Raw genomic sequence first — 72089 nt, 5'->3', positions numbered from 1 at the left:
ATGAAGAAGATACAGTAGTAGGACTTGCTGTTTGATCTGCATTCTCCCCGCCATGCCTTGGTGCAGAGGGGAAATGTGCAGGGGGTGTAGTATTGGGTTGAGATGGGTGCAGTGCCTGCACGTGGTCCTCACAGCCGCACTCTATGCACTTAATAGCAGTTTTACAGTCCTTAGCAAAATGTTCAGTAGAAGCACAACATCTGAAACATACCCCAAAATTCTTTAGAAGTTCCTTGCGTTCTTGGAGGGGTTTCTTTCTGAAACCAATGCATTTCTTGAGGGGATGTGGCTTTTTATGAATGGGACACATGCAGTTGGGGTTTTCGATCCTATCACCTTGGTTGCTCTTGACAGGAGCTGATGCTGGTGTGGGAAGGATTTGTCTTTTTCACTGATACTGGACCTCTGTGGTTCTTGTAGTTCGAGCATGGGCTGTCAAACTTGGGGGTAGGTGAACCAGGATGACTTGACTCACTGTAGGAGAAGCTTGGGTCATTCTTGGATTCTGCAATGTTCTTGACAAACACAGAAGTAAGAAAAGGGGGGAAAGGAGACTCGATTTTCTCTTTTATATCTTGACCCAAGTGTAGTCCACCTTTCTTGAATACCTTATGGCAGCTTGGAAACTATTGGGTTTACCCCATGAGCTTTGTCCAGGTAACTGAGGCCAGGTAAGTGAGTGTCCATTTTGGCCAGCTGGAGTTCAAAGAGTAGGTCACTGAGCTCTTGTAATTTCTCATTGTCGTCACCGAATATTTTTGGAAAATCCCGTAGCCGTTTGAACAGAGCATTCTCTACGGCTTCAGGACTTCCAAAGCTTCGTTCTTACCTTTCCCAAGCAGCAATTAGGCCTGCTGCAGGATTATCAATGTGGACAGATCTGAGTCTCTTGACACGTTCTGTAGACTGTGGGCCCAGCCACGTGATCAACAGATCTAGTTCTTCAGCAGCAGTAATACCAAGGCTATTAGTTGTGGATCTGAAGGCACATTTCCAACCTCTGTAGTTCTCAGGATGGTCATCAAACCTAGTGAGGCTGGTCTTAATAAGTTCACGACAAACCATGAATCTTGCAAAGTCTGACATGTCTGTGTTGGGCCTTGGTGCACTGTGGTGTGTGAAAATGGGTCAGGATGACGAAGTGATTGTGCATTGTACTGATCTTGGATGTGGCGTGTTGCATAGGGATCGGAGTCTTTTTGTTCTGGAAGGATGTCCCCTGGAAGGATGTCTGCACTGTCAGGAGTGTTTGCAGCAATCAGGGGTTCACTGTTTTGACTTAGGACGTAGTCTCTTGTGCGCTTAAGAGGATCCTCCACATCCACTTCACTTGAACTGATGCTGTCCCTTTCACTTCCACTGCCAGCTTGTTCCAAAACCTTTAACCGTACCATTGCTGTGGCATACTCACATTGTTTCTCTAGAGCTTCTATTTCTGCTCTTTCACGTGCTGCTCTAGATTCTGCCTTCCGTTGTGCAAAATTGGCTTGTATTTTAGCAGTTTCTGCTTCTGCACGTGCATTTATAAGTTGTTCGCTGAGCATGGAATATTTTGAGCTTCGTGACTTAGATGATCGTTTTGAATGCCTGGTGGACACAGCAATGCGTGATGGTGTTTCCAATAATTGTGCAATTCTGGCTGCTGTCTTAGACTTAACTTCACGCAATAGACTGTCTCGATCCAAATTAAGACGATTAAAGTTTTGCAGTTCTTCTAAAGAATCCTGGCTATTGAGTTTTTCCAAAATGCTTATATATTCCTTACTTGACACTTTATAAAGTTCATATACTGAACAAAGCTGTCCTAGTGTGCCCTCTAGCGGTGACACATCACAAACAGGCTGAGCGATGGTGGACATATGACTTCGCAATTTTTGCCATAAGTTTAGGACAGCGGAAGAAAGCTCATGTTTCCTACCTTCAAGATTCTCTTTTACCTTCCATGTAGGCTTAGCAGGGCGTTTAGACTGCAGGTTGAGATCCATAACTTCTCCTTGTTCTGATTGTAGACATTGCTCATCCTGAATAGATTTCCCTTCAGCCATGATAGTACACAGGAAAATGGATCTGAATAATGCTAGAGTAAGTTTATAGCTGGTTATGCTATAATGAGCTGTGCTATAGCTGCAAACACTGATTTCCTGTTACACTACAGGCAAGCTTGTTATGTATTTGTATCTGCAGAAGCTGCAACTGGCTTACTGGTGGTCTTTATCAACCATCTTTTCACTATTCTGACTCAATAACTAGGCTGTAAGTGTAAGGTTCCTCAAACAGTTATTCTGGGTATATGTCTACATTAACCAGTACTCACACCAAGAGACCTTGGGGTAAATTTACTAAGATGGGAGTTCTATTTAAAATGGGATGTTGCCCATAGCAACCAATCAGCTTCTACTTCTCATTTATCTAGCACCTTCTAGAAGATAATACCTGGAAACTGATTGGTTGCTATGGGCAACATCCCATCTTAAATAGAACTCCAATCTTAGTAAATTTTCCCCCTTGTCAGATAGTGTCAACTCAACTCAGAGGCATGTGTGAAGAATCCAGATGAGGGTTTATTTCAAGCTGATATTCTTGTAGTTATGCACAAAACAGCAGTAGGTTAAAAGGTGATGATTTACCAGAGCTGGTCAGAATCTAAAATGGCAGACACACACAGAGCTGAGGACAGGATGAGGGCAGGACTAATGACATCAGAACCTGGCTACAGGAAATCAGGAGGGACAAATTTTAACAAGATGCAAAGCTCTGCAATAAATACATGACAACACATGAAACAAATATATCGTGGGACATGACACTCCCCGTCTGAAATCTTTGGATTTCACGATAAATCAAACAATATAGTAATGCTTTAGATGAAGTCCAGAACTAATCTTATGACCTGTAAGACAAAAGAGGAAACCTGTAACAATAAACAAACAATAACAAGAAATAAGTTCAGTCGAAGTCTTGTGGCTGAAGGTCTTGTAAGCCATAACAGTAGGAAAATGTTAGATCAAGTTCCAAGTAATAAACCCATCTTCGGATTGGGGAAGCCGCAACTTGCAAACACTTCCACCAACCCACAGTATGATCATAGCTGGAAGTTTGAGGTAGAATACTTCCAATCATGAGGTGAATCTAGTAGCCATGTTCTTCTTTATGTGATATCTTCCTTTGGAAGAAGAAGTACTAGTTCAGTGATTGGACGGAAGAAAACTTTGGCAGAGCCTCCTTTGGTCACTTTAACCTCTACCTTACGAGTCTTTCCATCGTCGCTGGGAACAACCTTGGTGATAAGTCCCATTGGACATTCATTATGATGGGCCTCTTTATCCTTCAAAAGAACAAGGTCACCGATGAGGAGGTTGGGTTTTGACATCTGCCGTTTGTGACAACTTTGAAGCATATGTAAATACTCTGTCTTCCAGCGATGCCAAAACACATTGGACAGGTGTTGAACCTGTTTCCACTGACGTCTGTAAATGTTCTTGTGGTCTAAGATTTCAGGAGGAATTAAAGCAGCTCCAATCTTCTGGGTAAGAAGAGTGACTGGAGTAAGAATGGTTGGAGACTCCGGGTCTGAGGATACTGGGACAAGTGGTCTTGCATTGATTATGGCAGATAAAACTCCTCGTTTGGTGAAAGGTTTGTCATAGCCTGATACTTGGAATGTAAATATGTCTTGCTTAATGTCCCAGAGCAAGCCTAGGCTGCGTTGTATGGGAGGAACATCAGAACCAAGATTAAGCTCTTTCAAGTTGGTGGCATGATCATCAGAAGGAAATGCTTCCATTACTTTCTGGCTGTTGGAGATAATCTTGTGGAGCCTGAGGTTTGCTACAGAAAGCATTTCTTGTGTTCTGGTGAGGAGACCGATTGTCTCTTCACTTGTGGGTAGGGATTTAAGTCCGTCATCAACATAGAAGTTCTTTTCAACAAAACGACGAGCGTCAGATCCATAGTCTTTTCTGGCTGTCCCTTGGGGTATACTTTGACTAGACATATCTTTGCACAAGACTTGTCCCGGAGATCTTCCCCACAGACTTTAGTGCATGAAGGAGATACAGTAGTAGGACTTGCTGTTTGATCTGCATTCTCCCCGCCATGCCTTCGTGCAGAGGGGAAATGTGCAGGGGGTGTAGTATTGGGTTGAGATGGGTGCAGTGCCTGCACGTGGTCCTCACAGCCGCACTCTATGCACTTAATAGCAGTTTTACAGTCCTTAGCAAAATGTTCAGTAGAAGCACAACATCTGAAACATACCCCAAAATTCTTTAGAAGTTCCTTGCGTTCTTGGAGGGGTTTCTTTCTGAAACCAATGCATTTCTTGAGGGGATGTGGCTTTTTATGAATGGGACACATGCAGTTGGGGTTTTCGATCCTATCGCCTTGGTTGCTCTTGACAGGAGCTGATGCTGGTGTGGGAAGGATTTGTCTTTTTCACTGATACTGGACCTCTGTGGTTCTTGTAGTTCGAGCATGGGCTGTCAAACTTGGGGGTAGGTGAACCAGGATGACTTGACTCACTGTAGGAGAAGCTTGGGTTATTCTTGGATTCTGCAATGTTCTTGACAAACACAGAAGTAAGAAAAGGGGGGAAAGGAGACTCGATTTTCTCTTTTATATCTTGACCCAAGTGTAGTCCACCTTTCTTGAATACCTTATGGCAGCTTGGAAACTATTGGGTTTACCCCATGAGCTTTGTCCAGGTAACTGAGGCCAGGTAAGTGAGTGTCCATTTTGGCCAGCTGGAGTTCAAAGAGTAGGTCACTGAGCTCTTGTAATTTCTCATTGTCGTCACCGAATATTTTTGGAAAATCCCGCAGCCGTTTGAACAGAGCATTCTCTATGGCTTCAGGACTTCCAAAGCTTCGTTCTTACCTTTCCCAAGCAGCAATTAGGCCTGCTGCAGGATTATCAATGTGGACAGATCTGAGTCTCTTGACACGTTCTGTAGACTGTGGGCCCAGCCACGTGATCAACAGATCTAGTTCTTCAGCAGCAGTAATACCAAGGTTATTAGTTGTGGATCTGAAGGCACATTTCCAACCTCTGTAGTTCTCAGGATGGTCATCAAACCTAGTGAGGCTGGTCTTAATAAGTTCACGACGAACCATGAATCTTGCAAAGTCTGACATGTCTGTGTTGGGCCTTGGTGCACTGTGGTGTGTGAAAATGGGTCAGGATGACCAAGTGATTGTGCATTGTACTGATCTTGGATGTGGCGTGTTGCATAGGGATCGGAGTCTTTTTGTTCTGGAAGGATGTCCCCTGGAAGGATGTCTGCACTGTCAGGAGTGTTTGCAGCAATCAGGGGTTCACTGTTTTGACTTAGGACGTAGTCTCTTGTGCGCTTAAGAGGATCCTCCACATCCACTTCACTTGAACTGATGCTGTCCCTTTCACTTCCACTGCCAGCTTGTTCCAAAACCTTTAACCGTACCATTGCTGTGGCATACTCACATTGTTTCTCTAGAGCTTCTATTTCTGCTCTTTCACGTGCTGCTCTAGATTCTGCCTTCCGTTGTGCAAAATTGGCTTGTATTTTAGCAGTTTCTGCTTCTGCACGTGCATTTATAAGTTGTTCGCTGAGCATGGAATATTTTGAGCTTCGTGACTTAGATGATCGTTTTGAATGCCTGGTGGACACAGAAATGCGTGATGGTGTTTCCAATAATTGTGCAATTCTGGCTGCTGTCTTAGACTTAACTTCACGCAATAGACTGTCTCGATCCAAATTAAGACGATTAAAGTTTTGCAGTTCTTCTAAAGAATCCTGGCTATTGAGTTTTTCCAAAATGCTTATATATTCCTTACTTGACACTTTATAAAGTTCATATACTGAACAAAGCTGTCCTAGTGTGCCCTCTAGCGGTGACACATCACAAACAGGCTGAGCGATGGTGGACATATGACTTTGCAATTTTTGCCATAAGTTTAGGACAGCGGAAGAAAGCTCATGTTTCCTACCTTCAAGATTCTCTTTTACCTTCCATGTAGGCTTAGCAGGGCGTTTAGACTGCACGTTGAGATCCATAACTTCTCCTTGTTCTGATTGTAGACATTGCTCATCCTGAATATATTTCCCTTCAGCCATGATAGTACACAGGAAAATGGATCTGAATAATGCTAGAGTAAGTTTATAGCTGGTTATGCTATAATGAGCTGTGCTATAGCTGCAAACACTGATTTCCTGTTACACTACAGGCAAGCTTGTTATGTATTTGTATCTGCAGAAGCTGCAACTGGCTTACTGGTGGTCTTTATCAACCATCTTTTCACTATTCTGACTCAATAACTAGGCTGTAAGTGTAAGGTTCCTCAAACAGTTATTCTGGGTATATGTCTACATTAACCAGTACTCACACCAAGAGACCTTGGGGTAAATTTACTAAGATGGGAGTTCTATTTAAAATGGGATGTTGCCCATAGCAACCAATCAGCTTCTACTTCTCATTTATCTAGCACCTTCTAGAAGATAATACCTGGAAACTGATTGGTTGCTATGGGCAACATCCCATCTTAAATAGAACTCCCGTCTTAGTAAATTTCCCCCCTTGTCAGATAGTGTCAACTCAACTCAGAGGCATGTGTGAAGAATCCAGATGAGGGTTTATTTCAAGCTGATATTCTTGTAGTTATGCACAAAACAGCAGTAGGTTAAAAGGTGATGATTTACCAGAGCTGGTCAGAATCTAAAATGGCAGACACACACAGAGCTGAGGACAGGATGAGGGCAGGACTAATGACATCAGAACCTGGCTACAGGAAATCAGGAGGGACAAATTTTAACAAGATGCAAAGCTCTGCAATAAATACATGACAACACATGAAACACATATATCGTGGGACATGACACTCCCCGTCTGAAATCTTTAGATTTCACGATAAATCAAACAATATAGTAATGCTTTAGATGAAGTCCAGAACTAATCTTATGACCTGTAAGACAAAAGAGGAAACCTGTAACAATAAACAAACAATAACAAGAAATAAGTTCAGTCGAAGTCTTGTGGCTGAAGGTCTTGTAAGCCATAACAGTAGGAAAATGTTAGATCAAGTTCCAAGTAATAAACCCATCTTCGGATTGGGGAAGCCGCAACTTGCAAACACTTCCACCAACCCACAGTATGATCATAGCTGGAAGTTTGAGGTAGAATACTTCCTATCATGAGGTGAATCTAGTAGCCATGTTCTTCTTTATGTGATATCTTCCTTTGGAAGAAGACGTACTAGTTCAGTGATTGGACGGAAGAAAACTTTGGCAGAGCCTCCTTTGGTCACTTTAACCTCTACCTTACGAGTCTTTCCATCGTCGCTGGGAACAACCTTGGTGATAAGTCCCATTGGACATATATTATGATGGGCCTCTTTATCCTTCAAAAGAACAAGGTCACCGATGAGGAGGTTGGGTTTTGACATCTGCCGTTTGTGACAACTTTGAAGCATATGTAAATACTCTGTCTTCCAGCGATGCCAAAACACATTGGACAGGTGTTGAACCTGTTTCCACTGACGTCTGTAAATGTTCTTGTGGTCTAAGATTTCAGGAGGAATTAAAGCAGCTCCAATCTTCTGGGTAAGAAGAGTGACTGGAGTAAGAATGGTTGGAGACTCCGGGTCTGAGGATACTGGGACAAGTGGTCTTGCATTGATTATGGCAGATAAAACTCCTCGTTTGGTGAAAGGTTTGTCATAGCCTGATACTTGGAATGTAAATATGTCTTGTTTAATGTCCCAGAGCAAGCCTAGGCTGCGTTGTATGGGAGGAACATCAGAACCAAGATTAAGCTCTTTCAAGTTGGTGGCATGATCATCAGAAGGAAATGCTTCCATTACTTTCTGGCTGTTGGAGATAATCTTGTGGAGCCTGAGGTTTGCTACAGAAAGCATTTCTTGTGTTCTGGTGAGGAGACCGATTGTCTCTTCACTTGTGGGTAGGGATTTAAGTCCGTCATCAACATAGAAGTTCTTTTCAACAAAACGACGAGCGTCAGATCCATAGTCTTTTCTGGCTGTCCCTTGGGGTATACTTTGACTAGACATATCTTTGCACAAGACTTGTCCCGGAGATCTTCCCCACAGACTTTAGTGCATGAAGAAGATACAGTAGTAGGACTTGCTGTTTGATCTGCATTCTCCCCGCCATGCCTTGGTGCAGAGGGGAAATGTGCAGGGGGTGTAGTATTGGGTTGAGATGGGTGCAGTGCCTGCACGTGGTCCTCACAGCCTCACTCTATGCACTTAATAGCAGTTTTACAGTCCTTAGCAAAATGTTCAGTAGAAGCACAACATCTGAAACATACCCCAAAATTCTTTAGAAGTTCCTTGCGTTCTTGGAGGGGTTTCTTTCTGAAACCAATGCATTTCTTGAGGGTATGTGGCTTTTTATGAATGGGACACATGCAGTTGGGGTTTTCGATCCTATCACCTTGGTTGCTCTTGACAGGAGCTGATGCTGGTGTGGGAAAGATTTGTCTTTTTCACTGATACTGGACCTCTGTGGTTCTTGTAGTTCGAGCATGGGCTGTCAAACTTGGGGGTAGGTGAACCAGGATGACTTGACTCACTGTAGGAGAAGCTTGGGTCATTCTTGGATTCTGCAATGTTCTTGACAAACACAGAAGTAAGAAAAGGGGGGAAAGGAGACTCGATTTTCTCTTTTATATCTTGACCCAAGTGTAGTCCACCTTTCTTGAATACCTTATGGCAGCTTGGAAACTATTGGGTTTACCCCATGAGCTTTGTCCAGGTAACTGAGGCCAGGTAAGGGAGTGTCCATTTTGGCCAGCTGGAGTTCAAAGAGTAGGTCACTGAGCTCTTGTAATTTCTCATTGTCGTCACCGAATATTTTTGGAAAATCCCGCAGCCGTTTGAACAGAGCATTCTCTATGGCTTCAGGACTTCCAAAGCTTCGTTCTTACCTTTCCCAAGCAGCAATTAGGCCTGCCGCAGAATTATCAATGTGGGCAGATCTGAGTCTCTTGACACGTTCTGTAGACTGTGGGCCCAGCCACGTGATCAACAGATCTAGTTCTTCAGCAGCAGTAATACCAAGATTATTAGTTGTGGATCTGAAGGCACATTTCCAACCTCTGTAGTTCTCAGGATGGTCATCAAACCTAGTGAGGCTGGTCTTAATAAGTTCACGACGAACCATGAATCTTGCAAAGTCTGACATGTCTGTGTTGGGCCTTGGTGCACTGTGGTGTGTGAAAATGGGTCAGGATGACCAAGTGATTGTGCATTGTACTGATCTTGGATGTGGCGTGTTGCATAGGGATCGGAGTCTTTTTGTTCTGGAAGGATGTCCCCTGGAAGGATGTCTGCACTGTCAGGAGTGTTTGCAGCAATCAGGGGTTCACTGTTTTGACTTAGGACGTAGTCTCTTGTGCGCTTAAGAGGATCCTCCACATCCACTTCACTTGAACTGATGCTGTCCCTTTCACTTCCACTGCCAGCTTGTTCCAAAACCTTTAACCGTACCATTGCTGTGGCATACTCACATTGTTTCTCTAGAGCTTCTATTTCTGCTCTTTCACGTGCTGCTCTAGATTCTGCCTTCCGTTGTGCAAAATTGGCTTGTATTTTAGCAGTTTCTGCTTCTGCACGTGCATTTATAAGTTGTTCGCCGAGCATGGAATATTTTGAGCTTCGTGACTTAGATGATCGTTTTGAATGCCTGGTGGACACAGAAATGCGTGATGGTGTTTCCAATAATTGTGCAATTCTGGCTGCTGTCTTAGACTTAACTTCACGCAATAGACTGTCTCGATCCAAATTAAGACGATTAAAGTTTTGCAGTTCTTCTAAAGAATCCTGGCTATTGAGTTTTTTCAAAATGCTTATATATTCCTTACTTGACACTTTATATAGTTCATATACTGAACAAAGCTGTCCTAGTGTGCCCTCTAGCGGTGACACATCACAAACAGGCTGAGCGATGGTGGACATATGACTTCACAATTTTTGCCATAAGTTTAGGACAGCGGAAGAAAGCTCATGTTTCCTACCTTCAAGATTCTCTTTTACCTTCCATGTAGGCTTAGCAGGGCGTTTAGACTGCAGGTTGAGATCCATAACTTCTCCTTGTTCTGATTGTAGACATTGCTCATCCTGAATAGATTTCCCTTCAGCCATGATAGTACACAGGAAAATGGATCTGAATAATGCTAGAGTAAGTTTATAGCTGGTTATGCTATAATGAGCTGTGCTATAGCTGCAAACACTGATTTCCTGTTACACTACAGGCAAGCTTGTTATGTATTTGTATCTGCAGAAGCTGCAACTGGCTTACTGGTGGTCTTTATCAACCATCTTTTCACTATTCTGACTCAATAACTAGGCTGTAAGTGTAAGGTTCCTCAAACAGTTATTCTGGGTATATGTCTACATTAACCAGTACTCACACCAAGAGACCTTGGGGTAAATTTACTAAGATGGGAGTTCTATTTAAAATGGGATGTTGCCCATAGCAACCAATCAGCTTCTACTTCTTATTTATCTAGCACCTTCTAGAAGATAATACCTGGAAACTGATTGGTTGCTATGGGCAACATCCCATCTTAAATAGAACTCCCATCTTAGTAAATTTCCCCCCTTGTCAGATAGTGTCAACTCAACTCAGAGGCATGTGTGAAGAATCCAGATGAGGGTTTATTTCAAGATGATATTCTTGTAGTTATGCACAAAACAGCAGTAGGTTAAAAGGTGATGATTTACCAGAGCTGGTCAGAATCTAAAATGGCAGACACACACAGAGCTGAGGACAGGATGAGGGCAGGACTAATGACATCAGAACCTGGCTACAGGAAATCAGGAGGGACAAATTTTAACAAGATGCAAAGCTCTGCAATAAATACATGACAACACATGAAACACATATATCGTGGGACATGACACTCCCCGTCTGAAATCTTTAGATTTCACGATAAATCAAACAATATAGTAATGCTTTAGATGAAGTCCAGAACTAATCTTATGACCTGTAAGACAAAAGAGGAAACCTGTAACAATAAACAAACAATAACAAGAAATAAGTTCAGTCGAAGTCTTGTGGCTGAAGGTCTTGTAAGCTATAACAGTAGGAAAATGTTAGATCAAGTTCCAAGTAATAAACCCATCTTCGGATTGGGGAAGCCGCAACTTGCAAACACTTCCACCAACCCACAGTATGATCATAGCTGGAAGTTTGAGGTAGAATACTTCCTATCATGAGGTGAATCTAGTAGCCATGTTCTTCTTTATGTGATATCTTCCTTTGGAAGAAGAAGTACTAGTTCAGTGATTGGACGGAAGAAAACTTTGGCAGAGCCTCCTTTGGTCACTTTAACCTCTACCTTACGAGTCTTTCCATCGTCGCTGGGAACAACCTTGGTGATAAGTCCCATTGGACATTCATTATGATAGGCCTCTTTATCCTTCAAAAGAACAAGGTCACCGATCCGGAGGTTGGGTTTTGACATCTGCCGTTTGTGACAACTTTGAAGCATATGTAAATACTCTGTCTTCCAGTGATGCCAAAACACATTGGACAAGTGTTGAACCTGTTTCCACTGACGTCTGTAAGTGTTCTTGTGGTCTAAGATTTCAGGAGGAATTAAAGCAGCTCAAATCTTCTGGGTAAGAAGAGTGACTGGAGTAAGAATGGTTGGAGACTCCGGGTCTGAGGATACTGGGACAAGTGGTCTTGCATTGATTATGGCAGATAAAACTCCTCGTTTGGTGAAAGGTTTGTCATAGCCTGATACTTGGAATGTAAATATGTCTTGTTTAATGTCCCAGAGCAAGCCTAGGCTGCGTTGTATGGGAGGAACATCAGAACCAAGATTAAGCTCTTTCAAGTTGGTGGCATGATCATCAGAAGGAAATGCTTCCATTACTTTCTGGCTGTTGGAGATAATCTTGTGGAGCCTGAGGTTTGCTACAGAAAGCATTTCTTGTGTTCTGGTGAGGAGACCGATTGTCTCTTCTCTTGTGGGTAGGGATTTAAGTCCGTCATCAACATAGAAGTTCTTTTCAACAAAACGACGAGCGTCAGATCCATAGTCTTTTCTGGCTGTCCCTTGGGGTATACTTTGACTAGACATATCTTTGCACAAGACTTGTCCCGGAGATCTTCCCCACAGACTTTAGTGCATGAAGAAGATACAGTAGTAGGACTTGCTGTTTGATCTGCATTCTCCCCGCCATGCCTTGGTGCAGAGGGGAAATGTGCAGGGGGTGTAGTATTGGGTTGAGATGGGTGCAGTGCCTGCACGTGGTCCTCACAGCCGCACTCTATGCACTTAATAGCAGTTTTACAGTCCTTAGCAAAATGTTCAGTAGAAGCACAACATCTGAAACATACCCCAAAATTCTTTAGAAGTTCCTTGCATTCTTGGAGGGGTTTCTTTCTGAAACCAATGCATTTCTTGAGGGGATGTGGCTTTTTATGAATGGGACACATGCAGTTGGGGTTTTCGTTCCTATCACCTTGGTTGCTCTTGACAGGAGCTGATGCTGGTGTGGGAAGGATTTGTCTTTTTCACTGATACTGGACCTCTGTGGTTCTTGTAGTTCGAGCATGGGCTGTCAAACTTGGGGGTAGGTGAACCAGGATGACTTGACTCACTGTAGGAGAAGCTTGGGTCATTCTTGGATTCTGCAATGTTCTTGACAAACACAGAAGTAAGAAAAGGGGGGAAAGGAGACTCGATTTTCTCTTTTATATCTTGACCCAAGTGTAGTCCACCTTTCTTGAATACCTTATGGCAGCTTGGAAACTATTGGTTTTACCCCATGAGCTTTGTCCAGGTAACTGAGGCCAGGTAAGTGAGTGTCCATTTTGGCCAGCTGGAGTTCAAAGAGAAGGTCACTGAGCTCTTGTAATTTCTCATTGTCGTCACCGAATATTTTTGGAAAATCCCGCAGCCGTTTGAACAGAGCATTCTCTATGGCTTCAGGACTTCCAAAGCTTCGTTCTTACCTTTCCCAAGCAGCAATTAGGCCTGGATTATCAATGTGGACAGATCTGAGTCTCTTGACACGTTCTGTAGACTGTGGGCCCAGCCACGTGATCAGCAGATCTAGTTCTTCAGCAGCAGTAATACCAAGGTTATTAGTTGTGGATCTGAAGGCACATTTCCAACCTCTGTAGTTCTCAGGATGGTCATCAAACCTAGTGAGGCTGGTCTTAATAAGTTCACGACGAACCATGAATCTTGCAAAGTCTGACATGTCTGTGTTGGGCCTTGGTGCACTGTGGTGTGTGAAAATGGGTCAGGATGGCCAAGTGATTGTGCATTGTACTGATCTTGGATGTGGCGTGTTGCATAGGGATCGGAGTCTTTTTGTTCTGGAAGGATGTCCCCTGGAAGGATGTCTGCACTGTCAGGAACGTTTGCAGCAATCAGGGGTTCACTGTTTTGACTTAGGACGTAGTCTCTTATGCGCTTAAGAGGATCCTCCACATCCACTTCACTTGAACTGATGCTGTCCCTTTCACTTCCACTGCCAGCTTGTTCCAAAACCTTTAACCGTACCATTGCTGTGGCATACTCACATTGTTTCTCTAGAGCTTCTATTTCTGCTCTTTCACGTGCTGCTCTAGATTCTGCCTTCCGTTGTGCAAAATTGGCTTGTATTTTAGCAGTTTCTGCTTCTGCACGTGCATTTATAAGTTGTGCGCTGAGCATGGAATATTTTGAGCTTCGTGACTTAGATGATCGTTTTGAATGCCTGGTGGACACAGAAACGCGTGATGGTGTTTCCAATAATTGTGCAATTCTGGCTGCTGTCTTAGACTTAACTTCACGCAATAGACTGTCTCGATCCAAATTAAGACGATTAAAGTTTTGCAGTTCTTTTAAAGAATTCTGGCTATTGAGTTTTTTCAAAATGCTTATATATTCCTTACTTGACACTTTATAAAGTTCATATACTGAACAAAGCTGTCCTAGTGTGCCCTCTAGCGGTGACACATCACAAACAGGCTGAGAGATGGTGGACATATGACTTCGTAATTTTTGCCATAAGTTTAGGACAGCGGAAGAAAGCTCATGTTTCCTACCTTCAAGATTCTCTTTTACCTTCCATGTAGGCTTAGCAGGGCGTTTAGACTGCAGGTTGAGATCCATAACTTCTCCTTGTTCTGATTGTAGACATTGCTCATCCTGAATAGACTTCCCTTCAGCCATGATAGTACACAGGAAAATGGATCTGAATAATGCTAGAGTAAGTTTATAGCTGGTTATGCTATAATGAGCTGTGCTATAGCTGCAAACACTGATTTCCTGTTACACTACAGGGAAGCTTGTTATGTATTTGTATCTGCAGAAGCTGCAACTGGCTTACTGGAAGTTTTTATCAACCATCTTTTCACTATTCTGACTCAATAACTAGGCTGTAAGTGTAAGGTTCCTCAAACAGTTACTCTGGGTATATGTCTACATTAACCAGTACTCACACCAAGAGATCTTGGGGTAAATTTACTAAGATGGGAGTTCTATTTAAGATGGGATGTTGCCCATAGCAACCAATCAACTTCTACTTCTCATTTATCTAGCACCTTCTAGAAGATAATACCTGAAAACTGATTGGTTGCTATGGGCAACATCCCATCTTAAATGGAACTCCCATCTTAGTAAATTTCCCCCCTTGTCAGATAGTGTCAACTCAACTCAGAGGCATGTGTGAAGAATCCAGATGAGGGTTTATTTCAAGCTGATATTCTTGTAGTTATGCACAAAACAGCAGTAGGTGAAAAGGTGATGATTTACCAGAGCTGGTCAGAATCTAAAATGGCAGACACACACAGAGCTGAGGACAGGATGAGGGCAGGACTAATGACATCAGAACCTGGCTACAGGAAATCAGGAGGGACAAATTTTAACAAGATGCAAAGCTCTGCAATAAATACATGACAACACATGAAACACATATATCGTGGGACATGACACTCCCCGTCTGAAATCTTTAGATTTCACGATAAATCAAACAATATAGTAATGCTTTAGATGAAGTCCAGAACTAATCTTATGACCTGTAAGACAAAAGAGGAAACCTGTAACAATAAACAAACAATAACAAGAAATAAGTTCAGTCGAAGTCTTGTGGCTGAAGGTCTTGTAATCCATAACAGTAGGAAATGTTAGATCAAGTTCCAAGTAATAAACCCATCTTCGGATTGGGGAAGCCGCAACTTGCAAACACTTCCACCAACCCACAGTATGATCATAGCTGGAAGTTTGAGGTAGAATACTTCCTATCATGAGGTGAATCTAGTAGCCATGTCCTTCTTTATGTGATATCTTCCTTTGGAAGAAGAAGTACTAGTTCAGTGATTGGACGGAAGAAAACTTTGGCAGAGCCTCCTTTGGTCACTTTAACCTCTACCTTACGAGTCTTTCCATCGTCGCTGGGAACAACCTTGGTGATAAGTCCCATTGGACATTCATTATGATGGGCCTCTTTATCCTTCAAAAGAACAAGGTCACCGATCTGGAGGTTGGGTTTTGACATCTGCTGTTTGTGACAACTTTGAAGCATATGTAAATACTCTGTCTTCCAGCGATGCCAAAACACATTGGACAGGTGTTGAACCTGTTTCCACTGACGTCTGTAAATGTTCTTGTGGTCTAAGATTTCAGGAGGAATTAAAGCAGCTCCAATCTTCTGGGTAAGAAGAGTGACTGGAGTAAGAATGGTTGGAGACTCCGGGTCTGAGGATACTGGGACAAGTGGTCTTGCATTGATTATGGCAGATAAAACTCCTCGTTTGGTGAAAGGTTTGTCATAGCCTGATACTTGGAATGTAAATATGTCTTGTTTAATGTCCCAGAGCAAGCCTAGGCTGCGTTGTATGGGAGGAACATCAGAACCAAGATTAAGCTCTTTCAAGTTGGTGGCATGATCATCAGAAGGAAATGCTCCCATTACTTTCTGGCTGTTGGAGATAATCTTGTGGAGCCTGAGGTTTGCTACAGAACGCATTTCTTGTGTTCTGGCGAGGAGACCGATTGTCTCTTCACTTGTGGGTAGGGATTTAAGTCCGTCATCAACACAGAAGTTCTTTTCAACAAAATGACGAGCGTCAGATCCATAGTCATTCTCACCTTCCTGGGCTGTTCTCCTGAGTCCATAGATTGCTACAGCAGGAGAAGGGTTGTTGCCAAATACATGTACCTTCATCCGGTAATCTATGACTTCATTATTGACGTTGTTGTCTTTGTGCCACAGGAACCTCAGGTAGTTCCGATTGTCTTCCCTGACTATGAAGCAATGGAACATTTGCTGGATGTCAGCTACTACTGCCACAGGCTCTTCTCTAAAGCGAATTAGCACTCCTATGAGGCTGTTGTTTAGGTTTGGCCCAGTAAGGAGCAGATTGTTGAGGGAGACGTCATCATACTGAGCGCTGGAATCAAAAACCACTCTAATTTGATTGGGTTTCCATGGGTGATACACGCCAAAGTATGGAAGGTACCAGTATTCTTCTCCTTCCTTTACTGGTGGTGCAGGTTCTGCGTGATCTCTGTCAAATATGTTTTGCATGAAATCCACAAAATGTTTTTCCATCTCTGGTTTCCTCTTTAGAGTTTGTTTTAAAGAGGAAAATCTAGCAACTGCTTGCTGTAGATTGTTTGGTAGTTTAACGCTTGGAAAGCAGAAGGGTAAAGGTGCTACCCAGCTGTTGGAATCGTCTTGAGTGAAATCTTTATCCATTATCTTCTTTAAATTCTTTATCTTCTCTCGCAGATGCTAACTTGTTGTCCTCACTTGTTGAATTGAACACTGTCCATCCGAGACTGTCGTCCCAAGACAGGACCATGTTCATGTTATCTTGATGGCTATGCTGCGAATTACTGCTGCCCAGCTTCTCTTTCACCCAGTAATGATGTGGGCATGGCTGAAAACAGGTGCTGCGACCATTAAGCAAGATGTTTGTCTTGAATGAGGAAATCTTGGTAGGCGTGTCTTCCTCTTGTCTACACAGACATTGCCTATGATAACCCAGCCTAGATCAAGACGTTGGGCAAATGGAGCATCATTTGGTCCATGGATGTGTTGACGTGCTTTATGTACCCTGAGAATGTCTCTACCAAGCAGAAGTAAGATCTTTGCATTTTTGTCAAGGGTTGGTATTTCATTGGATATTGGCCTTAGGTGAGTGATGAAGAGTGGCCTCTGGCATAGGAATCTCCTCTTTGTTGGATGGTATCTCATTACATTCAACAAGTGTGGGTAAAGGTATCTCAAGATTGTCCTTGAGAGAAGCTACAACCAGTTCACTGGCTCTTCTTCCAGATTCCTCTGTAATTCCACTACAGGTACCCAAGGTGTAAGGGTAAGCATCTCCCTTTAAGTTTAACAGATCAAAGAGTTCTGATCTTGCGAGTGATGGGTTGCTTTGGCCATCCAAGATGGTGTTCACCTTTAGAGTCTTTTCTGGCTGTCCCTTGGAGTATACTTTGACTAGACATATCTTTGCACAAGACTTGTCCCGGAGATCTTCCCCACAGACTTTAGTGCATGAAGGAGATACAGTAGTAGGACTTGCTGTTTGATCTGCATTGTTCCCACCATGCCTTGGTGCAGAGGGGAAATGTGCAGGGGGTGTAGTATTGGGTTGAGATGGGTGCAATGCCTGCACGTGGTCCTCACAGCCACACTCTATGCACTTAATAGCAGTTTTACAGTCCTTAGCAAAATGTTCAGTAGAAGCACAACATCTGAAACATACCCCAAAATTCTTTAGAAGTTCCTTGCGTTCTTGGAGGGGTTTCTTTCTGAAACCAATGCATTTCTTGAGGGGATGTGGCTTTTTATGAATGGGACACATGCGGTTGGGGTTTTTGATCCTATCACCTTGGTTGCTCTTGACAGGAGCTGATGCTGGTGTGGGAAGGATTTCAGTCTTTTTCACTGATACTGGACCTCTGTGGTTCTTGTAGTTAGAGCATGGGCTGTCAAACTTGGGGGTAGGTGAACCAGGATGACTTGACTCACTGTAGGAGAAGCTTGGGTCATTCTTGGATTCCGCAATGTTCTTGACAAACTCACAGAAGTAAGAAAAGGGGGGAAAGGAGACTCGATTTTCTCTTTTATATCTTGACCCAAGTGTAGTCCACCTTTCTTGAATACCGTATGGCAGCTTGGAAACTATTGGGTTTACCCCATGAGCTGTGTCCAGGTAACTGAGGCCAGGTAAGTGAGTGTCCATTTTGGCCAGCTGGAGTTCAAAGAGTAGGTCACTGAGCTCTTGGAATTTTTCATTGTCCTTGCCGGATATTTTTGGAAAATCCCGCAGCCGTTTGAACAGAGCATTATTTATGGCTTAAGGACTTCCAAAGCTTCGTTCTAACCTTTCCCAAGCAGCAATGAGGCCTGCCGCAGGATTATCAATGTGGACAGATCTGAGTCTCTTGACATGTTCTGTAGACTGTGGGCCCAGCCACGTGATCAGCAGATCTAGTACTTCAGCAGCAGTAATACCAAGGTTATTAGTTGTGGATCTGAAGGCACATTTCCAACCTCTGTAGTTCTCAGGATGGTCATCAAACCTAGTGAGGCTGGACTTAATAAGTTCACAACAAACCATGAATCTTGCAAAGTCTGACATGTCTGTTTTCTCTGACTTTGGGCAAAGAATTGCTGGCTGTGTAGTGCTGTTCATATTATTTGTGGTGTTCTGGGTAAGAGACATGGGGGTGATTCCGAGTTGTTCGCTCGCAAGCTGCTTTTAGCAGCATTGCACACGCTAAGCCGCCGCCTACTGGGAGTGAATCTTAGCTTATCAAAATTGCGAACGAAAGATTCGCAATATTGCGAAAAGACTTCTCTGTGCAGTTTCTGAGTAGCTCGAGACTTACTCTTCCAGTGCGATCAGTTCAGTGCTTGTCGTTCCTGGTTTGATGTCACAAACACACCCAGCATTCGCCCAGACACTCCTCCGTTTCTCCAGCCACTCCCCCGTTTTTCCCCGAAACTGTAGTGTTTTTTTACACACTCCCATAAAACGGCCAGTTTCCGCCCAGAAACACCCACTTCCTGTCAATCACATTACGATCACCAGAATGAAGAAAAAACCTTGTAATGCCGTGAGTAAAATACCAATCTTCATAGCAAATTTACTTGGCGCAGTCGCACTGCGAACATTGCGCATGCACAATTAGCAGAAAATCGCTGCGATGCGAAGAAAATTACCGAGCGAACAACTCGGAATGACCACCATAGGGAGAAAGGGTGGTGCATAGGCATTCAGCCTAAGAGCTGGTTTAAATAAGAATTTACTTACCGATAATTCTATTTCTCGTAGTCCGTAGTGGATGCTGGGGACTCCATCAGGACCATGGGGAATAGCGGGCTCCGCAGGAGACAGGAGACAGGGCACATCTAAAAAGCTTTTTAGGTCACATGGTGTGTACTGGCTCCTCCCCCCATGACCCTCCTCCAAGCCTCAGTTAGGTACTGTGCCCGGACGAGCGTACACAATAAGGAAGGATCTTGAATCCCGGGTAAGACTCATACCAGCCACACCAATCACACCGTACAACTTGTGATCTGAACCCAGTTAACAGTATGATAACAAAACGAAGTAGCCTCCGAAAAGATGGCTCACAACAATAGTAATAACCCGATTTTTGTAACAATAACTATGTACAAGCATTGCAGACAATCCGCACTTGGGATGGGCGCCCAGCATCCACTACGGACTACGAGAAATAGAATTATCGGTAAGTAAATTCTTATTTTCTCTAACGTCCTAGTGGATGCTGGGGACTCCGTCAGGACCATGGGGATTATACCAAAGCTCCCAAACGGGCGGGAGAGTGCGGATGACTCTGCAGCACCGAATGAGAGAACTCCAGGTCCTCCTTAGCCAGAGTATCAAAATTTGTAAAATTTTACAAACGTGTTCTCCCCTGACCACGTAGCTGCTCGGCAAAGTTGTAATGCCGAGACTCCTCGGGCAGCCGCCCAGGATGAGCCCACCTTCCTTGTGGAATGGGCATCTACATATTTCGTCTGTGGCAGGCCTGCCACAGAATGTGCAAGCTGAATTGTACTACAAATCCAGCGTGCAATAGACTGCTTAGAAGCATGAGCACCCAGCTTGTTGGGTGTATACAGTATAAACAGCAAGTCAGACTTTCTGACTCCAGCCGTCCTAACTATATATATATATATATATATATTTTTAGGGCCCTGACCACGTCTAGTAACTTGGAGTCCTCCAAGTCCCTAGTAGCCGCAGGCACCACAAGAGGTTGTTTCAGGTGAAAACGCTGACACCCCTTTATGAAGAAACTGGAGACGAGTCCCAGTTCTGCCCTGTTCAAATGGAAAATTTTAATATGGGCTTTTGTAAGACAAAGCCGCCCATTCTGACAATCGCCTGGCCGAGGCCAGGGCTAACAACATGGTCACTTCCCATGTGAGATATTTGTCAACAGCATGGTCACTTTCCATGTGAGATATTTCAAATCCACCGATTTGAGCGGTTCAAACCAATATGATTGTAAGAAATCCCAACACTATGTTGAGATCTCACGGTGCCCCTAGGGGCACAAAAAAGCTGTATATGCAATACATCCTTTACAATCTGGACTTCAGGAACTGAAGTCAATTCTTTCTGGAAGAAAATCTACAGGGCCGAAATTTAAATGTTAATGAACCCCAATTTGAGGTCCAAAACACTCCTGTTTTCAGGAAGTGTAGAAATCGACCTAGTTGAATTTCCGTCGTGGAGCCTTCCTGGCCTCACCCACGCAACATATTTTCACCACATGTGGTGATGACGTTGTGCGGTCACCTCCTTCCTGGCTTTGACCAGGGTAGGTATGACCTCTTATGGAATGCCTTTTCCCCTCAGGATCCGGCATTCAACCGCCATGCCGTCAAACGCAGCCGCGGTAAGTCTTGGAATAGACATGGTACTTGCTGAATCAAGTCCCTTCTTAGCTCCCCAGGCCCTTAGTCCTCTGTGAGCATTTCTTGAAGTTCCGGGTACCAAGTCCCTCTTGGCCAATCCGGAGCCACTAGTATAGTTCATACTCCTCTATGTCTTATAATTCTCAATACCCTGGTTATGAGAAACAGAGGAGGGAACACATACACAGACTGGTACACCCACGGTGTTACCAGAACATCCACAGCTATCGCCTGAAGGTCTCATGACCTGGCGGAATACCTGTCCCGTTTTTTGTTCGGGCGGGACGCCATCATGTCCACCTTTGGTCTTTGCCAACGGTCCACAATCATGTTGAAAAACTTCCCTATGAAGTTTCCACTCTCCCGGGTGGAGGTCATGCCTGCTGAGGAAGTCTGCTTCCCAGTCGTCCACTCCCGGAAAGAACACTGCTGACAGTGCTATCACATGATTTTCCGCCTAGCGAAAAATCCTTGCAGTTTTCACTGCCCTCCTGCTTCTTGTGCCGCCCTTCTGTTTACGTGGGCGACTGCCGTGATGTTATCCCACTGGATCAATACCGGCTGACCTTGAAGCAGAGGTCTAGCTAAGTTTAGAGCATTATAAATTTGCTCTAAGCTTATTTATGCGGAGAGAATTCTCCAGACTTAATCACACTTCCCTGGAAAATTTTTTCCCTGTGTGACTGTTCCCCAGCCTCTCAGGCTGGCCTCCGTGGTCACCGGCATCCAATCCTGAATGCCGAATCTGCGGCCCTCTAGAAGATGAGCACTCTGTAATCACCACAGGAGAGACACCCTTTTCCTTGGATATAGGGTTATCCGCTGATGCATCTGAGGATGCGATCCGGACCATTTGTCCAGCAGATCCCACTGAAGAGTTCTTGCGGGAAATCTGTCGAATGGAATTGCTTCGTAATAAGCCACCATTTTTACCAGGACTCTTGTGCAATGATGCACTGACACTTTTCCTGGTTTTAGGAGGATCCCGATTAGCTCGGATAACTCCCTGGTTTTCTTCACTGGGAGAAACACGTTTTTCTGGACTGTGTCCAGAATCTTCCCTAGGAACAGTAGACGTGTCGTCGGAAAAAGCTGCGATTTTGGAATATTTAGAATCCACTCGTGCTGTCGTAGAACTACTTAAGATAGTGCTACTCCGACCTCCAACTGTTCTCTGGACCTTGCCCTTATCAGGAAAGCGTCCATGTTTCTTTTAAGAAAAATCATCATTCCGGCCATTACCTTGGTAAAGACCCGGGGCGCCGTGGACAATCCAAACGGCAGCGTCTGAACTGATAGTGACAGTTCTGTACCAGGAACCTGAAGTACCCTTGGTGAGAAGGGCAAATTTGGACCTGTAGGTAAACGTCCCTGATATCCAGTGACATCATATCGTCCCCTTCTTCCTGGTTCGCTATCACTGCTCCGAGTGACTCCATCTTGATTTGAACGCTTGTATGTAAGTGTTCAAATATTTCAGATCTCACCGAGCCGGTTGGCTTCAGTACCACAATATAGTGTGGAATACTACCCCCTTCCTTGTTGTAAGAAGGGTACTTTGATTATCACCTGCTGGGAATACAGCCTGTGAATTGTGTGAGGGGGAGACGTCTCGAATTTCCAATGTACACCTGGGATATTACATGTAGGATCCCGGAGTTCCCTTGCGAGTGTTGCTGAAACTCTTGAGATGACCCCCTACCGCACCTGAGTCCGCTTGTACGGCCCCAGCGTTATGCTGCGGACTTGGCAGAAGCCGTGAGGAGCTTCTGTTCCTGGGAATGAGCTGCTTGCTGCAGTCTTCTTCCCTTTCCTCTCCCCCTGGGCAGATATGACTGGCCTTCGCCCGCCTGCCCGTATGGGGACGAAAGGACTGAGACTGAAAAGACTGTGTCCTTTTCTGCCAATATGTGACTCGGGGTAACAAAAGGTGGATTTTTCAGCTGTTGCCATGGCCACCAGGTCCAATGGACCGCCCCTTTATACGGCAATACTTCCATATGCCGTCTGGAATCTGCCTCACCTGACCACTGTCGTGTCTTCGTCTGGCAGATATGTACATCACATTTACTCTTGATGCCAGAATGCAAATATGCCTCTGCGCATCACACATATATAGAAATGCATCCTTAAAATGCTCTATAGACAATAAAATCCTGTCCCTGTCAAGGGTATCAAAATTTTCAGTCAGGAAATCCGACCAAGCCCCCTCAGCGCTGCACATCCAGGCTGAGGCGATTGCTGGTCGTAGTATAACACCAGTATGTGTGTTTATACTGTTATGATATTTTCCAGCTTCCTATCAGCTGGCTCCTTGAGGGCGGCCGTATCTGGAAACGGTAACGCCATGTTTTTTTTTTTTTTTTATAAGCGTGTGAGCGCCTTGTCCACCCTAAGGTGTGTTTTCCAACTCGCCCTTACTACTGGCGGGAAAAAGGGTATACCGCCCATAACTTTCTGTCGGAGGAACCCCACGTATCATCACACACTTCATTTAATTTATCTGATTCAGGCAAAACTACAAGTAGTTTATTCCCACCCTACAAAATACCCTTATTTGTGGTACTTGTGGTATCAGAAATACGTAACACCTCCTTCATTGCCCTTAACATGTAACTTGTGGCCCTAAAGGAAAAATACGTTTGTTTCTTCACCGTCGACACTGGGGTCAGTGTCCGTGTCAGTGTCTGTCGACCGACTGAGGTAAATGGGCGTTTTTACAAGCCCCTGACGGTGTCTGAGACGCCTGGACCGATACTAATTTGTCCGCCGGCTGTCTCATGTCGTCAACCGGCTTGTAGCGTGTTGACATTATCACGTAATTCCATAAGTAAGCCATCCATTCTGGTGTCGACTCCCTAGAGAGTGACATCACCATTACAGGCAATTTTCTCCGTCTCCTCACCAACATTTTCCTCATACATGTCGACACACACGTACCGACCTACAGCACACACATACAGGGAATGCTCTGATAGAGGACAGGACCCACTAGCCCTTTGGGGAGACAGAGGGAGAGTTTGCCAGCACACACCAAAAGCGCCATAATGTATATAACAACCCTAGAAGGTGTTGTTTCTATATATGGGCTCTTAATATATAATTATATCGCCAATTTATGCCCCCCTTCTCTTTAACCCTGTTTCTGTAGTGCAGGGGAGAGTGGGAGCCTTCCTCACCAGCGGAGCTGGTCAGGAAAATGGCGCTGAGTGCTGAGGAGAATAAGCTCCGCCCCTTTCACGGCGGGCTTTTCTCCCGGTTATTAGGAAAACTGGCCTGGGTTAAATACATACATATAGCCTTAATGGCTATATGTGATGTATTTATTTGCCAAATAGGTATTTATATTGCTGCCCAGGGCGCCCCCAGCAGCGCCCTGCACCCTCCGTGACCGTGTCAGTGAGCCGTGTAGCAACAATGGCGCACAGCTGCAGTGCTGTGCGCTACCTCTCTGAAGACTGTGAAGTCTTCTGCCGCCTGTTTCCGGACCTCCGTTCCGCCGTCTTTCTTCAGCGTCTGTAAGGGGGATCGGCGGCGCGGCTCCGGGACGAACCCCAGGCTGACCTGTGTTCCGACTCCCTCTGGAGCTCAGTGTCCAGTAGCCTAAAACTTCAATCCTCCTGCACGCAGGTGAGTTGCAAGTCTCTCCCCTAAGTCCCTCGTTGCAGTGATCCTGTCGCCAGCAGGAATCACTGATTAGAAACCTAAAAAAAACTTTACTAAACAGCTCCTTAAGAGAGCCATCCAGTTTGCACCCTTCTCGGACGGGCACAAAAACCTAACTGAGGCTTGGAGGAGGGTCATGGGGGGAGGAGCCAGTACACACCATGTGACCTAAAAAGCTTTTTAGATGTGCCCTGTCTCCTGTCTCCTGCGGAGCCCGCTATTCCCCATGGTCCTGACGGAGTCTCCAGCATCCACTAGGACGTTAGAGAAAAGTCTGTAGGTCTCGCTGCATGTGGAACTATGTGGTTGCCAGGGATTTGGTGACTTACTGGCATATTGGTTTGTGACCAGGCATTTGTATATTGAGTTTGTTGAGGTGTTGGGCCTTGGTGCACTGTGGTGTGTGAAAATGGGTCAGGATGAACAAGTGATTGTGCATTGTACTGATCTTGGATGTGGCGTGTTGCATAGGGACCGGAGTCTTTTTGTTCTGGAAGGATGTCCCCTGGAAGGATGTCTGCACTGTCAGGAATGTTTGCAGCAATCAGGGGTTCACTGTTTTGACTTAGGACGTAGTCTCTTGTGCGCTTAAGAGGATCCTCCACATCCACTTCACTTGAACTGATGCTGTCCCTTTCACTTCCACTGCCAGCTTGTTCCAAAACCTTTAACCGTACCATTGCTGTGGCATACTCACATTGTTTCTCTAGAGCTTCTATTTCTGCTCTTTCACGTGCTGCTCTAGATTCTGCCTTCCGTTGTGCAAAATTGGCTTGTATTTTAGCAGTTTCTGCTTCTGCACGTGCATTTATAATTTGTTCGCTGAGCATGGAATATTTTGAGCTTCGTGACTTAGATGATAGTTTTGAACGCCTGGTGGACACAGAAATGCGTGATGATGTTTCCAATAATTGTGCAATTCTGGCTGCTGTCTTAGACTTAACTTCACGCAATAGACTGTCTCGATCCAAATTAAGACGATTAAAGTTTTGCAGCTCTTCTAAAGAATCCTGGCTATTGAGTTTCTTTAAAATGCCTATATATTCCTTACTTGACACTTTATAAAGTTCATATACTGAACAAAGCTGTCCTAGTGTGCCCTCTAGCGGTGACACATCACAAACAGGCTGAGCGATGGTGGACATATGACTTTGCAATTTTTGCCATAAGTTTAGTACAGCGGAAGAAAGCTCATGTTTCCTACCTTCAAGATTCTCTTTTACCTTCCATGTAGGCTTAGCAGGGCGTTTAGACTGCAGGTTGAGATCCATAACTTCTCCTTGTTCTGATTGTAGACATTGCTCATCCTGAATAGACTTCCCTTCAGCCATGATAGTACACAGGAAAATGGATCTGAATAATGCTAGAGTAAGTTTATAGCTGGTTATGCTATAATGAGCTGTGCTATAGCTGCAAACACTGATTTCCTGTTACACTACAGGCAAGCTTGTTATGTATTTGTATCTGCAGAAGCTGCAACTGGCTTACTGGAAGTTTTTATCAACCATCTTTTCACTATTCTGACTCAATAACTAGGCTGTAAGTGTAAGGTTCCTCAAACAGTTACTCTGGGTATATGTCTACATTAACCAGTACTCACACCAAGAGACCTTGTCAGATAGTGTCAACTCAAATTGAGAGGCAAGTGTGAAGAATCCAGATGAGGGTTTATTTCAAGCTGATATTCTTGTAGTTATGCACAAAACAGCAGTAGGTGAAAAGGTGATGATTTACCAGAGCTGGTGAGAATCTAAAATGGCAGACACACACAGAGCTGAGGACAGGATGAGGGCAGGACTAATTACATCAGAACCTGGCTATAGGAAATCAGTAGGGACAAATTTTAACAAGATGCAAAGCTCTGCAATAAAAACATGACAACACATGAAACATATATCGTGGGACATGACAAGCTGACTAGGAACCGTGACTGTTCCTTTGGAGTAGCACACTAGCAGAAGGGATAGTTTCCCGTTAAGTTAATGTCGGCAGAAGCAGAAAGTCCTCCTAGCAGTGCACAGTAGCAAGCTAAGCAGTAAGCATAGTAGCAGGCAGTGCCGGCGCTATCCGCTCAGCAAGGTCTGCAATGCAGAGAGGCACTGTGCAGGATAGGCGCTCTCCATGCATTACAGACCTTGCTGATGTGCGATATTGCTGCCCTTTGCCGCTGCGCCTGTCACTCTGTGTGACAGGCAGCGGCACCGTCAGAGGCGGAACTTCCACCAGTGCAGCTGGTGCATTGCACTGGGGCCCACGACAATGAAGGGACCCTCAGCCGGCATTGACTGCCGTGACTCATTACAGTACGCTTTGCCTGCAGCTGCCGAAGGAGGTGGTCCGGCCACAGGAGAGGCGTGTTCCCTTGCCCTCTGCCTCCCTCCCCTCTTGGCTCCTCTCCTCCACACTGCTGTTGCCATAACAGTCATCACCATCTAGCTCCAGCGCAAAAACTAACAGCCTGGCCATCTGCTCTACTGTAAGCTCTCTTCCCTTCCGGTTCGGCTTGCTACGGGTCCGGAGCATCAGCGCCCAGGCTCTCCGTGAGGTCAGCATGGAGTACCAGGCAGCTTCTATCTGGGAGCAGGTTAAAGGGAGGCCTGACACGTTGTTACTGGGGGCAGGACTACTGCAGTTTTTCCGATTTTCCTCCCCTGCTCAGTGCCTCCTGTTGTATATGTTATGTTCAGTTCTTATTGCTGTGCAATGTACTCACAGCAAACAACCACTGCAGTCATTCTAAAATATTGTCCTGCTGCAGTGGAACTACAAGCCCCAGCATGCCATGCCAAGCTCAGGCTGATCATCTTTGAATGAAATACTGCAATATAGAGTTTGTGTGTATACAATTTTCAAACTATTAGCACAAGCTAAAGTGGGCCGGAACTATCTGTCCACCCACCTCGCTTGGCCACAGCAGCATCACAGGCACTGCCCAAACCTCCTCATCCATCTATAATGCTGCCGTGCGGGCAGTAATGTCCAAACCCCCTGTAGTCTGTAATGCTGAACAACCCCACTTCTCCAGTATGCAGCCGCTGGCAGTACTGCCCGAACACCCCCATCCCTGTAGCTGCAGGAGGGATCCACCAAGTACCCAGCTGCGTGTATCTCCACCCTGGCAGTCCCCATGGGGTTTTGAGAACTACAGTAGCTGGCCGGCCAGGTGATATGGTGTTTCCTCCTGACTCCTGTAAATGAGCGTGGGGGATGAGAGGGCAGCATGCAGGGAGTGGTGGGCATTATGTGTGTAAGGGGCGCTACTACTGTGGTGGGCATTGTGTAAGCAGCGCTACTACTGCGGTGGGTATTGTGTGTGTTAGGGGCACTTTCTGTGGAATAAGGGGTACTATTGTGTGGTGTAATGTGAATAACAGACACTATTGTGCGTTGTAATGTGAATTGGTACTATTCTGTGGTCACGCCCCTTCCCTATGAAGCCACACCCCTATATTTTTGCTGCACGCCTCCGGCACGCATCTGTCCTTTTGAAAACTATGTGGGGGAGGGCGCAAATTAATTGTTTGCAGGAGGGCGCCGAACACCCTAGCACCGGCCCTGGTAGCAGGAATAGATCTCATGTAGTCAGTCCCTTTTACGGGACAGCCTGGCTGACTGAATCACTGGGCTGTGATTGACTGCACCCTAGGGAATTGTCTGGTGAAACACTGGCTAGCAGGCTCAAGCTTCTCTTGCTGTAAATTGCCTGCTCTAACACTGGCTAGTAGGTATGTCTTTCTCACAGCATACCCCCCAACTGTCCCGATTTTCGCAGGACAGTACCCTTTTTTTGGGACTGACCCGCTGTCCCACCCGCTGGCAGCAGAGTCCCACGGGGTGGGGGGGGGGGGAGTTGTGAGGCTCTTGTAGTCACTGCTCTGCCTAGCAGAGCAGCAGTGAATAGATGCAGGAGTCCGAGGGGGAGGGGGATGCCAGCATCTTAAAGAGAGCTGGCCATACCCCCTCAAAGATGAAACACGGGGGCGTGGCTCATGAGTGTAGCACTCCTGTGAAGCCACGCCCCTCCCTATAGACCACTCCCCCTTTTTGGGCAGGCATGGCTTTGCTGCGCCAACAATTCGCTCCTTTAAATCTGGCAATGTTGGGATGTATGCTCACAGACAGCTGTCTACCTCCTAAAGCCTGGGTTTGCTAAGGGTTCAGTAACTGTTAACGACTCCTACTGTCTGGCTCCTGAGGCAACTGAAAAGCCTAGATGTCTTATGGTTATCAAAGTCCACTTGGCTTTCTCTTAATAAATATTGTGCTGCAGTTTCCATATAAAGCACAGTCCTTTAAGTCGTAGGACTCGTTAAGGTATTTGGGTGTATTCAATACCTCAGGTCCTTTCCAATGGAATGGACCAGACAGGTCAGTATTCAACTGTCAGTGGGAGGCTGGGGAGCCACTCAAACCCCTTGCTGTCTGGTCCAGCGGCCGGGTCTGCTGAGTGCCAGTGTCCGTGCTGCTGCCAATACTCACCCGTCCCCGCTCCCCCGTCTCATCTCCCCGGCTCCTCCGGCGACCTCACACGCTGCACCTCCGGCCACCTCACACGTTGCACCTCTGGCCGCCTCACATGCTGCACCTCCGGCCGCCTCACACGCTGCACCTCTGGCCGCCTCACCCTTCTCATTTCCCCGGTTCCGACAATGTCAATCCGACTTTAAAAAAAGGCGGATTAACATTGTCTGGACTGGGGGCCAAAACCTGTCTGATTTGCCCGCGGAACACGTGGATCCACAGCTTATCCGACAATCCACGTGTTTTCCGACACTTTGTGCCTGATTTAGAGGTGGATGTAGTCACAATATCGGACGTTTGAATCACACTACGTTTGCGTCCCAAAGGTTCCTACACAAAGATGCAGATCGTACTTCCATGGTGGAGGACTGTTAAACACTCTCAGATGTCAGCAGTTTCAGAGTAGCTGCAGACCTACTCCTAGCTTGCGATCACTTCAGACTATTTAGTTCCTGTTTTGACGTCACGAGCACGCCCTGCGTTCGGCCAGCCACGCCTGAGTTTTCCCTGGCACGCCTGCGTTTGTATCTGACACGCCTGCGTTTTTCAGCACACTCCCTGAAAACGGTCAGTTACCTCCCAGAAACACCCACTTCCTGTCAATCACTCTGCAGCCAGCAGTGCGACTGAAAAGCGTCGCTAGACCTTGTGTGAAACTGCATCGGCTTTTGTGAAAGTACGTCGCGCGTGCGCATTGCGCCGCATACACATGCCCTTTTTTACCTAATCGCTGTGCTGCGAACGAAACAAGCTAGCGATCAACTCGGAATGACCCCCAATAATAATAGTGATACATTGTATTAGCTTAATAGTGATAGTGCTATATTGTATTAGCTTAATAGTGATAGAGCTGCATTGTATTAGCTTAATAGTGATAGTGCTATATTGTATTAATACTTGGCTAAAGTATTAGCTTACTTTTGTCAATTATAATACATTTTATTTTTCAAAATGATTAAAGTTTGGAGACTATTATTTGTGTAGAATAGTTTATTGCCAAGTAGGTTGTTTTATATCGACAGTGTTTAAAATGTAATCTGTAATGTAATAGTGGCAGAGCCATTGGGGGTCATTCAGACCCGATCGCAAGCTACAGTTGTTCGCAGCGCAGTGATCGGGTCGGAACTGCGCATGCAGGCGCATGCCAAACGGCCGAAGGCCGTTATTACCTAGCAATCAGGCAGAGGCATTCAATGGGCGGGAGGGGGCGGCACGGTGGCGTTTAGCCGCCGTTTTCAGGGCGCAGTCCAGCCAACGTAGGCGTGGCCGGACCGTGCGGAAGGCGGGCCACAGTGGCTGCGTGACTTCACATGCAGCCGCTGCGACCCGGGGCAGCGACGAGTAACTCCCGGCCAGCCACAGGAGCTGCGCTTTTGTACTTGTGCGGACTGACGTGTGGGGTGGACTAGCCCCGTGCTGGGTGACCCCCGCATGTCTAGGAAGATGATCGCAGCTGTGCTAAATTTAGCACAGCTACGATAAACTTGGAATGACCCCCACTGAGTATTTTATTAGAGCAGTACTCTAGAGCAGTGTTGCCTGTTTTGTTGTATTCATTTTATTGATGAGGTTCAATCTTCTTTAGATTCAATTTGAAACCTCATCAACGAGAGCCTGAGTCCCTTCCCTGACCGATCCATTCAGTGTCGGACTGGAGCATGAACGGCCCACCGGGGGTATGCAGTGGTAGGGGCCCATGATTAGAGGTGTGGCTAGCCTTCAATGGGGGTGTGGCCATCCACCACAGAGGTTTGGCTAACCATTATAGGGGTATATGCAATTGCGGTCGAATTCCCGAAAATGTCAAAAAACTGGACTTTTTCGCCCAAAAAAAAAATTCGACAATGCAATACAGTACTTTTCGTCAAAAAAACGGGCTTTTAATATTCGACTTTTTGAAATTCGACATTTGACGAATTCAACATTTCTGCAATGGTACAAATGCGGCTTTTCGACAAAAGTATATTCAATTGAAGAATGTAAATTCGACAACAGTGCTTTTCGTCAGTAAATTCGTCATTTTCAATCCGCCTCACTTTGCTGGCGGAATGTAATAAAAAAATGTAAAAAGGTTTTTTTTTGTGTTTTTTTTATTGCTAATAGCATATCTAATTATATTAGAAGGGATTAGGTACTTGGTTTGCCTCTTTAGGAGGCAAAAGTATTATTTATATATTTTTAAAAATAATTTTTTTTCTATGGAATGGGTTAAAAAAAAAAATGCCTTGGGTCACCCCTCCTAAGCATAACCAGCCTTGGGCTCCTGAAAATAAAATTCTATACTCACCTGATCCAGTGTCCGGTTCTTTTATTGTAATCCTCGTACTTGGCAAAAAAACAAAACGCATAGCCGATCCAGACGGACTGAAAGGGGTCCCATGCTGAGACCCCCTGTGACTCCTGTCACAGAGAGTCCTTTCAGCCAATCAGGGAGCGCCACGTCGTGGCACTCTCCTGATTGGCTGTATGCGCGTCTGAGCTGTCAGACAGCGCATCGCACAGTCCCCTCCATTATCTTCAATGGTGGGAACTTTGCGGTCAGCGGTGAGGTCACCCGCGGTCAGCGGCTGACCGCGGGTAACCCCACCGCTGACCGCAAAGTTCCCCCATTGAAACTAATGGGGGTGCTGTGCGATGCGCTGTCTGGCAGCTCAGACGCGCATAGGGAATCAGGAGAGTGAACTGTGAACGTCTCATTGCCATACAAAAAAAATTTTCTTTTTTTTTCATCTGTTCTTATTTATCATTTTACAATCCTTCTACTTTTTTTTTTCTTTTGATTTGCACACATACAGCCAAACTCACACCCATCTCCAGTTCATACACAGGCATAACCTACAGAAGTACACATACTCGCATGTACACAGACACACATGTACTCATGCATACAGACACACATAAACACATTTATATATACAGTATGTAAAAACAGACACACTACACATGCTGCCCATAGCCTGGTCACCTTACCTATGTAACCAGGACATTTTGTAGGGCACTCAGTCTCCTATGATGGCACTCTCCAGAGTTGTCCGGTTCCTGGTGGTGGGGGTCCTGCTGTGGTGCTGCTGGTGGAAGTCGCACTGGGTCAGCATCCATAAGTGGGGCTTTACCACCAGCGTGCATTCCATTACTGGTAAATGGAATGCACAACATCACTTCCAGCTTGTGGAATATGACGGGGAGGGATCGATCGTGGCACTTCCGCCAGGTGGAATGCGAGCTGTGTGTCAACATTGGAGATGATTGCGGCGAAGAAGGGCCCAGCGCTGCCGGCGGTGACTTGTCAAATGTGTGGGGCAGGTGTTCGGGGGGGCGATGGCCCTTTCCGCCCCCATTTAAATCCGCCACTGGGGGGTCTCTGAAAGTTATAGTGACACCACTCTTGCCGCTATTAATTTAGCAGGATCTAGCTGAGCATGACAAAACAAACCCTGGACTCTATTTCTTCACATGATAAACTCACAGCCCTGATGGTTCTGGAAATATTCACTACTGCCATCCACTTACATCATATGCATACAAGTTCAAGTAGCAATCATTATTTGCTGGGTTATCTGCTATATGCTGATTGGTTTAGCCATGGCTGCCACTTGGGGGGAGCTGGGTGGAACACCTTTGGCTATAATTCTGATTCGATATAGTAGGTAATGGGGAGAGGCATTCGGGCAGACTGGTACAGCCAGAGTTTTATCTTTATAGCTAACCTTAAGGGCAAGAGATGTTTTACACTTTATTGAGGCAGGGTCCATTGCGTGTATGTACTTTTGTCCAGGAGCCTTGTATAGATGATGTCTATTATTCAGCACATTGATTATTATCTGTGCCTCTCTATGTAGGATTATATTATTGTGAGGTTATCCGGTGAGCATATGACCCCCAGCAGCAGAGGCCTCCATAGGTCAGGAGGACTGCGCAGGACCCAGAGCCTCATCACGGAGCCCCCACCTCACTCCCTCATACATTAGAGAGACAATGAGCAGAAGATCCTGGAACTCACCGACAAGATCATTCATCTGCTGATTGGAGAGGTGACTGCTGGGAATGGGGCATTATACAGTAATACCAGGGGAGGTGTCTGGGTGATGACTGGAGAGGTGACTGCTGGGAATGGGGCGTTGTACAGTAACACCAGGGGAGGTGTCTGGGTGATGACTGGAGAGGTGACAGCTGGGAATGGGGCATTATACAGTAACACCAGGGGAGGTGTCTGGGTGATGACTGGAGAGGTGACTGCTGGGAATGGGACATTATACAGTAACACCAGGGGAGAGTCTGGGTGATGACTGGAGAGGTGACTGCTGGGAATGGGGCATTATACAGTAACACCAGGGGAGGTGTCTGGGTGATGACTGGAGAGGTGACTGCTGGGAATGGGACATTATACAGTAACACCAGGGGAGGTGTCTGGGTGATGACTGGAGAGGTGACTGCTGGGAATGGGGCATTATACAGTAACGCCAGGGGAGGTGTCTGGGTGATGACTAGAGAGGTGACTGCTGGGAATGGACATTATACAGTAACACCAGGGGAGGTGTCTGGGTGATGACTGGAGAGGTGACTGCTGGGAATGGGACATTATACAGTAACACCAGGGGAGGTGTCTGGATGATGACTGTGTCATTGTGTGTGTCAGGTTCCTATAAGGTGTCAGGATGTCACTGTCTCTCTTTCCATGGAGTAGTGGGAGTATGTAAAGGGACACAAGGATCTGTACAAGGACGTTATGATGGAGAATCACCGGACCCACACAACATTGGGTAAGATGATATTTAACTTTATAACGTATATTGATTTATATAACATATTTCCCAATCATCTATTTGTGCACACAGTCACTTACTGTATACAGGGCAAATGGGTAGTCCTGCATATACAGAACATAGGAACCACACAGGATAGTTCTGCTGTGTGTAGCAGATTGTCAGCAACACGCACCCACCTACAGCGCTAGTTGCCGACCCTTAATTTCTCCCCTGTGGGAGAGTGCCCGGAGGGGAGGTGCAATGGGTGATGGTGGGTTTGGACACTTCTTGTCAGTAGGACCCTTGCTGCATAATGCCACATATTGTGGGTATATGATTAGAGGGCAGGGCCAAAATGGTGCAGTTTCATAGATTGATTTGTGACCGTGTGGGCAGGATAAGGGAGGGTCACTTACTCTTTTGGGGGTCCATGGGACTTGCAGGAAAATTGTCAGTCTCCCACACGTTCCAGGAGTAGCGGTAAGTATGACTACAACAAAACACAAAATCATGGTTTGAGGCAAAAGATATTTCTCCAACTGACTGTGGGTGGAAACCAAGACAAACATGGAGAGAACAACAACTCCTATCATCATGGGGCTTTTCCACTTTAAAACTATGGGTAGAGTCGCACAAAGTCCCACACCTCCGGCAGCTCAAAGAATAGTATATTTAGTCCATTATATCTTGTGTACATCACAGAAGGCTAATATTAGGTCATATAATAATAGAGCATCTCATGAAGAATAAATATAGCCGACTTGAATACATTATAACATGGACTTCAAATGTGACACCCCACAAAAAGAACCTTCTCCCCTTGTACATTTACTGTGGAGTGCCTTATTTATATTTATTGTGTGTGTGTGTGTGTGTGTGTGTGTGTGTGTGTGTGTGTGTGTGTGTGTGTATATATATATGCACCTGATCTATTGTAATAGTATAGATATAAATGCATAAGTTGCCATGTATGTTATGTCCCTTATACATTGGTGACAGTAAGGGTATGTCTTCAGCCATCCTGTGGCCACAACATGCAATGGCGGCAGTGTATAAGGACTAAGCACCTAGTGAAGCCAGCGCGTGTGTGGAATGTGGCACCCCATCATAGTTGCCACGAACTGTAGTGTGACTTTTGTGCCCTTTCCACTACTGAATGCAGCCCTGGCTGGACACTATTAATACTACAGCAAGGAAAGGGTTAACTGTGACCTGAGTGCTGCTCCTGGCACTAGTACACGGACCAATCAGCAAGAGGCGTATGGATACCAGGGAGAGAACCGGCTTGTGCTGTGGCAGTTACAGCCGGGTGCTGGGACAGCTGGCAGTGGAGTGGCGGCCATCTTAGAGAGTTGTACTGACAGGAGGAGCTGAGAGACAAGGTTGCTGCTGTGATTCCTAGCCAGGGAGGTGGGACAGAGACGCGACTACCTGGAGTAGGTTAGAGCCGGAGACCCTGGGAGACAGCTCCATAGTGACAGAGCCCACTATACTTCCAGCAGCAGTGTGAGTGACAGCGGCCAGCAGGCCCTCTGAGAGAAGTAGCTGGCTGGAGGAAGGAGCAGCCTCATTAACAGTGTCTACAGTACAAGCATCCATAGAGGTATTATTGCCATATACCGGAAACAAAACAAATACACCTATCAAAGAAAAGATCCCATAATTAAGCAATTACCAGCAGTACAAACAAGAAGATCCGAATACCAAGCATACAACCCACAGTGCCAGATATGCATATGCTCCCACAGTGCCAGATATGCATATGCTCCCACAGTGCCAGATACACATATGCTCCCAATGCCAGATACGCATACTCTCCCAGTGCCAGATACGCATACGTCCCCACAGTGCCAGATACGCATACGCTCCCAGTGCCAGATACGCATACGTCCCCACAGTGCCAGATACGCATACGTCCCCACAGTGGCAGATACGCAAATGCCCCCACAGTGCCAGATACGCATACGCTCCCAGTGACAGATACGCATACGCTCCCAGTGCCAGATACGCATACGTCCCCACAGTTCCAGATACGCATACGTCCCCACAGTGCCAGATACGCATACGTCCCCACAGTGCCAGATACGCATACGTCCCCACAGTGCCAGATACGCAAACGCCCCCACAGTGTCAGATACGCATATGCTCCCACAGTGGCAGATACTCATATGCTCCCACTGCCAGATACGCATACGATCCCACTGCCAGATATGCATACATCCCTACAGTGTCAGATATGCATACGTCCCCACAGTGCCAGATACGCATACGTCCCCACAGTGCCAGATACGCAAACGCCCCCACAGTGCCAGATACGCAAACGCCCCCACAGTGCCGGATACGCATATGCTCCCACTGCCAGATACGGAGATGCCCCCACAGTGCCAGATATGCCCGCACAGAGCCAGATATGTAGATGCCCCCACAGTGCCATATATGCCCCCACAGTGCCAGATATGCCCCCAGAGTCAGATACACAGATGCCCCCATAGTGCCAGTTATGCCGCCACAGAGCCAGATATGCAGATGCCCCCACAGTGCCAGATATGCCCCCACAGAGCCAGATACCCCATACAGGGCAAAAACACATACCTCCACATGATGCCGGGCGGGCAGGGGCAGGAGCAGGCGAGCGAGCAGACAGGCGGGAGCGGGCGGCACCCGCATTTTCCAACAATTCTCTATTGCCGGCCTCAACACAGTTTGAGCATATGTAATGAGCGGCATGACGTCATGACGCTCCGCCGCTCATTACATATGCAAAATCGATGAGGCCAAGGTGGGGGGAGTCCGTGGAAGCACTGACTGTCACTGTCAATGACAGTGAAGTCAGTGAATCGAGGTACGCGGCCGGAGTGCCCTCAATGTGCGGCGCCTTACCCGGCCGCATACTGTATGTATAGGGCTGGCATTGTAGTGCTGGCGCTAGCATCGGCAGCAGCGGGCAATCGCGGATCCGGGTGGACGGCACCTCTCTCCATATTTGGGAGGAGCGAGCTGCCCCCTTACCCCCCGATTCCGACGCCTCTGTCCAGTGGGAAGGTTGCCCAAGTCCGCGGAGCTCAGGTGAGAAGGGCATTCGGCCGTAAAATCGCGTAGCCCGAAAATCGGGTTTGATTTCAATTTAATCCAGCGGGAAGTTGCCCAAGTCCGCAGAGCTCAGGTGAGAAGGGCATTCGGCTAAAAGGTCACGGAGACCGAATAACGGGTTGACATTAATTTAATCCAGGGGGAAGGATGACCAATCTGCGGAGCTTGTGTGAGAACGGCATTCCTCCGAAAACTTGTGGAGCCCAAAAATCGGGTTTATTTTAATTTAATCCAGCGGGAAGGTTGCCCAAGTCCGTGGAGCTCGTGTGAGAAGGGCATTTGTCAGAAAAATTGCGGAGCCCGCAGCCTCGCTCTATACCTCCCCCCCTGCCCATCGCAGCGCCCCGTGGTGGGCTGAATCCGGTACTGCAATTTGTGGAAGTTTTGCCGATGAGTGGAGACTGGCACCCCTTGGGCCGGGACAGGCTTCCAGGAACCTGGGGAAAATCGGGGCATGTGACGCAAAAGTGTCGTGCGCGCCACCCGATACGCGACTCTAATAAGAACACCTTCCCCGGATGTGCAATAGGATGCACGTGCCGGGGCCTGGCCCCTTGCTTCCCCGAACCCTGTATTCACTGTGGGCGTGGTTAGACAGAAAGCGCGGGCTTGGTACGGTGTGTGCGCCACAAACCCCGGAAGTCCTGGGTATGCCCGTCCCCTCGAGGCAATGGACGGTACCGACGGCAGTGATGAAGACTATCTCCCCGACTCGTCAGAGTTGAGCAGCTCGGATGACAGTGGAGGGGACGAGACGTCTTTTCACGGCAGGCAGGTTCTGGAAGTGTCTGGGGCTTGCTCCGCGGAGGCCGACCCATGTCTCCATCCGGCCCGCGCAGTGTCGGTCCAGGTACTTACCCAAAAAGCAGATGGTTCGATTGCATGTAACAAGAAAAATTTCTGCCTGTACTGCAAGAGGCCAGTCTCAAAAATTGCGAGACATGTGCAAGCTGTCCACCACAATGAGCATGAGGTAGCAAGGGCACTCAGCTTTCTGAAGCGCTCCAGGGAAAAGACAGTGCAGCTAGACCTGATTCGCACCCAGGGAAACTTTGCCCATAATGTCGGGGTTCTCCGGTTCGGCCAGCACCTCTACAACCGTCTGGGGTCTGATGTCGGCAAGCATGATTACAGCTGTCAGAAGCTCAGAGAGGTGGGGCGGCTTCTGCTGCAGGCGATGAAGGTCACACCGTTGAGGTGTAAGGAAGATTTCATTTGCCCACTGAATTTCCTGCAAGTGGTGCATGCTGTGAGGAGCCTGGCCGGTTACGATGACCGCACCAATACATATAAAATACCCTCGTTGGCTCTGAAGGTGGGACACATCTTGCAGAAGATTTCTGCTATGGTGGAGTGTCAGGCACTGATGGAGGGCAGTGCCCTGACAGTGGAGCGTGCCCGAAACTTTTTGAAAATTTATGAGGCGAGGTGGAGCGAGCTCATCTCTGCCCTGAAGACACTTCGAGAGATAAAATGGAATGCACCGCTGCTTCTGCCCTTCACTGATGATGTTAAGCGCTTGAACCTGTACCTCCTTGACCGTCAGCGAGAGTACATTGATGAGTTGTCCGCCCACCCTTCCAAAAAGCAGTGGTCCATGCTGGCCAAAGTTATCCTCACGCAGCTGATTCTCTTAAATCGCAGGAGAGAAGGTGAGGTTTCCAAGATGCGGCTCTCCTCCAATTTACGGCACACAGCCGATTTGCAGGGTGATGTGGCCCAGGCCCTGTCAGAGCTGGAGAAGGCACTCTGTCGCCACTTCTCCCGTATTGAGATACCTGGGAAAAGAGGCAGGAAAGTCCCCGTCCTGTTATCCCCAAACATGCAGAAAGTGATGGAGCTCTTGACAGAGAAGCGGACAGAATGTGGTGTGACCCCACACAATATCTACATGTTTGCTAGGCCAGCAGCCATGTCCCATTACAGGGGATCCGACTGCATACGTCTCTACGCCCGGGAGTATTTGGCCAAGCACCCTGAAGCATTATCTTCCACCCGCCTACGGAAGCATGTTGCTACACTTTCCAGGGTCCTCAACCTGAGCGATACAGAGATGGATCAGCTTGTTGATTTCCATGGGCATGATATCCGTGTGCATCGGCATTATTACCATCTACCGGAGGGTACCCTTCAACTGGCCAAGTTGAGCAAGCTCTTTCTGGCTCTCGAGCAAGAAAGAATGGTTGAATTTAGGGGTCACAGCCTGGAAGAGATCTCCATTGATCCAAACCGTAAGTATCACTTGACAGTGTGACTCCAGGGACTGACTGTCTAAGTGGGCTGGTGTGATCAGTTTCTCTGTCCTCCACAGAGCTGATCCAGGTGGTGAGCGATGACTCTGGGGATGGGCCAGAGAGTCAAGGTACCGAGGTTCCCGTGGGGCACATGGAAAACGAAGCCGGCAGAGTGGTGGTGGCGGCGGATGGAGGTGCAGCTAAAGGTGGGTGTGACTGTCCATCCCATTTGAGATGCGTCCATGACTGTTGGTGGCATTGCAGGGTGACTGACCTTTCCTCTCCCGCACAGGTGATGGAAGGGGTGCCAAGCACAATCCGTGGACCCCAGAAGTGAAAGCTGTTGAAGTCATATGATTCGGTTCATTCATTCATTCAAGGTGCCGGGCAAGAATGACTGTGATGGGTGCCTAAGGGCAGAACGACAAGCGCTGAAGGCTCAGAACTGGCTCTCGGTTAAGTTTTACATTAAGAACCGAGTTACTGCTGAACGAGAAAGAGCCTTTCCTGAATAAAATGTATCTGCTGCTGCATACACGTTTCCTCTATCTCTGGTTAACCCTGAAAATAAATCAGTTATGTGGGTGTCCTTACGAAGCAGGTATTCCTGAATAGGTCCCCATGAGGTCCAGGGTCCTTCTGGTATTTGATACTGATTTATCGGTCAATTTGGTAAGGCGTAATTTGAATGCGATTCCCTCGGTGGGTGCGGAGACCCTGGTTATGCTGCTCGGGTGCAAGGATAAAGGTGTCCCCATAAGGAAGGTTCCAGATATATGTCCCGACGAGGATAGAAAAACAAGTATGTGTGTGTGTGTGTATATATATATATATATATATATATATGCACCTGATCTATTGTAATAGTATAGATATAAATGCATAAGTTGCCATGTATGTTATGTCCCTTATACATTGGTGACAGTGGGGTATGTCTTCAGCCATCCTGTGGCCACAACATGCAATGGCGGCAGTGTATAAGGACTAAGCACCTAGTGAAGCCAGCGCGTGTGTGGAATGTGGCACCCCATCATAGTTGCCACGAACTGTAGTGTGACTTTTGTGCCCTTTCCACTACTGAATGCAGCCCTGGCTGGACACTATTAATACTACAGCAAGGAAAGGGTTAACTGTGACCTGAGTGCTGCTCCTGGCACTAGTACACTGACCAATCAGCAAGAGGCGTATGGATACCAGGGAGAGAACCGGCTTGTGCTGTGGCAGTTACAGCCGGGTGCTAAGACAGCTGGCAGTGGAGTGGCGGCCATCTTAGTACTGACAGGAGGAGCTGAGAGACAAGGTTGCTGCTGTGATTCCTAGCCAGGGAGGTGGGACAGAGACGCGACTACCTGGAGTAGGTTAGAGCCGGAGACCCTGGGAGACAGCTCCATAGTGACAGAGCCCACCATACTTCCAGCAGCAGTGTGAGTGACAGCGGCCAGCAGGCCCTCTGAGAGAAGTAGCTGGCTGGAGCAAGGAGCAGCCTCATTAACAGTGTCTACAGTACAAGCATCCATAAAGGTATTATTGCCATATACCGGAAACAAAACAAATACACCTATCAAAGAAAAGATCCCATAATTAAGCAATTACCAGCAGTACAAACAAGAAGATCCGAATACCAAGCATACAACCCACAGTGCCAGATATGCATATGCTCCCACAGTGCCAGATATGCATATGCTCCCACAGTGCCAGATATGCATATGCTCCCACAGTGCCAGATACACATATGCTCCCAATGCCAGATACGCATACGCTCCCAGTGCCAGATACGCATACGTCCCCACAGTGCCAATTACGCATACGTCCCCACAGTGCCAGATACGCATACGTCCCCACAGTGCCAGATACGCAAATGCCCCCACAGTGCCAGATACGCATACGCTCCCAGTGCCAGATACGCAAACGCCCCCACAGTGTCAGATACGCATATGCTCCCACAGTGGCAAATACGCGTATGCTCCCACTGCCAGATACGCATACGATCCCACTGCCAGATATGCATACATCCCTACAGTGCCAGATATGCATACGTCCCCACAGTGCCAGATACGCATACGTCCCCACAGTGCCAGATACGCATACGCCCCCACAGTGCCAGATACGCAAACGCCCCCACAGTGCCAGATACGCATATGCTCCCACTGCCAGATACGGAGATGCCCCACAGTGCCAGATATGCCCGCACAGAGCCAGATATGCCGATGCCCCCACAGTGCCATATATGCCCCCACAGTGCCAGATATGCCCCCAGAGTCAGATACACAGATGTCCCCATAGTGCCAGTTATGCCCCCACAGAGCCAGATATGCAGATGCCCCCACAGAGCCAGATACCCCTACAGAGCAAAAACACATACCTCCACATGATGCCTGGCGGGCGGGCAGGAGCAGGCGAGCGAGCAGACAGGCAGGAGCGGGCGGCACCCGCACTTTCAAACAAGTCTCTATTGCCGGCCTCAACACAGTTTGAGCATATGTAATGAGTGGCATGACGTCATGACGCTCCGCCGCTCATTACATATGCAAAATCGATGAGGCCAAGGTGGGGGGAGTCCGTGGAAGCACTGACTGTCACTGTCAATGACAGTGAAGTCAGTGAATCGAGGTACGCGGCCGGAGCGCCCTCAATGTGCGGCGCCTTACCCGGCCGCATACTGTATGTATAGGGCTGGCATTGTAGTGCTGGCGCTAGCATCGGCAGTAGCGGGCAATCGCGGATCCGGGTGGACGGCATCTCTCTCCATATTTGGGGGGAGCGAGCTGACCCCTTGCCCCCCGATTCCGACGCCTCTGTCCAGCGGGAAGGTTGCCCAAGTCCGCTGAGCTCAGGTGAGAAGGGCATTCGGCCGTAAAATCGCGGAGCCCGAAAATCGGGTTTGATTTCAATTTAATCCAGCGGGAAGGTTGCCCAAGTCCGCAGAGCTCAGGTGAGAAGGGCATTCGGCTAAAAGGTCACGGAGACTGAATAACGGGTTGACATTAATTTAATCCAGGGGGAAGGATGACCAATCTGCGGAGCTTCTGTGAGAACGGCATTCCTCCGAAAACTTGTGGAGCACGAAAATCGGGTTTATTTTTATTTAATCCAGCGGGAAGGTTGCCTAAGTCCGTGGAGCTCGTGTAAGAAGGGCATTTGTCAGAAAAATTGCGGAGCCCGCATCCTCGCTCTATACCTCCCCCCCTGCCCATCGCAGCGCCCCCTGGTGGGCTGAATCTGGTACTGCAATTTGTGGAAGTTTTGCCGATGAGTGGAGACTGGCACCCCTTGGGCCGGGACAGGCTTCCAGGAACCTGGGGAAAATCGGGGCATGTGACGCAAAAGTGTCGTGCGCGCCACCCGATACGCGACTCTAATAAGAACACCTTCCCCGGATGTGCAATAGGATGCACGTGCCGGGGCCTGGCCTCTTGCTTCCCCGAACTCTGTATTCACTGTGGGCGTGGTTAGACAGAAAGCGCGGGCTTGGTACGGTGTGTGCGCCACAAACCCCGGAAGTCCTGGGTCTGCCGGTCCCCTCGAGGCAATGGACGGTACCGACGGCAGTGATGAAGACTATCTCCCCGACTCGTCAGAGTTGAGCAGCTCGGATGACAGTGGAGGGGACGAGACGTCTTTTCACGGCAGGCAGGTTCTGGAAGTGTCTGGGGCTTGCTCCGCGGAGGCCGACCCATGTCTCCATCCGGCCCGCGCAGTGTCGGTCCAGGTACTTACCCAAAAAGCAGATGGTTCGATTGCATGTAACAAGAAAAATTTCTGCCTGTACTGCAAGAGGCCAGTCTCAAAAATTGCGAGACATGTGCAAGCTGTCCACCACAATGAGCATGAGGTAGCAAGGGCACTCAGCTTTCTGAAGCGCTCCAGGGAAAAGACAGTGCAGCTAGACCTGATTCGCACCCAGGGAAACTTTGCCCATAATGTCGGGGTTCTCCGTGAGGGCAGCGAAGTCCTCCTACCATGCAAGCAGCCGGAAGAAGCAACGGCTCCCCAAGATTTCATGCACTGTGTAAAATGTAAAGGGCTATTCTCCAGGAAGCACCTATGGCGCCATGTGAAGAGGTGCCCAGTCTGCAAAAGTGACAGCCCCAAATCTGGAAGAACCAGGGTGCAGGGTCTCTTCAATTACGCCACACCCACCCCGAAGGATGTTGGCACCGGCCTCTGGAAGTTGCTGAGTGAAATGAATTACGATGATGTGGTACCGGTAATAGAAGGGGACCACAGTATTATGCAGTTCGGCCAGCACCTCTACAACCGTCTGGGGTCGGATGTCTGCAAGCATGATTACATCCGTCAGAAGCTCAGAGAGGTGGGGTGGCTTCTGCTGCAGGCGATGAAGGTCACACCGGTGCGGTGTAAGGAAGATTTAATTTGCCCACTGAATTTCCTGCAAGTGGTGCATGCTGTGAGGAGCCTGGCCGGTTACGATGACCGCACCAATACATATAAAATACCCTCGTTGGCTCTGAAGATGGGACACAGCTTGCAGAAGATTTCTGCTATGGTGGAGTGTCAGGCACTGATGGAGGGCAGTGCCCTGACAGTGGAGCGTGCCCGAAACTTTTTGAAAATTTATGAGGCGAGGTGGAGCGAGCTCATCTCTACCCTGAAGACACTGCGAGAGATAAAATGGAATGCACCGCTGCTTCTGCCCTTCACTGATGATGTTAAGCGCTTGAACCTGTACCTCCTTGACCGTCAGCGAGAGTACATTGATGAGTTGTCCGCCCACCCTTCCAAAAAGCAGTGGTCCGTGCTGGCCAAAGTTATCCTCACGCAGCTGATTCTCTTAAATCGCAGGAGAGAAGGTGAGGTTTCCAAGATGCGGCTCTCCTCCAATTTACGGCACACAGCCGATTTGCAGGGTGATGTGGCCCAGGCCCTGTCAGAGCTGGAGAAGGCACTCTGTCGCCACTTCTCCCGTATTAAGATACCTGGGAAAAGAGGCAGGAAAGTCCCCGTCCTGTTATCCCCAAACATGCAGAAAGTGATGGAGCTCTTGACAGAGAAGCGGACAGAATGTAGTGTGACCCCACACAATATCTACAAGTTTGCTAGGCCAGCAGCCATGTCCCATTACAGGGGATCCGACTGCATACGTCTCTACGCCCGGGAGTATTGGGCCAAGCACCCCGAAGCATTATCTTCCACCCGCCTACGGAAGCATGTGGCTACACTTTCCAGGGTCCTCAACCTGAGCGATACAGAAATGGATCAGCTTGTTGATTTCCTTGGGCATGATATCCGTGTGCATCGGCATTATTACCATCTACCGGAGGGTACCCTTCAACTGGCCAAGTTGAGCAAGCTCTTTCTGGCTCTCGAGCAAGGAAGAATGGTTGAATTTAGGGGTCACAGCCTGGAAGAGATCTCCATTGATCCAAACCGTAGGTATCACTTGACAGTGTGGCTCCAGGGACTGACTGTCTAAGTGGGCTGGTGTGAACAGTTTCTCTGTCCTCCACAGAGCTGATCCAGGTGGTGAGCGATGACTCTGGGGATGGGCCAGAGAGTCAAGGTACCGAGGTTCCCGTGGGGCACATGGAAAAAGAAGCCGGCAGAGTGGTGGTGGCGGCGGATGGAGGTGCAGCTAAAGGTGGGTGTGACTGTCCATCCCATTTGAGATGCGTCCATGACTGTTGGTGGCATTGCAGGGTGACTGACCTTTCCTCTCCCGCACAGGTGATGGAAGGGGTGCCAAGCACAATCCGTGGACCCCAGAAGTGAAAGCTGTTGAAGTCACATGATTCGGTTCATTCATTCATTCATTCATTCAAGGTGCCGGGCAAGAATGACTGTGATGGGTGCCTAAGGGCAGAACGACAAGCGCTGAAGGCTCAGAACTGGCTCTCGGTTAAGTTTTACATTAAGAACCGAGTTACTGCTGAACGAGAAAGAGCCTTTCCTGAATAAAATGTATCTGCTGCTGCATACACGTTTCCTCTATCTCTGGTTAACCCTGAAAATAAATCAGTTATGTGGGTGTCCTCACGAAGCAGGTATTCCTGAATAGGTCCCCATGAGGTCCAGGGTCCTTCTGGTATTTGATACTGATTTATCGGTCAATTTGGTAAGGCGTAATGTGAATGCGATTCCCTCGGTGGGTGCGGAGACCCTGGTTATGCTGCTCGGGTGCAAGGATAAAGGTGTCCCCATAAGGAAGGTTCCAGATATATCTCCCGATGAGGATAGAAAAACGTGTGTGTGTGTGTGTGTGTGTGTGTGTGTGTGTGTGTATATATATATATATATATATATATATATATGCACCTGATCTATTGTAATAGTATAGATATAAATGCATAAGTTGCCATGTATGTTATGTCCCTTATACATTGGTGACAGTGGGGTATGTCTTCAGCCATCCTGTGGCCACAACATGCAATGGCGGCAGTGTATAAGGACTAAGCACCTAGTGAAGCCAGCGCGTGTGTGGAATGTGGCACCCCATCATAGTTGCCACGAACTGTAGTGTGACTTTTGTGCCCTTTCCACTACTGAATGCAGCCCTGGCTGGACACTGTTAATACTACAGCAAGGAAAGGGTTAACTGTGACCTGAGTGCTGCTCCTGGCACTAGTACACTGACCAATCAGCAAGAGGCGTATGGATACCAGGGAGAGAACCGGCTTGTGCTGTGGCAGTTACAGCCGGGTGCTGGGACAGCTGGCAGTGGAGTGGCGGCCATCTTAGAGAGTTGTACTGACAGGAGGAGCTGAGAGACAAGGTTGCTGCTGTGATTCCTAGCCAGGGAGGTGGGACAGAGACGCGACTACCTGGAGTAGGTTAGAGCCGGAGACCCTGGGAGACAGCTCCATAGTGACAGAGCCCACCATACTTCCAGCAGCAGTGTGAGTGACAGCGGCCAGCAGGCCCTCTGAGAGAAGTAGCTGGCTGGAGCAAGGAGCAGCCTCATTAACAGTGTCTACAGTACAAGCATCCATAGAGGTATTATTGCCATATACCGGAAACAAAACAAATACACCTATCAAAGAAAAGATCCCATAATTAAGCAATTACCAGCAGTACAAACAAGAAGATCCGAATACCAAGCATACAACCCACAGTGCCAGATATGCATATGCTCCCACAGTGCCAGATATGCATATGCTCCCACAGTGCCAGATATGCATATGCTCCCACAGTGCCAGATACACATATGCTCCCAATGCCAGATACGCATACGCTCCCAGTGCCAGATACGCATACGTCCCCACAGTGCCAATTACGCATACGTCCCCACAGTGCCAGATACGCATACGTCCCCACAGTGCCAGATACGCAAATGCCCCCACAGTGCCAGATACGCATACGCTCCCAGTGCCAGATACGCAAACGCCCCCACAGTGTCAGATACGCATATGCTCCCACAGTGGCAAATACGCGTATGCTCCCACTGCCAGATACGCATACGATCCCACTGCCAGATATGCATACATCCCTACAGTGCCAGATATGCATACGTCCCCACAGTGCCAGATACGCATACGTCCCCACAGTGCCAGATACGCATACGCCCCCACAGTGCCAGATACGCAAACGCCCCCACAGTGCCAGATACGCATATGCTCCCACTGCCAGATACGGAGATGCCCCACAGTGCCAGATATGCCCGCACAGAGCCAGATATGCCGATGCCCCCACAGTGCCATATATGCCCCCACAGTGCCAGATATGCCCCCAGAGTCAGATACACAGATGTCCCCATAGTGCCAGTTATGCCCCCACAGAGCCAGATATGCAGATGCCCCCACAGTGCCAGATATGCCCCCACAGAGCCAGATACCCCTACAGAGCAAAAACACATACCTCCACATGATGCCTGGCGGGCGGGCAGGAGCAGGCGAGCGAGCAGACAGGCAGGAGCGGGCGGCACCCGCACTTTCAAACAAGTCTCTATTGCCGGCCTCAACACAGTTTGAGCATATGTAATGAGTGGCATGACGTCATGACGCTCCGCCGCTCATTACATATGCAAAATCGATGAGGCCAAGGTGGGGGGAGTCCGTGGAAGCACTGACTGTCACTGTCAATGACAGTGAAGTCAGTGAATCGAGGTACGCGGCCGGAGCGCCCTCAATGTGCGGCGCCTTACCCGGCCGCATACTGTATGTATAGGGCTGGCATTGTAGTGCTGGCGCTAGCATCGGCAGCAGCGGGCAATCGCGGATCCGGGTGGACGGCATCTCTCTCCATATTTGGGGGGAGCAAGCTGACCCCTTGCCCCCCGATTCCGACGCCTCTGTCCAGCGGGAAGGTTGCCCAAGTCCGCTGAGCTCAGGTGAGAAGGGCATTCGGCCGTAAAATCGCGGAGCCCGAAAATCGGGTTTGATTTCAATTTAATCCAGCGGGAAGGTTGCCCAAGTCCGCAGAGCTCAGGTGAGAAGGGCATTCGGCTAAAAGGTCACGGAGACTGAATAACGGGTTGACATTAATTTAATCCAGGGGGAAGGATGACCAATCTGCGGAGCTTCTGTGAGAACGGCATTCCTCCGAAAACTTGTGGAGCACGAAAATCGGGTTTATTTTTATTTAATCCAGCGGGAAGGTTGCCTAAGTCCGTGGAGCTCGTGTAAGAAGGGCATTTGTCAGAAAAATTGCGGAGCCCGCATCCTCGCTCTATACCTCCCCCCCTGCCCATCGCAGCGCCCCCTGGTGGGCTGAATCCGGTACTGCAATTTGTGGAAGTTTTGCCGATGAGTGGAGACTGGCACCCCTTGGGCCGGGACAGGCTTCCAGGAACCTGGGGAAAATCGGGGCATGTGACGCAAAAGTGTCGTGCGCGCCACCCGATACGCGACTCTAATAAGAACACCTTCCCCGGATGTGCAATAGGATGCACGTGCCGGGGCCTGGCCTCTTGCTTCCCCGAACTCTGTATTCACTGTGGGCGTGGTTAGACAGAAAGCGCGGGCTTGGTACGGTGTGTGCGCCACAAACCCCGGAAGTCCTGGGTCTGCCGGTCCCCTCGAGGCAATGGACGGTACCGACGGCAGTGATGAAGACTATCTCCCCGACTCGTCAGAGTTGAGCAGCTCGGATGACAGTGGAGGGGACGAGACGTCTTTTCACGGCAGGCAGGTTCTGGAAGTGTCTGGGGCTTGCTCCGCGGAGGCCGACCCATGTCTCCATCCGGCCCGCGCAGTGTCGGTCCAGGTACTTACCCAAAAAGCAGATGGTTCGATTGCATGTAACAAGAAAAATTTCTGCCTGTACTGCAAGAGGCCAGTCTCAAAAATTGCGAGACATGTGCAAGCTGTCCACCACAATGAGCATGAGGTAGCAAGGGCACTCAGCTTTCTGAAGCGCTCCAGGGAAAAGACAGTGCAGCTAGACCTGATTCGCACCCAGGGAAACTTTGCCCATAATGTCGGGGTTCTCCGTGAGGGCAGCGAAGTCCTCCTACCATGCAAGCAGCCGGAAGAAGCAACGGCTCCCCAAGATTTCATGCACTGTGTAAAATGTAAAGGGCTATTCTCCAGGAAGCACCTATGGCGCCATGTGAAGAGGTGCCCAGTCTGCAAAAGTGACAGCCCCAAATCTGGAAGAACCAGGGTGCAGGGTCTCTTCAATTACGCCACACCCACCCCGAAGGATGTTGGCACCGGCCTCTGGAAGTTGCTGAGTGAAATGAATTACGATGATGTGGTACCGGTAATAGAAGGGGACCACAGTATTATGCAGTTTGGCCAGCACCTCTACAACCGTCTGGGGTCGGATGTCTGCAAGCATGATTACATCCGTCAGAAGCTCAGAGAGGTGGGGTGGCTTCTGCTGCAGGCGATGAAGGTCACACCGGTGCGGTGTAAGGAAGATTTAATTTGCCCACTGAATTTCCTGCAAGTGGTGCATGCTGTGAGGAGCCTGGCCGGTTACGATGACCGCACCAATACATATAAAATACCCTCGTTGGCTCTGAAGATGGGACACAGCTTGCAGAAGATTTCTGCTATGGTGGAGTGTCAGGCACTGATGGAGGGCAGTGCCCTGACAGTGGAGCGTGCCCGAAACTTTTTGAAAATTTATGAGGCGAGGTGGAGCGAGCTCATCTCTACCCTGAAGACACTGCGAGAGATAAAATGGAATGCACCGCTGCTTCTGCCCTTCACTGATGATGTTAAGCGCTTGAACCTGTACCTCCTTGACCGTCAGCGAGAGTACATTGATGAGTTGTCCGCCCACCCTTCCAAAAAGCAGTGGTCTGTGCTGGCCAAAGTTATCCTCACGCAGCTGATTCTCTTAAATCGCAGGAGAGAAGGTGAGGTTTCCAAGATGCGGCTCTCCTCCAATTTACGGCACACAGCCGATTTGCAGGGTGATGTGGCCCAGGCCCTGTCAGAGCTGGAGAAGGCACTCTGTCGCCACTTCTCCCGTATTAAGATACCTGGGAAAAGAGGCAGGAAAGTCCCCGTCCTGTTATCCCCAAACATGCAGAAAGTGATGGAGCTCTTGACAGAGAAGCGGACAGAATGTAGTGTGACCCCACACAATATCTACAAGTTTGCTAGGCCAGCAGCCATGTCCCATTACAGGGGATCCGACTGCATACGTCTCTACGCCCGGGAGTATTGGGCCAAGCACCCCGAAGCATTATCTTCCACCCGCCTACGGAAGCATGTGGCTACACTTTCCAGGGTCCTCAACCTGAGCGATACAGAAATGGATCAGCTTGTTGATTTCCTTGGGCATGATATCCGTGTGCATCGGCATTATTACCATCTACCGGAGGGTACCCTTCAACTGGCCAAGTTGAGCAAGCTCTTTCTGGCTCTCGAGCAAGGAAGAATGGTTGAATTTAGGGGTCACAGCCTGGAAGAGATCTCCATTGATCCAAACCGTAGGTATCACTTGACAGTGTGGCTCCAGGGACTGACTGTCTAAGTGGGCTGGTGTGAACAGTTTCTCTGTCCTCCACAGAGCTGATCCAGGTGGTGAGCGATGACTCTGGGGATGGGCCAGAGAGTCAAGGTACCGAGGTTCCCGTGGGGCACATGGAAAAAGAAGCCGGCAGAGTGGTGGTGGCGGCGGATGGAGGTGCAGCTAAAGGTGGGTGTGACTGTCCATCCCATTTGAGATGCGTCCATGACTGTTGGTGGCATTGCAGGGTAACTGACCTTTCCTCTCCCGCACAGGTGATGGAAGGGGTGCCAAGCACAATCCGTGGACCCCAGAAGTGAAAGCTGTTGAAGTCACATGATTCGGTTCATTCATTCATTCAAGGTGCCGGGCAAGAATGACTGTGATGGGTGCCTAAGGGCAGAACGACAAGCGCTGAAGGCTCAGAACTGGCTCTCGGTTAAGTTTTACATTAAGAACCGAGTTACTGCTGAACGAGAAAGAGCCTTTCCTGAATAAAATGTATCTGCTGCTGCATACACGTTTCCTCTATCTCTGGTTAACCCTGAAAATAAATCAGTTATGTGGGTGTCCTCACGAAGCAGGTATTCCTGAATAGGTCCCCATGAGGTCCAGGGTCCTTCTGGTATTTGATACTGATTTATCGGTCAATTTGGTAAGGCGTAATGTGAATGCGATTCCCTCGGTGGGTGCGGAGACCCTGGTTATGCTGCTCGGGTGCAAGGATAAAGGTGTCCCCATAAGGAAGGTTCCAGATATATCTCCCGATGAGGATAGAAAAACGTGTGTGTGTGTGTGTGTGTGTGTGTGTGTGTATATATATATATATATATATATATATATGCACCTGATCTATTGTAATAGTATAGATATAAATGCATAAGTTGCCATGTATGTTATGTCCCTTATACATTGGTGACAGTGGGGTATGTCTTCAGCCATCCTGTGGCCACAACATGCAATGGCGGCAGTGTATAAGGACTAAGCACCTAGTGAAGCCAGCGCGTGTGTGGAATGTGGCACCCCATCATAGTTGCCACGAACTGTAGTGTGACTTTTGTGCCCTTTCCACTACTGAATGCAGCCCTGGCTGGACACTATTAATACTACAGCAAGGAAAGGGTTAACTGTGACCTGAGTGCTGCTCCTGGCACTAGTACACTGACCAATCAGCAAGAGGCGTATGGATACCAGGGAGAGAACCGGCTTGTGCTGTGGCAGTTACAGCCGGGTGCTGGGACAGCTGGCAGTGGAGTGGCGGCCATCTTAGAGAGTTGTACTGACAGGAGGAGCTGAGAGACAAGGTTGCTGCTGTGATTCCTAGCCAGGGAGGTGGGACAGAGACGCAACTACCTGGAGTAGGTTAGAGCCGGAGACCCTGGGAGACAGCTCCATAGTGACAGAGCCCACCATACTTCCAGCAGCAGTGTGAGTGACAGCGGCCAGCAGGCCCTCTGAGAGAAGTAGCTGGCTGGAGCAAGGAGCAGCCTCATTAACAGTGTCTACAGTACAAGCATCCATAGAGGTATTATTGCCATATACCGGAAACAAAACAAATACACCTATCAAAGAAAAGATCCCATAATTAAGCAATTACCAGCAGTACAAACAAGAAGATCCGAATACCAAGCATACAACCCACAGTGCCAGATATGCATATGCTCCCACAGTGCCAGATATGCATATGCTCCCACAGTGCCAGATATGCATATGCTCCCACAGTGCCAGATACACATATGCTCCCAATGCCAGATACGCATACGCTCCCAGTGCCAGATACGCATACGTCCCCACAGTGCCAATTACGCATACGTCCCCACAGTGCCAGATACGCATACGTCCCCACAGTGCCAGATACGCAAATGCCCCCACAGTGCCAGATACGCATACGCTCCCAGTGCCAGATACGCAAACGCCCCCACAGTGTCAGATACGCATATGCTCCCACAGTGGCAAATACGCGTATGCTCCCACTGCCAGATACGCATACGATCCCACTGCCAGATATGCATACATCCCTACAGTGCCAGATATGCATACGTCCCCACAGTGCCAGATACGCATACGTCCCCACAGTGCCAGATACGCATACGCCCCCACAGTGCCAGATACGCAAACGCCCCCACAGTGCCAGATACGCATATGCTCCCACTGCCAGATACGGAGATGCCCCACAGTGCCAGATATGCCCGCACAGAGCCAGATATGCCGATGCCCCCACAGTGCCATATATGCCCCCACAGTGCCAGATATGCCCCCAGAGTCAGATACACAGATGTCCCCATAGTGCCAGTTATGCCCCCACAGAGCCAGATATGCAGATGCCCCCACAGTGCCAGATATGCCCCCACAGAGCCAGATACCCCTACAGAGCAAAAACACATACCTCCACATGATGCCTGGCGGGCGGGCAGGAGCAGGCGAGCGAGCAGACAGGCAGGAGCGGGCGGCACCCGCACTTTCAAACAAGTCTCTATTGCCGGCCTCAACACAGTTTGAGCATATGTAATGAGTGGCATGACGTCATGACGCTCCGCCGCTCATTACATATGCAAAATCGATGAGGCCAAGGTGGGGGGAGTCCGTGGAAGCACTGACTGTCACTGTCAATGACAGTGAAGTCAGTGAATCGAGGTACGCGGCCGGAGCGCCCTCAATGTGCGGCGCCTTACCCGGCCGCATACTGTATGTATAGGGCTGGCATTGTAGTGCTGGCGCTAGCATCGGCAGCAGCGGGCAATCGCGGATCCGGGTGGACGGCATCTCTCTCCATATTTGGGGGGAGCGAGCTGACCCCTTGCCCCCCGATTCCGACGCCTCTGTCCAGCGGGAAGGTTGCCCAAGTCCGCTGAGCTCAGGTGAGAAGGGCATTCGGCCGTAAAATCGCGGAGCCCGAAAATCGGGTTTGATTTCAATTTAATCCAGCGGGAAGGTTGCCCAAGTCCGCAGAGCTCAGGTGAGAAGGGCATTCGGCTAAAAGGTCACGGAGACTGAATAACGGGTTGACATTAATTTAATCCAGGGGGAAGGATGACCAATCTGCGGAGCTTCTGTGAGAACGGCATTCCTCCGAAAACTTGTGGAGCACGAAAATCGGGTTTATTTTTATTTAATCCAGCGGGAAGGTTGCCTAAGTCCGTGGAGCTCGTGTAAGAAGGGCATTTGTCAGAAAAATTGCGGAGCCCGCATCCTCGCTCTATACCTCCCCCCCTGCCCATCGCAGCGCCCCCTGGTGGGCTGAATCCGGTACTGCAATTTGTGGAAGTTTTGCCGATGAGTGGAGACTGGCACCCCTTGGGCCGGGACAGGCCTCCAGGAACCTGGGGAAAATCGGGGCATGTGACGCAAAAGTGTCGTGCGCGCCACCCGATACGCGACTCTAATAAGAACACCTTCCCCGGATGTGCAATAGGATGCACGTGCCGGGGCCTGGCCTCTTGCTTCCCCGAACTCTGTATTCACTGTGGGCGTGGTTAGACAGAAAGCGCGGGCTTGGTACGGTGTGTGCGCCACAAACCCCGGAAGTCCTGGGTCTGCCGGTCCCCTCGAGGCAATGGACGGTACCGACGGCAGTGATGAAGACTATCTCCCCGACTCGTCAGAGTTGAGCAGCTCGGATGACAGTGGAGGGGACGAGACGTCTTTTCACGGCAGGCAGGTTCTGGAAGTGTCTGGGGCTTGCTCCGCGGAGGCCGACCCATGTCTCCATCCGGCCCGCGCAGTGTCGGTCCAGGTACTTACCCAAAAAGCAGATGGTTCGATTGCATGTAACAAGAAAAATTTCTGCCTGTACTGCAAGAGGCCAGTCTCAAAAATTGCGAGACATGTGCAAGCTGTCCACCACAATGAGCATGAGGTAGCAAGGGCACTCAGCTTTCTGAAGCGCTCCAGGGAAAAGACAGTGCAGCTAGACCTGATTCGCACCCAGGGAAACTTTGCCCATAATGTCGGGGTTCTCCGTGAGGGCAGCGAAGTCCTCCTACCATGCAAGCAGCCGGAAGAAGCAACGGCTCCCCAAGATTTCATGCACTGTGTAAAATGTAAAGGGCTATTCTCCAGGAAGCACCTATGGCGCCATGTGAAGAGGTGCCCAGTCTGCAAAAGTGACAGCCCCAAATCTGGAAGAACCAGGGTGCAGGGTCTCTTCAATTACGCCACACCCACCCCGAAGGATGTTGGCACCGGCCTCTGGAAGTTGCTGAGTGAAATGAATTACGATGATGTGGTACCGGTAATAGAAGGGGACCACAGTATTATGCAGTTCGGCCAGCACCTCTACAACCGTCTGGGGTCGGATGTCTGCAAGCATGATTACATCCGTCAGAAGCTCAGAGAGGTGGGGTGGCTTCTGCTGCAGGCGATGAAGGTCACACCGGTGCGGTGTAAGGAAGATTTAATTTGCCCACTGAATTTCCTGCAAGTGGTGCATGCTGTGAGGAGCCTGGCCGGTTACGATGACCGCACCAATACATATAAAATACCCTCGTTGGCTCTGAAGATGGGACACAGCTTGCAGAAGATTTCTGCTATGGTGGAGTGTCAGGCACTGATGGAGGGCAGTGCCCTGACAGTGGAGCGTGCCCGAAACTTTTTGAAAATTTATGAGGCGAGGTGGAGCGAGCTCATCTCTACCCTGAAGACACTGCGAGAGATAAAATGGAATGCACCGCTGCTTCTGCCCTTCACTGATGATGTTAAGCGCTTGAACCTGTACCTCCTTGACCGTCAGCGAGAGTACATTGATGAGTTGTCCGCCCACCCTTCCAAAAAGCAGTGGTCCGTGCTGGCCAAAGTTATCCTCACGCAGCTGATTCTCTTAAATCGCAGGAGAGAAGGTGAGGTTTCCAAGATGCGGCTCTCCTCCAATTTACGGCACACAGCCGATTTGCAGGGTGATGTGGCCCAGGCCCTGTCAGAGCTGGAGAAGGCACTCTGTCGCCACTTCTCCCGTATTAAGATACCTGGGAAAAGAGGCAGGAAAGTCCCCGTCCTGTTATCCCCAAACATGCAGAAAGTGATGGAGCTCTTGACAGAGAAGCGGACAGAATGTAGTGTGACCCCACACAATATCTACAAGTTTGCTAGGCCAGCAGCCATGTCCCATTACAGGGGATCCGACTGCATACGTCTCTACGCCCGGGAGTATTGGGCCAAGCACCCCGAAGCATTATCTTCCACCCGCCTACGGAAGCATGTGGCTACACTTTCCAGGGTCCTCAACCTGAGCGATACAGAAATGGATCAGCTTGTTGATTTCCTTGGGCATGATATCCGTGTGCATCGGCATTATTACCATCTACCGGAGGGTACCCTTCAACTGGCCAAGTTGAGCAAGCTCTTTCTGGCTCTCGAGCAAGGAAGAATGGTTGAATTTAGGGGTCACAGCCTGGAAGAGATCTCCATTGATCCAAACCGTAGGTATCACTTGACAGTGTGGCTCCAGGGACTGACTGTCTAAGTGGGCTGGTGTGAACAGTTTCTCTGTCCTCCACAGAGCTGATCCAGGTGGTGAGCGATGACTCTGGGGATGGGCCAGAGAGTCAAGGTACCGAGGTTCCCGTGGGGCACATGGAAAAAGAAGCCGGCAGAGTGGTGGTGGCGGCGGATGGAGGTGCAGCTAAAGGTGGGTGTGACTGTCCATCCCATTTGAGATGCGTCCATGACTGTTGGTGGCATTGCAGGGTAACTGACCTTTCCTCTCCCGCACAGGTGATGGAAGGGGTGCCAAGCACAATCCGTGGACCCCAGAAGTGAAAGCTGTTGAAGTCACATGATTCGGTTCATTCATTCATTCAAGGTGCCGGGCAAGAATGACTGTGATGGGTGCCTAAGGGCAGAACGACAAGCGCTGAAGGCTCAGAACTGGCTCTCGGTTAAGTTTTACATTAAGAACCGAGTTACTGCTGAACGAGAAAGAGCCTTTCCTGAATAAAATGTATCTGCTGCTGCATACACGTTTCCTCTATCTCTGGTTAACCCTGAAAATAAATCAGTTATGTGGGTGTCCTCACGAAGCAGGTATTCCTGAATAGGTCCCCATGAGGTCCAGGGTCCTTCTGGTATTTGATACTGATTTATCGGTCAATTTGGTAAGGCGTAATGTGAATGCGATTCCCTCGGTGGGTGCGGAGACCCTGGTTATGCTGCTCGGGTGCAAGGATAAAGGTGTCCCCATAAGGAAGGTTCCAGATATATCTCCCGATGAGGATAGAAAAACGTGTGTGTGTGTGTGTGTGTGTGTGTGTGTGTGTGTGTGTATATATATATATATATATATATATATATATGCACCTGATCTATTGTAATAGTATAGATATAAATGCATAAGTTGCCATGTATGTTATGTCCCTTATACATTGGTGACAGTGGGGTATGTCTTCAGCCATCCTGTGGCCACAACATGCAATGGCGGCAGTGTATAAGGACTAAGCACCTAGTGAAGCCAGCGCGTGTGTGGAATGTGGCACCCCATCATAGTTGCCACGAACTGTAGTGTGACTTTTGTGCCCTTTCCACTACTGAATGCAGCCCTGGCTGGACACTATTAATACTACAGCAAGGAAAGGGTTAACTGTGACCTGAGTGCTGCTCCTGGCACTAGTACACTGACCAATCAGCAAGAGGCGTATGGATACCAGGGAGAGAACCGGCTTGTGCTGTGGCAGTTACAGCCGGGTGCTGGGACAGCTGGCAGTGGAGTGGCGGCCATCTTAGAGAGTTGTACTGACAGGAGGAGCTGAGAGACAAGGTTGCTGCTGTGATTCCTAGCCAGGGAGGTGGGACAGAGACGCGACTACCTGGAGTAGGTTAGAGCCGGAGACCCTGGGAGACAGCTCCATAGTGACAGAGCCCACCATACTTCCAGCAGCAGTGTGAGTGACAGCGGCCAGCAGGCCCTCTGAGAGAAGTAGCTGGCTGGAGGAAGGAGCAGCCTCATTGACAGTGTCTACAGTACAAGCATCCATAGAGGTATTATTGCCATATACCGGAAACAAAACAAATACACCTATCAAAGAAAAGATCCCATAATTAAGCAATTACCAGCAGTACAAACAAGAAGATCTGAATACCAAGCATACAACCCACAGTGCCAGATATGCATATGTTCCCAGTGCCAGATATGCATATGCTCCCACAGTGCCAGATATGCATATGCTCCCACAGTGCCAGATACACATATGCTCCCAATGCCAGATACGCATACGCTCCCAGTGCCAGATACGCATACGTCCCCACAGTGCCAGATACGCATACGTCCCCACAGTGCCAGATACGCATACGTCCCCACAGTGCCAGATACGCAAATGCCCCCACAGTGCCAGATACACATACGTCCCCACAGTGCCAGATACGTAAATGCCCCCACAGTGCCAGATACGCATACACTCCCAGTGCCAGATACGCATACGCTCCCAGTGCGATACGCATATGTCCCCACAGTTCCAGATACGCATACGTCCCCACAGTGCCAGATACACATACGTCCCCACAGTGCCAGATACGCATACGTCCCCACAGTGCCAGATACGCATACGTCCCTACGTCCCCACAGTGCCAGATACGCAAACGCCCCCACAGTGTCAGATACGCATATGCTCCCACAGTGGCAGATACGCATATGCTCCCACTGCCAGATACGCATACGATCCCACTGCCAGATATGCATACATCCCTACAGTGCCAGATATGCATACGTCCCCACAGTGCCAGATACGCATACGTCCCCACAGTGCCAGATACGCATACGCCCCCACAGTGCCAGATACGCAAACGCCCCCACAGTGCCAGATACGCATATGCTCCCACTGCCAGATACGGAGATGCCCCCACAGTGCCAGATATGCCCGCACAGAGCCAGATATGCAGATGCCCCCCACAGTGCCATATATGCCCCCACAGTGCCAGATATGCCCCCAGAGTCAGATACACAGATGCCCCCATAGTGCCAGTTATGCCCCCACAGAGCCAGATATGCAGATGCCCCCACAGTGCCAGATATGCCCCCACAGAGCCAGATACCCCTACAGGGCAAAAACACATACCTCCACATGATGCCTGGCGGGCGGACAGGGGCAGGAGCAGGCGAGCGAGCAGACAGGCAGGAGCGGGCGGCACCCGCATTTTCCAACAATTCTCTATTGCCGGCCTCAACACAGTTTGAGCATATGTAATGAGCGGCATGACGTCATGACGCTCCGCCGCTCATTACATATGCAAAATCGATGAGGCCGAGGTGGGGGGAGTCCGTGGAAGCACTGACTGTCACTGTCAATGACAGTGAAGTCAGTGAATCGAGGTACGCGGCCGGAGCGCCCTCAATGTGCGGCTCCTTACCCGGCCACATACTGTATGTATAGGGCTGGCATTGTAGTGCTGGCGCTAGCATCGGCAGCAGCGGGCAATCGCGGATCCGGGTGGACGGCACCTCTCTCCATATTTGGGGGGAGCGAGCTGCCCCCTTGCCCCCCGATTCCGACGCCTCTGTCCAGCGGGAAGGTTGCCCAAGTCCGCGGAGCTCAGGTGAGAAGGGCATTCGGCCGTAAAATCGCGGAGCCCGAAAATCGGGTTTGATTTCAATTTAATCCAGCGGGAAGGTTGCCCAAGTCCGCAGAGCTCAGGTGAGAAGGGCATTCGGCTAAAAGGTCACGGAGACCGAATAACGGGTTGACATTAATTTAATCCAGGGGGAAGGATGACCAATCTGCGGAGCTTGTGTGAGAACGGCATTCCTCCGAAAACTTGTGGAGCCCGAAAATCGGGTTTATTTTAATTTAATCCAGCGGGAAGGTTGCCCAAGTCCGTGGAGCTCGTGTGAGAAGGGCATTTGTCAGAAAAATTGCGGAGCCCGCAGCCTCGCTCTATACCTCCCCCCCTGCCCATCGCAGCGTCCCCTGGTGGGCTGAATCCGGTACTGCAATTTGTGGAAGTTTTGCCGATGAGTGGAGACTGGCACCCCTTGGGCCGGGACAGGCTTCCAGGAACCTGGGGAAATCGGGGCATGTGACGCAAAAGTGTCGTGCGCGCCACCCGATACGCGACACTAATAAGAACACCTTCCCCGGATGTGCAATAGGACGCACGTGCCGGGGCCTGGCCCCTTGCTTCCCCGAACCCTGTATTCACTGTGGGCGTGGTTAGACAGAAAGCGCGGGCTTGGTACGGTGTGTGCGCCACAAACCCCGGAAGTCCTGGGTCTGCCGGTACCGACGGCAGTGATGAAGACTATCTCCCCGACTCGTCAGAGTTGAGCAGCTCGGATGACAGTGGAGTGGACGAGACGTCTTTTCACGGCAGGCAGGTTCTGGAAGTGTCTGGGGCTTGCTCCGCGGAGGCTGACCCATGTCTCCATCCGGCCCGCGCAGTGTCGGTCCAGGTACTTACCCGAAAAGCAGATGGTTCGATTGCATGTAACAAGAAAAATTTCTGCCTGTACTGCAAGAGGCCATTCTCAAAAATTGCGAGACATGTGCAAGCTGTCCACCACAATGAGCATGAGGTAGCAAGGGCACTCAGCTTTCTGAAGCGCTCCAGGGAAAGGACAGTGCAGCTAGACCTGATTCGCACCCAGGGAAACTTTGCCCATAATGTCGGGGTTCTCCGTGAGGGCAGCGAAGTCCTCCTACCATGCAAGCAGCCGGAAGAAGCAACGGCTCCCCAAGATTTCATGCACTGTGTAAAATGTAAAGGGCTATTCTCCAGGAAGCACCTATGGCGCTATGTGAAGAGGTGCCCGGTCTGCAAAAGTGACAGCCCCAAATCTGGAAGAACCAGGGTGCAGGGTCTCTTCAATTACGCCACACCCATCCCGAAGGATGTTGGCACCGGCCTCTGGAAGTTGCTGAGTGAAATGAATTACGATGATGTGGTACCGGTAATCAAAGGGGACCACAGTATTATGCAGTTCGGCCAGCACCTCTACAACCGTCTGGGGTCTGATGTCGGCAAGCATGATTACATCTGTCAGAAGCTCAGAGAGGTGGGGCGGCTTCTGCTGCAGGCGATGAAGGTCACACCATTGCGGTGTAAGGAAGATTTCATTTGCCCACTGAATTTCCTGCAAGTGGTGCATGCTGTGAGGAGCCTGGCCGGTTACAATGACCGTACCAATACATATAAAATACCCTCGTTGGCTCTGAAGGTGGGACACAGCTTGCAGAAGATTTCTGCTATGGTGGAGTGTCAGGCACTGATGGAGGGCAGTGCCCTGACAGTGGAGCGTGCCGAAACTTTTTGAAAATTTATGAGGCGAGGTGGAGCGAGCTCATCTCTGCCCTGAAGACACTTCGAGAGATAAAATGGAATGCACCGCTGCTTCTGCCCTTCACTGATGATGTTAAGCGCTTGAACCTGTACCTCCTTGACCGTCAGCGAGAGTACATTGATGAGTTGTCCGCCCACCCTTCCAAAAAGCAGTGGTCCATGCTGGCCAAAGTTATCCTCACGCAGCTGATTCTCTTAAATCGCAGGAGAGAAGGTGAGGTTTCCAAGATGCGGCTCTCCTCCAATTTACGGCACACAGCCGATTTGCAGGGTGATGTGGCCCAGGCCCTGTCAGAGCTGAAGAAGGCACTCTGTCGCCACTTCTCCCGTATTGAGATACCTGGGAAAAGAGGCAGGAAAGTCCCCATCCTGTTATCCCCAAACATGCAGAAAGTGATGGAGCTCTTGACAGAGAAGCGGACAGAATGTGGTGTGACCCCACACAATATCTACATGTTTGCTAGGCCAGCAGCCATGTCCCATTACAGGGGATCCGACTGCATACGTCTCTACGCCCGGGAGTATTGGGCCAAGCACCCCGAAGCATTATCTTCCACCCGCCTACGGAAGCATGTGGCTACACTTTCCAGGGTCCTCAACCTGAGCGATATAGAGATGGATCAGCTTGTTGATTTCCTTGGGCATGATATCCGTGTGCATCGGCATTATTACCGTCTACCGGAGGGTACCCTTCAAGTGGCCAAGTTGAGCAAGCTCTTTCTGGCTCTCGAGCAAGGAAGAATGGCTGAATTTAGGGGTCACAGCCTGGAAGAGATCTCCATTGATCCAAACGGTAGGTATCACTTGACAGTGTGGCTCCAGGGACTGACTGTCTAAGTGGGCTGGTGTGATCAGTTTCTCTGTCCTCTATCCACAGAGCTGATCCAGTTGGTGAGCGATGACTCTGGGGATGGTCCAGAGAGTCAAGGTACCGAGGTTCCCGTGGGGCACATGGAAAAAGAAGCCGGCAGAGTGGTGGTGGCGGCGGATGGAGGTGCAGCTAAAGGTGGGTGTGACTGTCCATCCCATTTGAGATGCGTCCATGACTGTTGGTGGCATTGCAGGGTGACTGACCTTTCCTCTCCCGCACAGGTGATGGAAGGGGTGCCAAGCCCAATCCGTGGACCCCAGAAGTGAAAGCTGTTGAAGTCACATGATTCGCTTCATTCATTCATTCATTCAAGGTGCCGGGCAAGAATGACTGTGATGGGTGCCTAAGGGCAGAACGACAAGCGCTGAAGGCTCAGAACTGGCTCTCGGTTAAGTTTACATTAAGAACCGAGTTACTGCTGAACGAGAAAGAGCCTTTCCTGAATAAAATGTATCTGCTGCTGCATACATGTTTCCTCTATCTCTGGTTAACCCTGAAAATAAATCAGTTATGTGGGTGTCCTCACGAAGCAGGTATTCCTGAATAGGTCCCCATGAGGTCCAGGGTCCTTCTGGTATTTGATACTGATTTATCGGTCAATTTGGTAAGGCGTAATGTGAATGCGATTCCCTCGTGGGTGCGGAGACCCTGGTTATGCTGCTCGGGTGCAAGGATAAAGGTGTCCCCATAAGGAAGGTTCCAGATATATGTCCCGATGAGGATAGAAAAACAAGTATGTGTGTGTGTGTGTGTGTGTGTGTGTGTGTGTGTGTGTGTGTGTGTATATATAATAAGAATTTACTTACCGATAATTCTATTTCTCGTAGTCCGTAGTGGATGCTGGGAACTCCGTAAGGACCATGGGGAATAGCGGCTCCGCAGGAGACTGGGCACATCTAAAGAAAGCTTTAGGACTATCTGGTGTGCACTGGCTCCTCCCCCTATGACCCTCCTCCAAGCCTCAGTTAGGATACTGTGCCCGGACGAGCGTACACAATAAGGAAGGATTTTGAATCCCGGGTAAGACTCATACCAGCCACACCAATCACACCGTATAACTTGTGATCTGAACCCAGTTAACAGTATGATAACAGATGAGCCTCTAGAAAAGATGGCTCACTACAACAATAACCCGATTTAGTTAACAATAACTATATACAAGTATTGCAGACAATCCGCACTTGGGATGGGCGCCCAGCATCCACTACGGACTACGAGAAATAGAATTATCGGTAAGTAAATTCTTATTTTCTCTGACGTCCTAGTGGATGCTGGGAACTCCGTAAGGACCATGGGGATTATACCAAAGCTCCCAAACGGGCGGGAGAGTGCGGATGACTCTGCAGCACCGAATGAGAGAACTCCAGGTCCTCCTCAGCCAGGGTATCAAATTTGTAGAAATTAGCAAATGTGTTTGCCCCTGACCAAGTAGCTGCTCGGCAAAGTTGTAAAGCCGAGACCCCTCGGGCAGCCGCCCAAGATGAGCCCACCTTCCTTGTGGAATGGGCTTTTACAGATTTTGGTTGTGGCAGGCCTGCCACAGAATGTGCAAGCTGAATTGTACTACAAATCCAACGAGCAATAGTCTGCTTAAAAGCAGGAGCACCCAGCTTGTTGGGTGCATGCAGGATAAACAGCGAGTCAGATTTTCTGACTCCAGCCATTCTGGAAACATATATTTTCAGGGCCCTGACTACGTCCAGCAACTTGGAGTCCTCCAAGTCCCTAGTAGCCGCAGGTACCACAATAGGTTGGTTCACATGAAAACTGCGACCACCTTAGGAAGGAATTGGGAACGAGTCCTCAATTCCGCCTTATCCATATAAAATACAGATAAAAGCTTTTGACAAAGCCGCCAATTCTGATACACGCCTGGTCGACGCCAAGGCCCACAGCATGAACACTTTTCACGTGAGGTATTATAGCTCCACGGATTTAAGTGGCTCAACTCAATGCGACTTCAGGAAATCCAACACTACGCTGAGATCCCACGGTGCCACTGAAGGCACAAACGGGGGGCTGACTATGCAGCACTCCCTTAACAAAAATCTGAACTTCAGGCAGTGAAGCCAGTTCTATTTTGGAAGAAAATCGATAGAGCCGAAATCAGGACCTTAATGGAACCCAATTTTAGGCCCATAGTCACCTCTGACTTGTAGGAAGTGCAAAAATTGACCTAGCTGAAATTCCTCCTTTGGGGCCGTACTGGCCTCACAGCACGCAACATATTTCCGCCATATGCGGTGATAATGGTTGGCGTTCACTTCTTTCCCAGCTTTAAATAGCGTAGGGATAACTTCCTCCGGAATGCCTTTTCCCTTCAGGATCCGGCGTTCAACCGCCATGCCGTCAAATGCAGCCGCGGTAAGTCTTGGAACAGACAGGGCCCCTGCTGCAGCAGGTCCTGTCTGAGCTGCAGAGGCCATGGGTCCTCTGAGATCATTTCTTGGAGTTCTGGGTACCAAGCTCTTCTTGGCCCCCCGGAACAATGAGTATAGTTCTTATTCCTCTCCTTCTTATTATTCTCATTACCCTGGGTATGAGAGGCAGAGAAGGGAACACATACACCGACTGGTACACCCACGGTGTTACCAGAGCGTCCACAGCTATCGCCTGAGGGTCCCTTGACCTGGCGCAATATCTTTGTAGCTTTTTGTTGAGGCGGGACGCCCTCCTGTCCACCTGTGGCCTTTCCCCACGGTGTACAATCATTTGGAAAACTTCTGGATGAAGTCCCCACTCTCCCGGGTGGAGGTTATATCTGCTGAGAAAGTCTGCTTCTCAGTTGTCCACTCCAGGAATAAACACTGCTGACAGTGCTAACACATGATTTTCCGCCCATCGGCGAATCCTTGTGGCTTCTGCCATCGCCATCCTGCTTCTTGTGCCGCCCTGTCGGTTTACATGAGCGACCGCCGTGATGTTGTCTGACTGGATCAGCACCGGCCGGTGTTGAAGCAGGGGTCTAGCCTGACTTAGGGCATTGTAAATGGCCCATAGTTCCAGAACATTTATGTGTAGGGAAGTCTCCTGACTTTTCCATAGGCCTTGGAAGTTTCTTCCCTGTGTGACTGCCCCTGCAGTCACCACCACAGCGACACCCTGGCCCTTGGAGACAGGGTTATCCGCCGATGCATCTGAGGATGCGACCCGGACCACTTGTCTAACAGATCCCTTGCATGGGAATTGACGAATGGAAATTCTTCGTAAGAAGCTACCATCTTTTTCAAGGCTCGCGTGCATTGATGCACCGATACCTGTATTTGTATTAGGAGGTCTCCGTCTAGAGACGCCAACTCCTTGGACTTCTCCTCCGGGAGAAACCCATTTTAACCTGTTCTGTGTCCAGAACCATATCCAGGAACAGTAGACGCGTCGTAGGAACCAGCTGCGACTTTGGAATATTCAGAATCCAGCCGTGCTGTTGTAGCATTTCCCGAGATAGTGCTACTCCGACGAACAACTGCTCCCTGGACCTCGCCTTTATAAGGAGATCGTCCAAGTACGGGATAAGTACTTCGGCCATTACCTTGGTAAATACCCTCAGTGCCGGGGACAGACCAACGGCAACGTCTGGAATTGGTAATGACAATCCTGTACCACAATTTTGAGGTACACCTTGTGAAGAGGGTAAATAGGGACATGCAGGTAAGTATCCTTGATGTCCAGTGATACTAACAAATCTAAATATTTATTTTATTAAAAACACGTTAAAGGTTAAAGAACACAGTACGCAATTGGCGCAAAAAGTACCGCAAGGGTACTCCCTTAACTATACCTCAAGGAATGTACTTATACTGTAAACCTTTGTGTAGTGGTAGAGTGTAAATGCAACACAGTGTAACCTTATTAACTTCAAAGCTGTTTGAGCGTCACCGACGCTCTGAGAGTACTTAACACTATAAGAAATACACAGATACCTGGGCTTAGGGTCTAACGCCTTATATATATATTATGGATGGTATGCTTGCAAAAGAATAATACAATACAATTATACACTACCAATATAACATAGAATATCTAACCAAGTTAACTACACAGGAAATACAATACAATACAATTTACGTTTAAGGGAAAATGAGGGAGAAAGAGAGAGGGAGAGAGAATGGCTAACAATAACAGTAAGACAATATGGTTGCAGAGAAGCTTACACATGTGAGGAACAATCGCTGCGCAGTTAGTCAATGCTGATGAAATACTTGAGCTTACTCATACTGGCTGTCCCTATATACACAACCCTACAATACCGCATGGGACAGAAGCTAGACTCCATTTTATTAAAGCTCCCATGATTCCAAAGACTGCACCACATGGTTGAAAGGGGGAGGGGAAAATACCCGGCAGCAGCCATTTTAGATTTGCAGGTCCAAACACATGGCACTCTCTGCTACACCACAATCACATAGCAGAAGACACAAGACTCCATTTTATTCCAAAATGTCCAAGCCTCAGAACAATGCATATGTTCTGATTTTACAATTCCAAACCATCTAAATCACCTTTCACAATTTCAATCCAACTTCCTAGAACCATCTTATTCACTTTCACATTTCAAACAACTTCCTAGAACCATCTTATTCACTTTCACATTCCAAACAACTTCAGTATCTCAATAACCAGAGCATATTCATCACAAGACCAGATCACAATGTAACCACACATCTCAGCCTGCCATTGCTACCAGCACATGTTCAAACGTAACTGCATGGTGGTATTTATGATTAACAAGATATATTATAACTAACCAGCACAATCTATTTTAAATCACCATAGGCAAACAAATACCACAAATGCTATGCTACAGGTTGTCTAATGTCCCAGCTACCATCACAGATTCCCAGATCTATCACACAAACACCCAACAATCACACAACCAAGTTACAATATCCTATTTAAACCAGAAAGCAATCTGTCTATATTTCCTTATCTAGCCATGTGAATTCAATACTTAGCCTTTAGTTTGGAGGATGTCCTGGGGATGTAGCCGCCATGCTGCTGGGTGCCAGGTAGCTGTGTGAGTGAGTGAGTGAGCCCTGTGATCTCCAGTGGGTATATCATACCCTCATTCCAGCTGTGGGGGTGTGTCAACAACAAGATGTGTGTGTGTCCCTCACAGCATGTGAGCCAGCTGCATCAGTGGCCTTGGTTATGCAAAACAATGGGTGATGACCAACACATTCCTGTCTTGTGGGAAGCTATTGTTTGGCGAATACTATCTCACTGACCACTCTCAGTTGAGACAATGACATCTCAGCAATCATTCTTCTGGAGACAAATCCAGCCCCATTTCGTAAACACAGGTGTTGGCCCTCCTCATTGAGTCTCAAAGCTCAGTGTAATTAAAGGCTATTGTACTCCGTCTGCAGGAAAGATACTGATTTGGAATACAATTAATCTTCAATTACTATTCCTGTGCTTACCTATGCATATGAAGATGTGAAGCCCTCCCAACATGCAAACTATTGTTTGGGGAATCTCTAAGGTCAAAGAGCCATTTGAGACCCACTGATACCTGCTGGACTCAGGGGAATATTAACTTATAAAATACATTATTTTGATTAAATATGCCGCGTGCACACGCATGAGGTGCATATATGGCAACGTGCAGCGTGATATTTTTCTGACTTTGACAGTCCACCCTTTGGCAGTCACCAATAACTGCCACTTCCTAAAACATTTCAAAAAGAGAAAAATATATGTCATATGTAAATACATTTCTATGATTGGGTAAGGGAGGAGAGAAGGTGGGAAAAAGGTATGACCTAGTGAGATAGCAGAAGTATGTATGTATGAATCCATGTTTGGGGGGTCATGTATCATCGTGCCGTACGTGTTTTAAATCAAGCTTCGAGGTATTGCGAAGTATACATTTGAATTCCTTCTTATCCCGTACTAAGGGTCTGTGGATGGGCTGTCAAACTTTACCGAGCTCGTTTCGGCTTTTGGTTGCAACAAAATGGGGGAGCACATTTTAGTTGATGATACATGAATGGGGGAGGTATGTGGTTGCTGATATCTGTGCCTGGATTCCCTATCGACTATGTGTGTCATTACCTGAGGGTTGTAGAAATGAAGATAAAGAACACTTATGGTAAATGCTGTGGTATTCTATGTCAGGTTAATGTACATTTGTCGGTTGAAGTCTTGTTCGGTGTCTGTTGGTTGCAGTCTTCTTTGTGCTTTTGCCCATAAGGTGCGAGCAAAAGCTGTCAATGTCCATAGATTTACAAAAGTGTTGGGCTAGCGTAATTTTAAAATTTCTAGGGAAACTGGGGATCTATGGCATAGTTCATCAAAAATCTGTGTATAAGGTTGTCAAAACTTCTTCTTTAATCCATCTGTTGTCTGTATATCGGCTCATCAAAATTCCTCGTCCAAGTGGGTCTTTTTACCTTGGAGGAAAACGGAAAAAACAGGTGAAAGAAACGGACCGTATAATCGCATTTTCATTACATCATTGTTTCTACCGTTGGGTCATAAATCAAGTCCATTGGAATTACAGTTTCCTCACTCCTCAAACTCATTACCCTGGTACGATGTTTGCACTTCATTAAAGCCTGACCGCATCTAAATATCAAGCCAATTGATATGACAACACCTAAGATACATAGGAGAAACTTCCCAACATCCATTATGACTCCTTGAGCCCATTCTCCTAAACCAGAAAACCAATTTCGCGGGTTCAACCATGACACCCAACCAGTCAGCTCATTACCTACAGCAGCAAGAGTGAGATTGTGTCTTCTGCGAAATTCCCACTTCAGTTGGAGAATATCGTCCATCTTTTGGTCTATGACCTCGACCGGATCCTCGGTGCTATTCGTAATATATGTGCAACATTTCACGCCGTATTGTGTTGCCAGTGTGACACAATATCCGCCTGTCACTGCTGTGAGGTAATTAAGAACCATTCTATGCTGTACCAGTTCTGTTTTGTAAGCTTGAAGTTCCCTTCCAGTATACCTAAACGTGTCATCATACATTTCAGTGATATTATCTAACAAATTTGCAAGCGCAGAGATGTATCTATAGTTCATCACTCCTCGAGCGGTGCGAGTGAAATCTAGCGCAAGTAGAACCTGAATCCCAGTGGATTCATGGATCATGTCAGAGGCCAAATGCTCTGTCCTCTCTGTCAGTTGCCTTTTAACTACGTGCTCGTAATGGGTGTGAGTATAAGGAGCTTGGGCACCACGGTGTATATCTTTCATTTTGTCATGTGATACAGTTATTACTTCAGGCAGTACTTTTCCAATATAACACAATCCTTCTGAGTTTGGGGCAAGCCGCTCATACGCCTTTCTCCCGCATGTGAAATATGCATCATCGGGGAGAACATATGGGACTGAATATGTCATTACCATGTTACACATTTTCCATGTGAACTCTCCTAACCCTAATTCTCCCATCTGTCTAGTACACGTATCTGTTTGTATGATATGTGCCCAGTATCCTGGTGATACCTCTCCAACTCTCGTAATCCTACTTCCTAGGGTATACCTATATCGGAAAGATTTTTCTCTACTGGCTATGTGGCGTATAAGCTCTGTATCTGTTGGCATTCTATCTGCTCTATATGAAAAGGTCATGGTTTGGTTACTCCATGACACTTCCCAATTTCCCGGCTTTCGGGGATTGGTAATGTTAAAACATACTAGGGGTCTATCCACATGATATTGGTGGAGCTTCAAACTAGGAGGACTGGAGATATTAAACCTCCTGTCCACCGGTCTCCCACCCTTTAGCTCAAGTACCTCCCCTACCGTTAAAGGAAATGGTACTAGCCCTGATTTGCTATGACCTTGAGGTACTTGAGAGCATACCCAACAATCTGTTTGATTTAATACACTACCCACTAAGGAGTGATAGTCACTCAATGGATGCCGGTCCATGTGGATATTAAAACTGGACTGACATTTCTTGATGCACCCATCCTCTACTACACTGTCACAGAGTCTACAGATACAGTTCTCTTTTCAGCTAACAATCCTTCACAATGTTTACAAATAACATGACTGCTAGATCGTTTCCGGTACTCGCCTTTGCTTGGTGGTTGTGTTGCTATTGGAAATTTACACCTCCGTCTTAGTCATCAGAAACCCGTTCTGGATCCTTTCTCGACCTCACTGGTACTCTCACCGAAACAGACTGCTCTGGTCAACATCATGGTCAACAGGAAAAATCCATATCACAGTCTCTTGGGGCAAGTCCATCTTACAGGAGGAGAAAAGAAGAAATTTGTAATGGGGTACATAAAATCAGTTTGAGGGGGAGAGAAACTTGTTACGATAATTAGTTCTCTCGTCTTGTTGTTCTTCTTGTTCTGCTGTCTTCTCAAAGGTGCTGTCTCTCAGTCTTCCAAACGAACATTCTGGTGATGCAATATTCCCTCCAAACCAGCGATCTTTCTGTAAGGAGCAAAAAAAAAATCCTGCATCACCATTTGTCTAACTGAGGGGTGACATACCATCTTTAAAACATGAAAACATGAGTGAGAAGAGAGAGGAAACAAAAAAAACAACAGAGAGAGAGAACACTTCATATGTATATGTATATTACATAAATCAACAATAACCAACAATAGGAAAAGAGAAAAAACATTTTTTTCAAACATTTTAAAACATTGCCAGATCATCAGGCTGTCATATCTACATGTCCAATGGTTTCTTTGCGCCGTCCCTCCCTCCAGCACCATACTCCACTTTCTGTATCTGGCCAGGATACATTGATGTGGATAGGTCATGCTGGGGTTTGGTAGACTTCTGCAAAGACCAAGCGGATATGCAATGTTTGAGTTCTTACCAATAATCGTCAGAGATGGGGAGAGAGAGAGGAAGAAAAAAAACATTTTCCACAAATACATTTACAACGTTTCACCTGGTCATTCCTGTGTCTTCAGTGAATGACCTCCCTATTTGTTAACCGTTACCTCAGGCTTACCATCAGTCCTAATGATCACCTTTCCTGACCACATATCATGGGTGTGGCCCAAAATTCTTCCTATATGATCCCTGATTATAATTTGGTGTGTCCTAACTTTTGCTTATTTTCATGTCTAGGGGGTCTGATTTTATGTGGGCTGTTGCAGTTACTGGCATAATGCCCTTCTCTTTTACAAAGATAACAAATCCTTGAGTTCCTCCATGTGCCAATGGCCTGGGGTTTTGGTTGATTTGATGCCTCCTCAAACGCTTGGATGCTCATCACCATCAACCGCTTTCCCTGTACCTACCTGATTCCTTGGATACCATGATTATGTCGTTGTCTAGGGAGTTGATATACCTTCTGTGAATCTTTGATCATACAGTTAGATCTTTCCTAGGATCTGGGTAATCAGACATGATTGATCTCAATTCTGTCCGGGACCAGGGATGGCGCATTGCACTGTCCTTGACGGGAATGGTTCCCTGATCGTCAGTCTTCCCATTGGGGACTGTGATCACCCTGACAGGACTAAACTCAATTACATCACCTTGTTTTGGTCTTACAATATGGGGTACATTTGTTTGTGCGTGATATAAAACATTGTACGTACCTGTGGACACGACCTCACCTGACCCTCCGTTAGGGGGTTTGATTATTGCCTTTACCAATTTGGTCGCGTCCACCTGGATGTCTTGTAGGCTGGCTGCTGGAAGAGATGCCGACATCGTTCTGGGCTCACTTTCTTGCTGATAATCCTGAGGGAAGTTTAACATGGGGTGCGACTTGCACAGGTTAACATTTGTGATTTTTACACTTTCATTTTTATAAACATTATTACATTTGTTACTTTCGTTCTTAATACAGTTACTAAGTGCATTTTTATCATACAACATTGTGCCATTTCTCTGCAACCATAATCCTCTCCATTGCCATGTCTCTCCTCTCAAGATGAAAGTTAGATATGTAAGTTACATTTCTTTGCATTTCACTTTCCTGTTGCCATAACTGCAAACAATCATCATGTTTAACTCATTTCCAGGATTTTATGAGACAGATCCTCCGCCTTAAATTATGCAACACCTCTGAGTCAAAACTACCTATCCCAGGAAATGGTGCTTTATCCCCCGCAGTCATTCGTGTCCATTCATCACAAAAGGTCTCAGTGTGGGGACCATACTTCCTCCACATTACTAACCGAGCAGACCCTCGGGGTCTGCAAGCCTCTGGAGTCTGAATCCTGACTGCTGAACGTCTCTGTGTTGTGCACTTGGCTACCATTGTGGACCTTTTTAACACAGAAAAACTTCCTTAAATGCACCAAACACAGAAATCTACGTTGGAAATCCTTAAAGCTCTTCCACTGAACTTCTTCTGCTCCGAGTATCTCCGGTCCGCCTTCTAGCAGACACGTGTAGCCGTTGCAGGCCCTATCTCTAGAGATTTTCCTGAGAAAATTCCCTTCCTTTTTCTTTACACAAATCACGCTTGCATGTGCTCCCTACAACACGTATGAGGGCAATTTACCTCGTATCACGTTGCGTTATTGGTCACACCTACAACCGTGCGGTCCAATCGTACCACTTATAGACACTTGTTGCCCATAAATGGTAGGATCATTGGAGTCTCCCTACTGTGCTCCAAAACAGCCAGAGCGTAACTTTATCACACTCTGTTGCACGTTTTCACTCAGACCGTGCTCATCACGTTCCACCAAAGATCACACAGATCACAAAGTCCACAAAGCGGGATTCAATACACTCATACCGTTTTTCAACCCACTATCATTCTTATGTTTTCTGATCAGAAAAATCATTTCCCGTAATCTGATAGCTCTCCCCAGAGGCATTACAGTAAAGTAAGGTATTTAAACTAAATTTTGGAAACTGAACAAATGTGTGCTATTGTCTTGTGGCTTCTGTATCGCCTTACTATAAATGTAAGCGATATTTCACTATATAAACGCTTACCAAACACCACACAGTATCTTCTATGCTGTGTGCTTGTTTTTTTTCA

Source organism: Pseudophryne corroboree, chromosome 3 (genome assembly GCF_028390025.1).
Source record: "Pseudophryne corroboree isolate aPseCor3 chromosome 3, aPseCor3.hap2, whole genome shotgun sequence".
In the NCBI taxonomy this organism is placed as follows: domain Eukaryota; kingdom Metazoa; phylum Chordata; class Amphibia; order Anura; family Myobatrachidae; genus Pseudophryne; species Pseudophryne corroboree.
The sequence above is the reverse complement of the archived record's forward strand: the minus strand, read 5'-3'. Positions refer to the sequence as shown.